The sequence below is a fragment of the Musa acuminata genome, chromosome BXJ2-4 (assembly GCF_036884655.1).
Source record: "Musa acuminata AAA Group cultivar baxijiao chromosome BXJ2-4, Cavendish_Baxijiao_AAA, whole genome shotgun sequence".
NCBI lineage: Eukaryota > Viridiplantae > Streptophyta > Magnoliopsida > Zingiberales > Musaceae > Musa > Musa acuminata.
In genome coordinates this window covers 10,070,009-10,120,662 of record NC_088341.1, presented here as the reverse complement: position 1 = coordinate 10,120,662, position 50,654 = coordinate 10,070,009, and the positions used below count along the sequence as shown (strand labels likewise).

General features: G+C 38.1%; 4 protein-coding genes across 6 annotated transcripts; 1 reads left to right on the top strand and 3 right to left on the bottom strand.

Moving 5' to 3' along the window:
- Positions 1-8,131: 8,131 nt before the first annotated feature.
- Positions 8,132-9,999, top strand: LOC103981339 (high-affinity nitrate transporter 2.3-like). The gene is made up of 2 exons (XM_009398041.3): positions 8,132-9,360; positions 9,444-9,999. Exons 1-2 carry the CDS (start codon positions 8,198-8,200, stop codon positions 9,811-9,813), a joined length of 1,533 nt encoding a protein of 510 aa, XP_009396316.2. The 5' UTR covers positions 8,132-8,197; the 3' UTR covers positions 9,814-9,999.
- A 1,230-nt stretch (positions 10,000-11,229) lies between these two features.
- Positions 11,230-33,603, bottom strand: LOC135609943 (protein MICRORCHIDIA 6-like). 2 transcript variants are annotated; one of them, XM_065103780.1, is made up of 20 exons: positions 33,306-33,603; positions 30,478-30,825; positions 29,446-29,520; positions 29,308-29,342; positions 29,069-29,147; positions 28,877-28,966; positions 28,723-28,798; positions 27,353-27,431; positions 27,077-27,211; positions 25,392-25,490; positions 23,073-23,162; positions 22,844-22,990; positions 20,603-20,695; positions 19,416-19,467; positions 19,183-19,294; positions 14,341-14,600; positions 14,152-14,249; positions 12,200-12,276; positions 12,045-12,087; positions 11,230-11,798 (listed from the first exon to the last, which is right to left on the bottom strand). In XM_065103780.1, the coding sequence occupies exons 2-20, from the start codon at positions 30,815-30,817 to the stop codon at positions 11,697-11,699; spliced, it is 2,082 nt and encodes a 693-aa protein (XP_064959852.1). In that variant the 5' UTR covers positions 30,818-30,825; positions 33,306-33,603; the 3' UTR covers positions 11,230-11,696. The 2 variants fall into 2 exon arrangements, with proteins under 2 accessions (XP_064959852.1, XP_064959851.1); XM_065103779.1 differs by having other exon boundaries at positions 33,430-33,602.
- A 665-nt stretch (positions 33,604-34,268) lies between these two features.
- Positions 34,269-39,581, bottom strand: LOC135583515 (protein EMSY-LIKE 3-like). Of its 2 annotated transcripts, none has more exons than XM_065103777.1 (10): positions 39,234-39,581; positions 37,571-37,773; positions 37,370-37,479; positions 37,014-37,260; positions 36,697-36,924; positions 36,547-36,615; positions 35,420-35,665; positions 35,280-35,348; positions 35,127-35,190; positions 34,269-34,727 (listed from the first exon to the last, which is right to left on the bottom strand). In XM_065103777.1, the coding sequence occupies exons 1-10, from the start codon at positions 39,259-39,261 to the stop codon at positions 34,522-34,524; spliced, it is 1,470 nt and encodes a 489-aa protein (XP_064959849.1). In that variant the 5' UTR covers positions 39,262-39,581; the 3' UTR covers positions 34,269-34,521. The 2 variants fall into 2 exon arrangements, with proteins under 2 accessions (XP_064959849.1, XP_064959850.1); XM_065103778.1 differs by having other exon boundaries at positions 36,697-36,891.
- A 4,807-nt stretch (positions 39,582-44,388) lies between these two features.
- Positions 44,389-47,061, bottom strand: LOC135608695 (uncharacterized). Its single transcript, XM_065101721.1, has 4 exons — positions 46,653-47,061; positions 45,454-45,737; positions 45,152-45,385; positions 44,389-45,080 (listed from the first exon to the last, which is right to left on the bottom strand). Exons 1-4 carry the CDS (start codon positions 47,059-47,061, stop codon positions 44,577-44,579), a joined length of 1,431 nt encoding a protein of 476 aa, XP_064957793.1. The 3' UTR covers positions 44,389-44,576.
- Between the last annotated feature and the right edge of the window lie 3,593 nt (positions 47,062-50,654).

Sequence of the window (50,654 nt, the reverse complement as noted above, 5' to 3'; positions counted from 1 at the left end):
CAGCTTGCCATACTATCAAGTAAAGCAGCAGTGTTCGGCTTTGTAGCATTTCGATAAATACAGTTTTTTCTTTTCTATTTTAATATTTACGCCATAAATCAGAACACAGGATATCATCTCGGGTAAAAAAAACAAAAAAGATAAAAGGTAATGGATCAGATTCATCATCACGTTATCATCAAAATAGAAAATTGTTTTAGATTTGTAAAATCAAAAAGTGATTAGAGATCATGTGTGGTCGTGCTCTCTTCTTGCAACTCAAAAGTATTGGGGTTAATAAATTTAGACATCGAATATGATAGAAGATAATGGTAGAATGATATAAATCCTTAACCAATAATATACGAGGATGTATTATTTGAGTACACGATTGAGAAAATAATTTTTTTTTAAATCTATATAAATACATATTACCTCAATGAATGATATCATCTCTTTCACAATAAATTTTTTAATTATTAATAATGTTAGAGTCTTTTTACTTCAAACAAAGCTCCTTCATCCTCGCTACCGTATTGATTTATTGACGATTACTATTTCTCTTCCTCATCCTCCCTATTAATGCTTTATGGCTCTCGATTTTTGTTTCCTATTTTCGGTTTTAGAATTACACCAAAAACGAAGACACACGACTCCTCCCTATCGATCTCCTAGCATGATCTGCTCTGTAGTAGATCTACGCCACTTTGCTAATCTAATCAGTCTTCTCTAGTGATCGACCTGATTTGTCAATGATGCTCCATTATTATTCAATTCTACCTGGGGGCGTTCCCTCTACTCTTACACTAGCACCTACTACCGAGCATCTTCACCAACGTCGTTGTTCTCTTCTTGTCAACTGTCGAACTCACTAGCACCTCGGATCCATGAGCGATCTCTAGATGATAGTCTACTACCTTCTGCCATCCTCTTAACTTCACCATCAGCACTCACAATCGAGAGGACAAGAGAGGAAGGAAGAGATTGTCCTCTTATGCATATCTTAGATCAAATCCTCCATCGTGCACTTTTCAAATATAATCTCCATCATCAGATCATATCTTCCATTGTGCACTTCTCAAATATGATCTCCTCTAATAGATCAGATCAGATCTCCACTATATTTGCATCTAAACTAAATCAATAGTTGGTTTTAGATTTTTTTTATAAGATCAGAGCATCTCAACCTATAAGACTTATATTTATGTATGCAACAACGCTAATCTCATACAAGCTCTCCAAAGGTGACAACTATGTTTCTTAAGAGGCATAATTCATCAATCTCTTTTTTTTTTATATGATCTATCAGGTTATATTGATGGCTCTCTTAGTTGTCTACCAGTCATCCTAATGGTAAATCTTGATCACCAGTTATAAGTATGATAATATTATATTATTCTATAAGCTATTCAAGCCTTAGTTATTTGCTCTATAGCACCATAAATCTCTTCATGCAGTACTATAGTAGAAGAATGAACCAAATTATAAACTACCTTTATCAATCATTTTCACACCCACATACAAAGTATTTTATTTTGATAAAAACAACAAATGATTTGGCTGTAATATATTATCCCTTAAATGATGAAAAAGTCATTGTTCATCTCTCAATGGCCTAAGAAATGAATATAAGGAACTAACGATAATAATTTATATATTTAACTCATTAATATCATTTGAAGAATTGTATGACAAACTGATTGATCATAAAACATATCTAAAACGAGAAGAGAGAAACACGTGATCAAGCTCAATTCAATCAAAAATCTAAAGAAAAGGCCAAGCAAAGCAATAAGAACTTCAATAAAGAACTAAACAATATATTTCCAAGACACATGGTTAATTCACATAGTCATCATCATTTATTACACTAACAACTATCTAACCATTATAATAACTTCAACCCAAACAAAGCAAAAAATAACTCCAACTATAACTATAAGTAGTTTTAGCATCTCAATAATAATAATTAGTAAAAAGTCATTTGCCAACTCTGTGATAAAATTAGACACACAACAAAAGTTTATCGATCTCAACCCAAGCCTATGACACCCAATTGACCTCAAACGAATATCATAACTATACCGATTACTCATTTAAGTAATTAGATTATTAACTCTAAATACTTCTCATCATATCACTTCAGATTTATATAATGTATCTATCCACATTCAAGTTTATCTATCTACACCGACTATGGAGGTAATGAAGACATCATCATTGGTGATGGTAATAGAATTCCTATCACTCATACTACTTCTACAATACTTAATTCACATATAAACACTTATACACTCGATGATATTTCATATGTACCTCACGTCAAAAGGAATTTTACTTGTGTTTCTAATTCTGTAAATAATATAATACCACTATTGAGTTCTTTGACTCATTTCTTATAAAGGATCTAAGTATATGAGCATCATTTGTCCGAAGCCAGAATAAATGTATCTACGAGTAGTTGTCGGTCTCACAAATCCCCTAGCCAATCGCTTTTATTTCAATTATTGCTCCAATTGAAGTGTGACATCACCACCTTGGTCATCTGTCATCTTTCGTTCAACAATAGTCAGTTTCTTATTACTTCGTTTTGACTTCTAAATCAAGTGAAATTGTAACTCATTGTGATGTTTGCTTTAATAATAAAAGTCACATACTATCTTATGAAGCTACCTAAAATCATGTTTTAAACCACTTGAAATTATTTACATTAATGCATTAGACCCTAACCTAATCAATTCCTTTGATAATTTTAGATTTTATATTAGTTTCGTAGATTAATATGCTAAATATACATGACTATATCCTCTCAAACATAAATCTAAAGTCACCATAGTGTTTATATATTTTAGAAATGTAGTCAAAAACTTCTTTCAATCTACCATTAAAAGAGTTTACTCTAATGAAAGATGTGAATACCAAGCTCTAACAATTTACATCTCATCACGTGGAATATAATATCTCAAGTCACCACTATAAACACCTCAACTAGTTAGTTCTATCAAATGAATGCACTGACATATAGTTAAAACTAGTCTCACCATTCTACACCAATCCTCCAAGCCACTAATATTTTGGTTAGTAACATTTCAAACTGCAGTCTACCTCATTAACTTCATGCTTATTCTAATCCTATAACATCAGTCACCAATTGAGAAACTATTTTATAAAATATAAATCTTGAAAAACTTAAAGTATTTGGTTGTTTATATTATCTTTGGCTATGCCTCTAAGCTTCACACAAGTTAATATCAAGATCCAAGCCTTTGTATTTGGTTGTTTATATTATCTTTGGGTGTTTATTGGGTACTTTCTTGAACAGAGTATTTTTCGATGTTATGATCTTTAAACTCCAAAGGTCATTGTATTTATTATATCATGTTATTTTTATTGAGTTCACATTTTCCTTTTAAAATCTTGCTCTTTTAGTAATATGAGCCATCGCAACAACTATTCATCATAAGGTTTATATGAGTACACCTCAAACACCCTCAAACACACCTCTCACCACATTAACAATAGTTCTCGTCTACACCTATACTCTGTTATTACTTTAGTTCAGTAGCACTTTACTCCTTTTACAATATCTCTATCTACCTCTCCACCAACTCATTCTACAATATCCGATGAAGCAATGTCCTCGGTGTCACAAATGATGTCTTTGTTCTCTTCTCGACCAAGTGACACCAAAATGCATCAACCTAATCAAGTATGTATCACTAATTCTTTATCAATTCTCAAACCTCTAACACAACCCGATAATACCACCGAGCCCAGACATTATATGACAACACACTCCAAAAATGACATCTTCAAACCATATTAAATCTTTGATCTCCATGCTACCATAAGCTCTCCATCTTAGTCTACTAAATCCACAACCATCACTCATGCCCAAAATTCTTCACACTAGCTCAAAGTTGTGTGAGAAATAAGATGTCTTAGTTTATAATGTCACATGGACCTTTAGATCATATCACCTCACACAAAATGTCATCGGATATAAATAAATCTTTTAAATTAAACATAGTCCAAAGGGATCCATCACTAGATACAAAGTACATTTAGCAGCCAAAGGATTTCACAAACAATCAGGTGTTGATTTCGCAAAGACATTCAATCCAATTGTTAAACCGACAATAATTTAACTCACCTAAGTTTGGGTATCGCATAAGGTTGACAAATATGTCAACTCATTACTTCATCTTCGTGCCTTTGTCGATGCTGATTGGGCAGACAACGCTGATGATAGAATATCTACGTCAACCTACATTGTCTTCCTTGGAGCAAATTTGATCAACTAGGGTTTCAAGAAATAAAACACAATGTAAGATCCATTACTGAGGCTAAATACCGAATCATTGCCACTATCACTGTAAAACTCAACTAGGTCACTAATCTGCTATACAAACATGACATCACCTTCCAATCCATTACTACAATATACTGTGAGAATATCGATGCTAACTGCCTATGTGCTAATCCAGTGTTCCACTTATGCATGAAACACATTGTCATCGATTTTCACTTTGTTAGAGATTAAGTTGTCAGACGTCAACTGCGTATTTTTCATATTCATATTTTTGATCAACTAATAGACTCCCTCACAAAACCCCTTGCTCTATCATAGAATATATCGATTGCATCGATCCAAGATTAGTATCCTTAACAAAAGCTCAATCTTATAGGGATAGGGATATGATAGAAGATCATGATAGAAATAAATATGAAATGATATTTTTATATTCCTTATATGCTTTAATCCTTACTCCTATCAATCATATATTTAAATTTATAATTTGAGTACATAATTAAAAAAAATCTCTCCATCAAAACTAACTTGTTTAAATATACATTACTGGTAATAAAAGTTTCAATTCTTCGAGATGGATCAAAAAGCACATTTGACAAGTATATTTTATTATAGGATGAGACATTTAAATTTAACAAAAATCTTCATCATTAATCTCTCTATTCCTAACTTGGAGACCAAATCGAGTTGTCCTCCCAATTAGGAGTAATAACCTTCTGTTTTTTTTTTTTTTTTTATCGTAGGACGACGCATTTAAATTTAACAGATGTTTATCATTAATCTGTTGTGCCTAACTAGTCATCAATATTCATGCTGGAATCGATTATCACGTTGTTCCAATATCTAAATTCGGGACCAAATTGAGTTATCCTCCCAATTAAGAATAATATTTATAATTACACCCCTTTTTTTTTTCTCAAATTGTAATGATGAAGGTAGATTTTGATCCTATGATATTATTATATTGATTTGATCCTCTTAAGACACTAACTCTCGAGTAAAAAAATATTTTTTAGCATTTTATCAATTTTTATGATTCCTGAAAAGAAAATAATTTTACCTTAAGCTCCTTCCAATCTGTGTTCCGAATGGCGTCGATCCTTGACTTCATCCCCTTGCGTTGACTTCAGACCGCACTTACCGCCAAGCAGCGGTGGCGCTCGAGCTGCTTCTCCACCGCAAGCAGCGAAGAAAAAGAAGGCCAAGTGCGACTGCTGCGCCAAACCAGAGTTATCATCCCATCTGCCATTTCCAAATCGGCTGCCCTGCTCGACTCCTTCCCCCCAGCTTTTGGTCAACCGTACGAGTCTTCCAGTCAACCACCAGACTGCTGACCAAACCACCAAATCGTCCATTTCCAGATCAATCGCCAACCTTTGGCACATGCCACCTCTGCTTATATATATCCATCTTGGTGATCCTCCTCGTCCAATGCCATGGTTGCATCAAAGAGCATGCTGCTCTTTCTCCTCGTCCTCCTTGTGGTCTCCCACGCCCATGCTTGTGGTACTCTCTCTTTCTCTATCTTCCTTCTTCTCATCTACCCCTCTCTGCTAATCTTTTGAGCTTTGGAATGCAGCAGGAAGTGATCCGAGCAAAAGGATATCAATCATCAACACCATCACCAACTTAGGCCGAAGACTGCCGCTGGCGCCACCGTCCCCAATGATGGCTCGACGTAGACAACCAGATTGTCCACCGCTCCTCCCTCCTCCTCTGGCTTCACCCCCTTCTTCTTCCTCAGCTCCTCCTCCTCCTCCCCCCCCCCTATTAATGCTATCTCGAATTCAGCTACTAAGATTGCAGAATATAAATCAACAGATCCTGTCCCATCTATGATCCAATGAGCTACTTGCTCGCACCGTTGAATAGTTTGGCGTGCGACTGACTGCATGCATATTTGTTCCAGTGTGGAAATCTCTCACACACTCTCTCTATCTCTATCTCTCTCTCTCTCTCTAACTTGTGGTGTTCATTAACCCATAAAGCGGGGTATGGGCCGATATTGCATAAAGCGGATCCTTATGGGCTTAAATGGATCCCCAAGCGACCCGGATCCGACCCAATAGAATAGAAAAAAAAATACAAATTTATTACTGTAAATAATATTCTTCGATTGATTATTACTGGAAAGATAATAATATTTTATAAATATGGAAAAGTAATTTTTAAAAATATTATAATAATTGTTATTATTATTATTATTATTATTATTTATTCTGGAGATTAATTAATCCTTCACCCAAGTGATGTGATGTATTACGGATCCGTACACGCAAACGTACTCCGTACGTACATCCAATACACGGACGTCAACCATGATGATTTCCATGGGTTGTATTATATATACAATACAACCATAAACTCCAAGCACTATTCTTCTTCTTCTTCTTCATCGTATCAGTCTCCCCTTTGCTTTGCTTGAAGTCCAAACCCTTCGAATCAATGCACACTGCAATCACCGGCCATGAGCTGTACCTTGAAAGAAAAAATAGCCATTGACTTGCATCCTCCGAAAACCATGTCTGTAAACAGGAGAGGGAAACCAGTGGACTCATCGAAGGGCTTTGTCATCACAACGAGTCCCCGCTTCCCTTTCGAGGTCAAGAAGGTGTCCCACTGCATGGGTTTGAAGGCCAACCGGCTGCCTTTTGATGACTGAGATCAGCCATGGCAGAGAAGACTTTTTAGGAGAAGCGTTCTGGTGACAGTGTCCTGATGGCAATTTGTCCACATGCAAACGAATGGGCTCGCTCTGATCCCTTGTTGTTGACTTTACATCGTTGACCTGTTCTTCCCCTTCAATCACAGCTACGGAGAAACCTTGTGATTCCAGAATTCAGACACACTCCTCATTATGAAGCCAAACTCTCAGATTAGACAATCCATCGCTGCATTTAGCTGAGTCAGTCACAAATATAAACAACCGAATATTTCTTCATTTTTGGTTCATCCATAAACAATTTCTTCATAGTGTCAGCTTTATATTGGTATCAGACTACAATACGTGATATGGAGAAACCTTGTAATCCAAGAACCAATTTGGAACTCCTCATTGTGAAAGCCATTAACTCGTACAGTAATTTCTGGCACAGCATAAACTCTCAGATTAAACAATCCATCGCTACATGTATTCTGAGTCAGTCACAGATATAAACAATCTTCATTCGCCCAATTGAATATTATTTCTTCATTTTTAGCTCATCCATGCTGTCAAAATGATGCTAAACAATTCCTTCGAGTGAGTGTCGATTACTTGCTCATGGACAAAGTCAACCTGCAACATAGCTTCCATGACAAACATTTTGGATTCTATTGGATTCTGGAGTTCACTTGGATCCTCCAATAGAGAACATGTCAGATAATATAATATATGCACTTGATTCCTCATCTCCATTATCAAAAGCAGAGGTGAATCAATCTTTTAAACACCACACACTTGTTCAACCCTTGTTTAAGGTGAATCAATCTTTTTTTCCTGGAAGGAAAAGGTCTCAAGAAACCTTTTTCCCACGTCCGTTGGAGCTGGAGAGGCTTCCAAGGTCAGCCATCAAACAAACACCGCATCTGTCTCTGTCATGGAACTGGCATTTTGTGAGATGACATCCCTCCGCTTACCCCTTCACAAGAGTGGAAAGAGATCACACATCAATAGATTTCCACAGCCTCCTTACTTTATTCCCCACTTTGCTGCTGTCTCTCTCTCTCTCTCTCTCTCTCTCTCTCTCATGTCATTGCTACAAGGCTTCTCTGAGGCATGACACTGTGATAGTCTCATCAAGCTAGCTGTATCTCTAAAGCCCACCAGCTTCTATATATGTAGAGGGCTGCCTTCTCTTGAAGGCTCAAACACTTTGCGTTGCACCTTGGAAGAAGCAGGTGGAGGTTGAAGAGAGGAGGGAAGACATGGGGGATTCAGGCAAGTCTTCGCTGCAGGTCGAGCCCTCGGACGAGCAGGCGACTCGGTTCAAGATGCCGGTGGACTCGGAGCAGAAGGCCACCGAGTTCTGGCTCTTCTCCTTCGCGGCGCCTCACATGCAGGCCTTCCACCTCTCCTGGTTCTCCTTCTTCTGCTGCTTCGTGTCCACCTTCGCGGCCCCACCCCTTCTGCCGCTGATCCGCGACAACCTCAACCTCACCACCACTGACGTCGGGAACGCCGGCATCGCGTCCGTGTCGGGGGCTGTCTTCGCCCGTCTCGCAATGGGCACCGCCTGTGACCTCGTTGGCCCCCGCCTCGCCTCTGCCTCCCTCATTCTGCTCACCACCCCCGCCGTCTACTGCACGTCCGTCATCAACTCCGCCTCCTCGTACCTCCTCGTTCGCTTCTTCACCGGCTTCTCCCTCGCCTCCTTCGTCTCCACCCAGTTCTGGATGAGCTCCATGTTCTCCCCTCCCAAGGTGGGCGTCGCCAACGGGATCGCCGGTGGCTGGGGCAACCTCGGCGGGGGCGCCACCCAGCTCATCATGCCCCTCGTCTACGAGCTCATCCACCACATTGGCAGCACCAGGTTCACCGCTTGGCGCATCGCCTTCTTCATCCCGGGCCTAATGCAGACGCTCTCGGCGATCGCCGTCTTGGCCCTGGGCCAGGACCTGCCCAACGGCAACTACCGGAAGCTGGAGAAGGCCGGCGACAAGCACAAGGACAGCTTCGGCAAGGTGTTCTACCACGCCGTCACCAACTACAGGGCGTGGATCCTGGCGTTGACCTACGGGTACTGCTTCGGGGTGGAGCTGACCATCGACAACATCGTCGCCGAGTACTTCTACGACAAGTTCAACGTCAACCTCCGGACCGCTGGGATGATCGCCGCCAGCTTCGGGCTGGCCAACATCGTCTCGCGGCCAGGCGGCGGCTTCCTCTCGGACTGGATCTCGACGCGATACGGAATGCGAGGGAGGCTGTGGAGCCTGTGGGTGGTGCAGAGCATCGGCGGAGTCCTGTGCATCGTACTGGGCCTCATGCACAACCTCAGCGCCGCCATTGCCGTCATGCTCCTATTCTCCTTCTTCGTTCAAGCCGCATGCGGGTTTACCTTCGGTGTCGTTCCCTTCGTCTCCAGAAGGTATACACACACGCACACCCCTATCCACCTCTTCATCATCCACTATCTCCACATCTGCTCACCAATCGCTCGATGTTATGCAGGTCGCTGGGACTGATATCAGGGATGACGGGCGGGGGCGGAAACGTGGGGGCCGTCATCACGCAGCTAATCTTCTTCACGGGCAGTCGATACTCCAAGGAAACAGGGATCACTCTCATGGGCGTCATGATCCTCTGCTGCACGCTTCCCATATCGCTCATCTACTTCCCGCAGTGGGGCGGGATGTTCTGCGGCCCGAGAGCAGACGCCACGGCCGAGGACTACTACGCAGCCGAATGGAGCGACGAAGAGAGGGAGAAAGGGTACCACTCGCCGAGCGTGAAGTTTGCAGAGAACAGCGTCAGGGAAGGAGGCAGAAGACGGCGCCCGTCGCCCACCGTTCCTGTGGAAGCAACCCCTACCCATGTTTGAGTTAATGTGTGGTGTTAAAGGACTCGTGGTTGAAGAGTTTGTACTCCGTTTGTATGTGCATGAAAGCCTGCAGCCACTTCTGTAATAAGCTTGTATATGTTAGGCATTTATAAGTGCCCACTTTGTAATGCATATTTAATGTTTTGGTTTGGTCTAAATAATCTAATCAATACAAAGTTCCATCAACTGTTTCTAATCTGATTAGATTCTAAGACTTTGTTATTGCCGGTTAGACTGACTGATATCTTTTATACTTATTAGATGAGATTTTGAATCTTTAATCTTAATTTTTTTTTTATAAAATCAAAGTTCTAAGTCGATGTCTTCCGGTTCATTACATATTACCCCTCTATTGTTAGCTATCGTTGGTATTTCGATCATTACACTTTAAAACATTATGTTAACATCCCTATAATTATAAAAATAAAATATTTAATTTTATTTCTCCTCACACCAAGATACTACCCATGTCGTAAAAATAATACTTAAAAAAAATAAAAAGATAATTTTGTTATCCTTACCGTCTAAAAGATATTAATTTCACGTAAGGATGACTATCCTCCCTCTAGCTTTGTCCTCCCCTTCGACTTCGCTATCCTCCCAAACGACTTACCCAATGGTAGTGTTAGTGATGATCCTCATCTCCTACATCGTCTCATTTTTCTTGTTTCGCTATTCTCCTAAACAACCTACCCAATAACAACATCGATGACGATCCTCATCTCCTGCACCGTCCCATTTCTCCAACTTCACTAGCCTAACCAACGTCTCAAGCTTTGTGCAAGGTCGATGACTCTTTATTGATCATTGTGTTCTAAAGGAGATCCGAGTGTCGCCTCCGACCTCTATGAAGCCTAAGGACAAGAGCAACGAGTACAAAGACAAGGAAAAGAATGACCCAATCAAATAGCAAAGTTAAAGGGGTTGATAGTGTAAATCAAGAAAAATGAGACGATGTACGAGATAAAGATCACCACTGACGACACTATTATGTAAGCCATCCAAGAGGATGATGAAGCTTTCACACAAGTTATCATTCTATAAAATTAATATCTCTTGGACGATGGGATAACAAAATTATATTTTTTATCTCTTTTTAACACTATTTTTATATGTGACAACACATGTGATATTTTTCGTCAAAAAAATCAACGACATAAGAAGAAATGAAGATAAATATTTCACTTTCGTAACTATATGAATCTCAATATAACTTTTTAAAGTACAAAGATCAAGATACTAAGGATAACTAACTACAGAGAATATAATATGTAATTAACCCATATATCTGATGTTATTATACACAAGAATAACATCATCCACCAAATATAAAAATCCTGATAACCACATGCTAGAATATTAGAGTCACTCTACAAAGGGATGAACAAAGCAAATTCAGTAGAATTTGAAATCAGATTGGAAAATTTATAATACCTTGGATTGATTAGCAGTTCAGTTACGATCAACAACTGTACAGTCATACTACACACAGTGAATGGTGAAAACATGACCTGATATGATTACACTGAATCTGACTTGCTGATAACTAGGATTGTGAACATGACCTAAAATCCGATATTGCGTTCCATTCGACTGTACTACAAATACTTCTACAACAGCACTCACATTGTGAACCATTGAATGCCTATGTTAACATGTGAAGATTACCTTACAAGAACCATCCAACATATCACCTGATGGGATTGCCTTTTCCATGCCCGACATAACTTTTCTTTTACCGGAAAATGGATATCCAGAAATGCTAAGCTATGACACAGTGGAGCTTCTGGCCTCGCTATGGACAATAATGACTCCATGAATAGTCTTGATAGGCTCATTGTTTGGCATTAAGGTGATCAATCATAAATGTTTGAGTCAATGATCTATAATTTTTCTATCTTGACGTCTTCCATCAACTTGAGATCACTCACTAATTTTTCGTACACTTCTTGAACCTCTAGAAGCTCATTTTTTAGTTTCTTTGCCTGCCAAATAAGTTATAAAAAAATTAAGATAAGATAAACAGAAACGACCATTGCATTAATCTATAAAAATCATGATCCTAGGCTATGTAATGCAACGTATCTTTTTAGGACATGTAGCTTGCAAATATTAAATTGAAGTACATAAAAGTTAGAACCAATCAGTAGCTTGCAAATATCGATCGATAGTTCTTAAAATGCAAAGATGCTATGAGCTCGAGCAAATATTATGAAGCATTAAAGCAAGACCTTTTGCATAAGCTCTTTCTCCATCTCCTCGTATTCCAAGCACCTGAAAAGAAGAAGCAAATGAGTAAAGTACTAGGACTTTACAGAAGTTTTAGCAGAATGCAAGTCACAATTATAGAAGGTTGACAACACCAAGTAATTAACATATAACTTACTGTTCACGTAGCATTTTATTTTCTAGCATCAATTTTTGTATCTCAACCATTGGCTTTTGTCCAGAACCAGAGTCTTGCTGTACAAGAGAATTAATAATTTTTCAGGAAACTGGTGAAATGTTCATGCACATGCAAAACAGAGATGATGGTGGTTAATGTTACAAATTGGATATAGAGCCAAATTAAAATTTACATGAAAATCGGTTCTAATCTTCATTGCAATGTGTTTTAAATTTTCAAATTTACATTCTGTTAATTTGGATGGTCATGGATAGTTTAGCTTTTTAATATTTTACATCAGGAATAGTGCAAGAAACAGCAACTTCATGATTAAATAATCTAAAATCACTGGTCAGATCAACTTGCAGGCATGGACATGGTACAAGAAACAGTCAAGGAGAATGGGAAATTTGAAATTTTATTTTCCATACAATTGCAGTAGCATAAAATAAACCATGTACCAGGGTTGCATTCACGTCCAGTTTGTGTGGAATTTAGGCTAGATAGAATCTGGAAATTGGGTCAAGTCCATACCTAGTCAATTTTATGTTTTGGGTTAAGTTCACCAGGTAAATATGTTTTTCTGTTATTTAGAATTGTCATCTAAAGTTTGCTTCTATATCATCTAAATCAATAGTCAATACAATAAGAAAAAAAAGTAATTTAAATAGTTATACATGGTTAAGTTTCCAAAAATTAGGAGTCTTAGATAGGTCTGGATTCTTGCATCCATGAAAATGCAGTCTCTGAGGAAGGGGATAACTGCAGGCAATGCTTCAACTTCATGTTTGCTAAAGAGATCATTCAGCCAATTCATAGTTTGAAGAGCAAAAGCCCTACGCCATAATCAAAATTAATCTTGAAAAGAATTATGATAGACCATCCTGGAAGACTATCACTGACGTTGTGGAACTTGTGAACCTTCCTACATAATTTTGCAGTGGATTGTTGCTTGTGTCTCTTCCCAGACATTTGCTTTTTGTGTCGATGATATATTTTTTTATTATTTCTATGCTCACAATAGGGATTCGGCAAGAGAGCCCTATCTCTCCTTATCCATATATTTTGGTGGCTCAACCATTACTAATTTCCTTTACCATGCTGTTGATGAGGGACAGCTTAGATCTTTATGTATTAAGAATAATATTAAGCTCACTCGAGCTAATAGAAAATTTTGTCATGCAATGTCTTCAAATCAAAGGTTTAACATTCAACAGTAGAAATCTTTTTCCCTAGGTATGTCAATAAGCAAACTAATAGTGCTATCATTGATCTCGTCAATATCTAGGAAAGAGTCTTCCAGTTTAAGTATCTGGGGGCCATGGTCACCTGTTGTAAGATCCCTATGAATGTCCATGATGGAATCCTAGACAAATTCAGGATGGACTATCTATGAGGCAAGGGTCTTATATATCTCAAATAGGCTAGGATCTAAGTAGTCCTTAATAATTATATTCTTTACTCAGTTTCATTGCAATCTCTCAGTATTAATTAGACGCCTGATACTACTATTAACAAACTTCATTAGAAAATTTCTGTGGTGGAAGAACCAAGGTTATTCTAGTCAGCATTCGGTTTCTTGTGATATGGCAGTTGTTCCTACGACTGGAGGGGCCGAGGGGGTCTTTGCGATCACGATTTGCATGTTACTAAGTGCTTGTATGCAAAAAGAATGAATCTTTAAATGGTTGGAACAGGTACAAATCCAAGTAGTTCCTTTTGAGGTTAACAAAATGGACATTTCGTAGTAACCTAGTGATAACACTTGAATTTGAAAACTGGACTGTTAAGATGCTGCTACCTCCAGATCCGCCTACATGGACATTCTGGCGATGCAAACAGAAGATTATATAATATTCACCATCCTATTTAATGCATAGTGTATATTCCATGAAAAAAATGCTGTACTGCTGCATCACTATCCGGACATTTTACAGCAAAAGGAATAATACCTTTTTCTCATTAATGCTTCCAAATCCAACTGATTTATATAAAGCCTGCACTTCTGATGTTCCTGTTTCAGCAACTCGACTTTCATGTTTTCCTTTTACTGGCAATCATGGTTTTGCCATCATGAAAAGGAAAAGGTTAATACAATAAAAATAATTTACATGATTTGGAAGATGAGCAGAATAACTTACTGCTCTGTAAGCCGGAATCATTTTTCATGGAGCACCTTGCTCTGAAGTTTGTTACGGCCACGGCAGGTATAACTTGGTTGTTTGACGAAATATCAGGAGTTGGTGTTGCTTTCATAATAGCTGACATAGAACAGTTGTTTTTGACCTTCTGTAGCAAGTTGGATGTCCTCAACTCAGGCATCTGGCAAAGAGCAGTAGCTGAACTGACTGCCGTAGGCTGCTTCTTGTTATTATAACCAACCAAATGACAATGAAGGTCCCTACAAACACAAATTATTGATCCATTCAATTCCCTTTTAATAGAGATTCAAGGTAATACATGTGCATGTTTTGCAGACAAAAATTTAGAAAGCTGTAATAGTTATTCAAGAGAATCACAATGAAATGGACTACAAAAAAACTAGAAAGCATTGATGACCTGAAGCTCTCCGAAACTTTTCAATTCCTTTTTAAAAATAAACACTTAACAGGAAACTTGCATCTTTTGTCCAACAAGAACATGCTCCTTTTGGATGAATTAAAATCAAATTTTACTCTATGATTTTTCTAGATCCAAAATTTCCCCATCAGTTCTTTAACAATTAAGTGTCAAACTTTGCTCCTGATCAATTTATGACAAGGAAGTTGCAAGGAAGAAAAAGGAGAATTGCCCCTCCAAGATGATCAAAGCCAACAAATGCTGACTGTAACTGTCTCTAATACCTTCAAATTTGCAGCAAAACAAAGCATGTTCATTACAGCAAGCAAACAGAAAGCATTCTTGAATAAGCACAAAGGTATAAAAATATCTGATTTTTGTCAGGAAAAAGGACTCAGAAGCAAAAGAATAACATATTAATCAAATCATTTCCAGAATTCTAAATCATCATTTAGAAAGCTTTTGGTATGCTCGGTACATCAAGATAAAAGAAATGTAAAACAGAAAGTAACAGTCAAGTTGGGAAGAGATTGTGGATTGGTAGTGATGAATTGTCTTCCAAAAGGAAGACTGAAATTAAATCTGTTCTCATGTTTGCAAAATCTTCTCCAGATAAATCAACAGCTACAGCATAACTTGGCCAAGACAAAATACTATCAGAACCTTTATATCGACCTCTCCTCCCTGTGTTGAATAACATGCATCAAGAGAAAAATAAAGCAACGAAGTGTTCATTGTATCCACCTGGTTGGTATTCCTCGCGATTATCCATTCTTGAAAGTTGAAACACCAAAATACAACACCCTAACATCCCAAATTGTGCAAGAAAGAATGATTCGCATTCATGATCTGTACAGAAATGCATCAGGTCCAATCCTGAACCCTCTATTTCAGAGATAATCACATGGACTTGGCTGAATTTGGCCATAACAGATCCATTAGAATCTAAAAATGTTCAACTAGATAGCAAACAATCAAGCCGATTGTAGTTAGTTTAATAAGTCTTTTAAAGGAACTGCTATCTAGCCACTCGGTAACGTTCAATCTCTGATACAAGGTTCGTAATTTCATATCGTACCGACGTATTGAGCTTTGCTCGGTATAGCACGGTACGAGCATACTGAACGGTATATATATATATATATATATATAAAGGCGTACGTTGCCTTGGCGACGTCACCTCCTTTTTTTCTCGTCGTGTCAAACGAGGAGAAGAACGCAGTCTTCTCCTCATCTGCGGCATTCGACGAAGATGTCTTTGGCCACAAATGTCTCTGGCCTTCGACAAAGAACGCAACGAAGGCCGCAGGCATCTCCGGCCTTCGACAAAAAAGTCAAGCCACCACCTCTCCATTACCTCCTGGATCGGGATTATCGAGGAAGGGTGCCGTCGGATCGGGAAGCGTCGAGGCTCTCCCAATTCTCTCTCTTCTCCCTTGACGCTTTTTCTTCCATCGCCACAGCCAGGCTGATACCATCCAGTAGCGGGCTGCGATGGTTGAAATCGACCATTATCAACCTACTTCAGGCGGTAACGATCGAATATCGACTGTTACGCCCGATACAACCCTGTATCGGACAATACAGGACTAGATCAATGGTACCGCCCAGTAGTGGGCGGTCCGTGTACCGATCTACTAGTGGACCGGTATGTACCGCCCGATACGAGCGGTATCATTCGAAATTAAAATCCTTGCTCTGATATTAATATTTTTGGCTAAATGTTGTATATTGCTCTTTTTCGCAGCGATTATTTTGTAAACCTCATCTTTTCACTAGCTCTCGAGATAAACAAATAGCCAACAGAAAAATCTACAAATCTATTTATAACTAATCCAATATTATAGGTTGCCATAGTCAACACGGTATTAGTATCATCTTGTTCATCATTCTATTTTTCTTCAATCGCTCCTCTACTCTCAGAAATAATCTTCACATATATCATGATTGGCATGGTATTATTGTTGTCATCTTTCTTTATTGGTCCCTCTAGAAATGCAGCTTATCTCCTTCAAGCAATTCTAAATGTCTGTTTTAATCCTTCTAATCTCCTTCTTAGAATGCAATAGAACAAATACAAATACCCAATATTATAATTATACTAGAAAATCTTTAAACAATTATGGATCAAATCATCAAAAGACAAATAAAGAAAATCACTAGGCATGTTCGAATGGCCACTTAAGTATATGATGCAAAAGTTTAGAGGGGACAGGATCCTAGTAAACAAATGAAATAATTCAGAAAGAAGTGAAGGAACATGTATAAACTAAAGGGAAAAGCTAGTAGATCCAGATATTATATAAAATCACATATGGTCAGAATGTTAATCAAAACAAACATACTGAAATTCAAATGAGTGTCAAGTCAATGAGTTGAGCTGGGAAGAAACGGGTACAATGAGATTATTAACATTTACACTAATCAAGAATAAATAATTACTCTCTAATGAAGACTATACAGTGATTTAAAAAGCGCTAGGCGTCAAAAGGCGCCAAGGTGCAAAAACACCCAAGGCTCTAAGCGCTCGCCCAAGCGAAACGAGACGCTAAAATATAAAAATATATATAATTAATTAATTAATATAATTATTTAAATAAAAATATGATATTAAATTAAAAAATCTTACAGAATCACAATATCACATTAACAAAAAATCTCAAAATTCAAAACAATAACAATAATTTCAAATAAATAAAAATTAGTAGTATTAAAATCAAAATAATATATTATTAATCTAATAAATAAAAAAATATTGTTACTAGTATACAATTAACAGTATACTGTTGATATACTGTTAACAGTGCCACAGTAAGAGGAAGAAATATTTAAAACCGCTCGATAACAGTGATACAGTGCTTCAACGGTCAAATTGACTGTTGAAGCCCTTTCTCATAGTATTTAAACCCCTTTTTCTCTCCTATTTCACTCCATTATATTTTCATACTCTCTTAAATTATCTCAAACTCTTTTTTTCTCATATTTATGCTTTCCTAAACTCTACAAAACAACGATTTGTGAATTGAATCAAGGCTAATTTGGGAAGATTAAGAGGAAGAACTTTCTAATCAAGAGGTATGTTTACATAAGAACAATTCGTAATGGACTGAAATACGAACCTTGCACAAGATATTCTTCAAAGCCCGAAAAAGATATGTGATACTATTCTTACCTAATTTACATTGATTTTGTTAAACTTATGCTATTACTATATTTATTTCTAACTTAAAAACCCTATCCTAACTTTTTTTTTCAGGTATTTTCGAAGGGTTTTACACCTAAATTAGGTGTACCGCTCGATACGCCCTGACGTACCGCTCGGTACGCCTTAGCGTACCGCTCGATACACAGTACCGTACCGTACCATACGGAGCCAACCTCAAAACACCGGTATGGTACGGTATTGCATACCTTGTCTCAAAATTCAAAACAATAACAATAATTTCAAATAAATAAAAATTAGTAGTATTAAAATCAACATAATATATTATTAATCTAATAAATAAAAAAATATTGTTACTAGTATACAGTTAACAGTATACTGTTAATATATTGTTAACACTATACAATCAAGTCGATGTGAGTAGAGAGAGTAAGAATAACAGTAGCGACAATGGCAGCGAGAGCGGGACTGACGATAGTGGCAAGCAGCGACAGCAGCGGTAGTGGCAGCGGCAACGATAGCGGTGGCAGCGAGCAGCAATGTAAGAGTAAGACTGAGGCTGCTGATTGAGAGAAGCAGCAGCAGGAGCGAGAGCGAGAACAGCGATAGTGACAATGGCAGCAGCGACGACGAGCAGCGACAGCAATGGCAAGTAGCGACAGAGGCAATTGCAGCGGAGAGCAACGACAACGAAGACAGGCAATGATAGCGGAGAGAGGCCGCGGCAATAGAGAGGAAATGACAGCGGTAGAATCGCGAGCAGGGTTAGGGTTGGGGAAGTCGCGAGAGGGATGTTGAGAGGCTAATATCGATGCTTTAGTTGGTTCAATCGAACCAACTGAAACACCGAAGACCGAACCAAACGTAAAACACTAGTTCGGTTGCCTGGTTTAAACCCAGACGCTCGTCCGAAGCGCCCGACGCCTGGGCTCGGGTGAGCGCCTAAGCGGCACCTCTTTGAAGCGAGGCGCCTGGACATGAAGCGAGGCGCTCGAGCCTCGTCTCGTCCGAGCGCCTAGGCGAGCGCCCAAGCGCTTATTGAAATCACTAAGACTATATATGCTCAGATTTGCCAACATGTGGAAATCAGTCAATTTTAACAAGACAATGATGAAAATATGTATTTCGGCATTTACCTTTAATATATAAAGCACATGCAAAAAATCATTTTAATATATGATGATATGCAATAATACATGAAAAAACATAGTGGCGACAAAATACAGCCCACCTAACTTTGTCCTTGCAGAATAAGACTTACCAATACTCATATGTCATCTCTTTCAAACGGTTCTCAAGTTTCTGGTAAAGAACAGATTTCTCAAAATCCTGCTTATCATGAGTAGGTTTTATGAAATTCGCCTCAAGTACACCTGACAATATCGTCAAACACTGAAATAAAAGTTGAGATTACAGTGATTTCTAGCAGGAAATCTCCAGCCTGACAAAACAATTTAGAAAAATGACACAGAAGAACAGTGCATTAGTGCTTACCAACAACCCCTTTACCTTTACCATATGAATTGTTAGCAACTTTCCAGAAGGGCTGCAAAATATATTGAATGAATATTAATTACATATAACATTTGGATGACCTAAAAGTTTCACAAAGCGAAGGATTTATTTTAAAACACAATATGAAACAATGAACGAAAATGCAACAAAACAAGAAAAGAATAAGGGCTTCATCAGAAATGTGGCTGTGCCTCTGCTTCAAAACAACACAGAACTTACACCTTGCCTAACGCAGCTACTCTCTTCATTTAAGGGCATATCAAACCAACCAGCTTATAACAGGAAGATCAATCGATTGTTTAAAAAAAGTTCAAACCTATTTACAATGACAAAAAAAGAAAAGAAGCAAAACAACTAAATAGAGATATAAATTATTCTCAATCACCACATTCTTCATAAGATCTTGTATATCATCTCCTCTGCATCATTTATGCTTCCTGTTGGTTCATGATTTGATCTTGAACTACTTCTAATCCTTCAAATTCCTTTATCTCTACGTCTTTAGCTTTTGGAATGACTCATTATTTCACCGAAAATGCTCCCTCCTACCATATCTCCTTTGACAGTATTTGATGTAGCAACATGTTTTGAAATAGTTCGTTCTGGATAATCATTATTGTCCTTGCATCATAAATGGACTTCACAATCTAAAGATTGATTTCAGCTTTATCATTCTGTTGATTAACATCCATCAAACTTTCCAAGTTAATCATGGGAATAGCCTCAATCAACTCAAGAAGCTCATTTTTCTGAACTCTGTGTGAGCACCAGTGATTGGAAACCCATGGCAATTTCCACATGTCATGAATCAGTGTCAAAAAATTTTGAACAGCCCTTGATCAGGATAGATATGAAGACTTCATGATGAATTTGCTAGAGATATGGCTCATCAGTGATGTTTGAGCCATTTAATGATATTATATGCAAGGTTCAAAAACTGGAAAAACCATCTGATATACGTTGGTCCGTATGCTGATTCTGTGTCGAACCAGGACCAATATTTACTGCTCAGTTTGAGCCACTCTAGATGGTCTTTGAAACCATGATTGGTATAGGTATATCTATGACAAGGGGTTATTATATAGAATATGACAAGGTAAATTATGAGAAATTAAAAGAAACAAAGCCTGTAGTTACTTGTACAATGGAGACAACAAGAATCTTACCAATATAAGACGATTCTTGTGGTAGACATTGAACCCATGAATATTAACATTCGGAGCACCTTCTAAAAATCCAATGGTGGTTACTATAGCAGCCTGAAACAAGAAAAAGTTCATTTAAGATTGGCATTTATGCAAAATCAAGTATGCTAACAGTTCCTATTGAGGATAAATAGCCAACTCTAAGTTCTGTTATGGCTAACAATTATATAGAGAAAGTATGTGATTATAATATCCATGTTGAAAAAAAAATGTCGCTATGTCATCAAAGCTTTAGAACTTTTTTGTCGGAGTATTGAAAAACACACATTCAAGAATAATATAGGGAAAACATCATTGTGAATAGTTATTTTTAGCAACAAGGTTGTTGAAACAGACAGGAAAATCACTTCTAGAACTCTATTTGATAAACATATTAGCTCCAAGCTTGTGTAGAGACACTATTGGATATGGAAGTTCCTTACTCAATAATTGAATCAGTGATCCCACCAGTACTATTCACCAAATGAAAATTTCACTAGTTCTCCTTTCTAGGACTAAGAAATCAATCTATGCTTAAAGTGATCTACTTGCTCAGATGGGTCTGCTAATACAACTGAGAGGAGCACTTCAGTAAAATTATAAAGAAAAAAAGGCAACAAAGTCATTAAAACAACGAGAGTCGCATAAGAAGAGAAAAAAAACCTCCAACAGCAAAACAAACGTATAATTGCCCACAGGCTTCATCTTGTTGCCTTATCTTATTTGTCCATATGATCTACGGATTTTGACTCAGATATATCGAAATTTCTGTTATGAAATCTAATCATTTTAAGTTTCAGACAGTCATCACATTGTAAGCAGCATTTGAACACATGCACGTACAGTATAAAAGATTAGTATATGTTTAGAGTTCATATATAACAATAGGAATTAAGTTCAAACGAAAGATACGATTAAGGAAACTCCAGCAGAAGACCATATAATGCCAACTGTTTGGGGTCAACTACATGGATCAAAACCTGCACGGAACTCTATTGAGGGCAATATCACTAGTAAAGTTTTTAATTTCACACGGTCAAGTACAGGTCAAGGGTAAATATCTGACCACCGACCAGGACGCCAAACCATATATAGATGTGCATACATATACATGTATACATCTATACATGTATACATATATAAATATATATATACATACATATATACATATACATACACACATACATATATACATATATACACACACACACACACACAACCATGAGCTAGGACTCCTTGTGAGAGGAGTCGCAAGTCTATCTCACACAATCAAGTACAGGTCAAGGGTAAATGTCTGACCACCAACCAAGATGCCAACCTCTTAGAACCAAGTCATCTGATACATACATACATACATACATGCATACATATATATGTATGTATGTATGTATGTATATATATGTTTACGTGTATAAATATAAATATAAATATACATATATATATAATCTAAAACCCCACGCTAGGACTCCTTGTGAGGAGACGCAAGTCTTCATTGCCTATAGCTGCTTGCATGCCAACTGCCCAAAAAACATCAATTTCCACTAAAGCAAAAGCACCAAGAGGGGAAAGAAACCATTGTTACTTATCGCTAGGATATCAATCGAATTTACTCAAAAAACAAAAGCCACTTTCATAACCTAAAATAAATCATAAGGTAACTCCCTTCCTATCAGCATCATACATGAGGCCAAATGAATGGCAAAGTTAGCAGTCTGACAAGTTCAAAGACAATATACTCGCTTTTGGACATATAATAGTTCAAACAATCACCACAATCAATCCCTCTCTCTCTACATTTCTCATGCAAAAGATGCATAATAGTGATGGCACTGCCCCTCTCAACCTCTCAAAAGACAGTCAAACTAACCATTATGCCAAGACCCAATCGGCACAGCACAAAAATAATTACTAAACTATGGCAAATGAATGAGGAAACAAAGAACAAAATCTCCTTTATAATTATTCAGCTAAGATGGTCATTAAAGAAAGAGAAAATGGTGGAAGTACAAAATACTTGAGGACAAAAGGAACTGTAGCATAAATAGCTATCAGGTGTTTAGATATCTAATTTAAATGAATTACCACTTCAAAGAAGAAATTAAATATATATTAACATTCAAAAAGATATTAAGTTGCTTACTTGATGTCTAAAATCCATATTATAAACCAAGCATCAGAAAAGATCAATGTGTACTATATAGATCCAACAAATCCAGGACAAACCTCTGTTATTCCACCAACTTGCGGCCTGTACAAGATGCATTCGCGATACATTAGGTCATTAGCCACGTGGTGGGGCTCAACAACTTCTCCACGTAATATTATTCGAAAATTTTCTGGCATGTGAAGATATAATATGGATATGTATGCCTGTATCATTTTGGAAAAGAAGCAACAGTAAAATATCAAAATTGCTACTGAAAATCATAAACTGCTAGTCACCGAAACATACTCTAAGAGAATAGTGTAGCTTATTTGCAACATGTTTGTTTTCAATGCTATTCTTCTGCATTTGTCTTCGTCCTCCATTGATCATAATATCCTGCAGAGTGCAGACGGTCCCATAGAACAGATTAAATGAGAGTGACATACAGGAAGAGCTCATTAACAAAATCACCAATTATTGCACAACTAGCAACTGAAATTTGATTACTGTTGCAAAAATCTTGCTCCATTCCCACTGTACCCTCCAGCAAGGTTTTTAATCTTGCTGACACCAACTGCTATGGCCAGTTGTTTGGAATGACACATGTTGTCATGCATGTAATGTACCAGCAAACTGGAAACAGTAGCGCAAAAAAGAAAAAATATATGCATGGTCAATGTGGGAAGAGGGGCACATCTAAAGCATCTACAATACGCCATGCCATAATCCTCGCTTCTGCCATCTCCTTTTTTATGGTATCTTTCTCTGGCAGTCAGATGCACCAGAAAGAAGTTACAAAATGTTCCTGCAGCTCGCACGACCTTGATCAAGGTTTACCACTAAACATAGCATAGTTTGATAAGGAAGTGGAATTAGAAGAGTGATAAATGGTCCAGATCTCAGCAACATCCAATCTGATTAATCATATATGAATAAAGTTTAAGATCCTAAAAATTCCAATTCTATATCCAAACTGATTGACAGTGGTTCATTGAATTGAACATGGATCAGAACTGCTCCAAACTGAATATTAACTCAATTTTCTGTCTATATGCTTTGTGATGCATGTGACTGTTGTTCTTGTTGTTGTTGATATTATGTTCTGCAGCTCCACCATTACATCTTAATCTAGTAATATAGACCTCAACATAACTCGGTGGCAGGAAAATATCCATGTGGCTAACAACCCAAATAGTTGGGACCTTACAGCTTTGTTGCAGGTTTTCATGTTTTGTACTTTCAAACCAAATTTCTCATGTCATTTTTGCATCCTCCTCCATGAGGATGACCAGTAACACATCATGAGGCAGCAGTGACACTAACATTAGCAACTCAAGATACAACAGCCCCACCTATACATGGCAATGGCCATAGGCAATATGGCAGCATATTCATATCTGTATGGACAGACTTTTTTCATCGAAACAACAATTATTATTTTGGTGTCCCTTAAGTTGAAACAATTCTTAGTATCATTCTCTAAATTTCTTGTATCCATATGACCTAACACCAGTTATAGCAAGCCATTAAATTTTCTTGTGATGCTTCTTTCTTCTTCTTGCTTCTCCCTCCTATTTTCCCAATGGTTCCCAACTTCGCGTAGAGACCAGAGTAGATTCTCACATAAAGGAAGTCAAATCTGACACCTAACTGATCCAGAAACTGGTCAAGATTTTAGAGATCCATTGATAATCAGATCGGGTTGGACCACTATAAGCAGAAGATAGGTCAGATAAGAGTCAACCCTGATCCAATCCATATCCAAATTCTTTACAAGCCTAAGTAGACTGATTTTGCCCATTTACAACCAAACTAAACCCAGTTCATTTCTGCTAATGATTTCACTTGTTTCAATTGACATCCATCTTTGTCCATATTGGTTTATTGTCAGTACAGTTAAAAACACAACAAAAAGACTTGCCTCAGTGTACGTTCTGCAAGCAACATAGGTTGTAGAATGGAGAATAACAACGAAAGAAAGTCCATACCACTTTTTATTCTTTTATAATTCAACCAGTAAATGAGCCAATAGATAAATTATATTGACTTTAAATGCCAAAAGTCACAGGTACCAACATAAAAAGGTTCTCGCCTTCCTCAAGTCAATGACGGGTTCAACAAAGAGATTCAGGCATCAGGAAGGGTGAATAAGAGGAAGCTTTGATAGTTGACAACAACAGTTGGAAGGACGCTTTAAGTTAGATTTTTGTTTAAGCTTCATTTTCTTCCTATCTTTCACATTTCATTTTCTTTTGTCCCTCAACAGCACACGAATGTCAACATGTCAGCATCTCATACCATGCCAACCACTAACAGCAAAATTCTTGACTGTAAGATTTTACAAATTAAAAAACTCCATCAAACAAAAATGAAATGTTTGTAAAAAAAAGAAAAGAAAGCATTTTAGAAACATTATGATGTCAGAAAAGAAATTGCAAGCAAACAAGCATTAGAATAGAATCTTTAATCATCTAGAGTAGTGCTATACTATGAAGCAATAAATCTTTGGTAAGATGCAATAGAAATAGATAAACTAATTAAAATTTACATTTTAGAAATAATAGTGATATTCAGTTCTAGAAAATAATAACAATGCAACCAAAAAATGAAAAATGTCATGCAAACCTTTGCATCTGATTGGAAATCGATCTCCGTATCCCCATCATCATTCAACCATAAGTTGAATACAATAACTTTTGTTCCATGGTGCCCTAGGTCATTAAACTGTTCACTAGTTAGAAGTCAACTAAACCAAAAGAAAAAAATAAAATAACAAATTTCTACAAACACTTATATGAAGTTCTATATTAAATTTCCCAACAAATGCCACAACAAAAACAATTAAATTCACATTCCTTCATGGAGACACAAATTCCAAGGCAATCAAAGCCATACAAAAGGGTAATAGGACAATAATGTTAAAGGTTTATGTATATTCTAAATTAAGAAAATATTATGAAGTAGGAGTTAGAAAAACATGGAATAACTATCATATAATTTGCTGACACACCAAGACAACAAGTAAATATATTAAATAATTAAAATTTAACAAGAAATGGACAGTATCAACAGGGAAACTGACAGAATGATGATTAGTGACAATTAAAAAAGAACACAAAAAGATAAAATAGTTCAGCAGATATCATTAATAATTTATTTTAAACATCTTAGTTTCATGCTTTGACACATTGACACTGCATCTTTTATCATATATATGTCACTAGCGCCAGTATTATGTCATAATGACGATAATTCAAATCAGGGTTTTGAATACCGGTCCGTACTAGCATACCGAGCTCTACTCAGTATGGTACGTATCGGTATATACCATCGGTACACCAAAACGTGCCAACGATACATCCTAAAACCTTAAAAATACCTCCACCTACCACGCCAGAGCATACCAACCGATACGCCTCGGTAACGATCAAAATCCGGGACGGTACCGATTGGTATGCCTCGATACCGATAAAAACACTGGTACCGCCCGGTAGAGGACATTCCACGTACCAGTATCCTCTCGAATCGGTACATACCGCCCATATCGGGCGATACACATCGAAATTGAGAACCCTGATTCAAATGCAAAATATCAACAACTGTTGTCAATTTACTCCATCAAATTTTATTATCTAAATTCACCAAGGATGCTAATGCCTGTAATAGTGTGCATAGTGCCTTTCAAAACCGTGTAGGACAGCAACAACATTGTATGTGACAAATATACCACAATTTTATTAGTGCCTGAAAGGGATAGAATGATAGCTCACTAAGGCTGTAATTCCATTATAATCACATTTCGAAAATGAATTAACATGTACGAATGTGATTCCAAATTACACACCACAATAATCATGGGAAGGAGAAGTAATCCCTTTTTTAAGAAAGCAGTCTAATATATGGATAGGAAATCATAAAGTTTATAACAAAAACAAGAATAATACTTTTAAGTTTAAGCCAGTTTCTATGCAGGGTTTATAGAATGGAAACATCTAAAAATACTAATTTATAAATACCAACAAAACAACAAAGCAAATAGCTGGACTTTTATCATTACATGTCCTGGTGATTCAATCATTTTCTTTTGAGTAATTTAACTACCTGTTGATGCCTCCTGATAAAATCCATTGCATGTCTCTTTAGCCACAATCAAATGCTTAATATTCTTTTAACAAAATTCATGAAATATCAAAGAACATATAATGAGTTGTAAGAGTAGCACTACTGTGCTTCTCCATGCTGATTGTTGTGAACTTTTTCACATGAGAAATCAAACACTAATATATTGGCAACATTTTTTTGCAGCTTACTTGATTTAACAATTCAGCTTCTGTAGTGAAAGGAGACCACTGCAGGATTGTTGACAAATTAGAAGAAAACTGTTTCTGATTGTGGCGATATAATCTCTTGAATGAATTGGTAGGTGGATCAAATTCATAATCAACCTATGCAAAACAAAAAAAATCACATACACATCAAACAAACTAGTTAATGGAAATAACTGAAACTTAAAGCAAAGGCATGTTTATGTAAAAAAATTAAGTCCATAAAGCCAAAAAATATATTTAAAAAAGAATTGAACTTACTGTTGGCACAACTATATCATCACAACCTGTTTCCTTGAGAAAAGTATAAGAAAGAAACCCAACACTTTGGGTAAATATCCTGGAAGAACAGAAAATCATTGGTCTCTTGAGGTAAAAGATAAATAAATAAATTGCATTGTAACCATGAATTTGTAGTTTCCTAAACGTGTTGGTCAAGTGTACATGGTCTGCACCATGGTTTACATTTCACTCAGATGTGCCAGTGTGCCTGTGCCTGTGCTTGTATGCCGGCATGTACCAGACCCATACCGATCCAACCGGGGACAGCCATGGGTCGGGTACCCGACACGTCAAACCATGGCTTGCACATCTGCAGCACATCAAGACAAAACCTAGTTTATTTGTAAGACATCAATTATTAGGTTGAAGTTATATATTAACCAAGATTTGAGGTTAAAGAGTAAGTTAATATAACATAAAGCATAAGCTTAAGAAAGATCAGCATCATAATTATACGACAAGATTTTTCAGCTGAAAGGCGAATATATAGTTAAAGTTCTTTCTTTCAAATATATCAATAAGAAAAACAAGTTTCTGCTACAAATATACATTGATCCAATTGATGTAATCCCTAACAAGTCCAAAAGCAACTGTTTCTAGTCTAAATTTTTTTTTTTTTTTCATTTGCACACCCTCACTTCACTACTACATCTTTCTGGTATGATGTTTCCAAACTGCAGATTGCAAACAAGATATTAGATGCATATCTCTACATAAATCAACTTGCATATCTCTTCAATCTCTGTTTCTTGTCGAGATAATTAAACAAGTTGTCAATTCTACAGGTCTTTTTCCTTGATCATATATTTTAGTTCTGAGTTTTACTTATAACTAAATGTTCTTTTTACATGCAAAATACAGTTGTATTCTTCATGCATAATCTTATTAATCCTAAGCCCATAGATTCAAAATTCATTCTTGTGTTCCATGCATGTGTGCTTGTGTGTCAGATTTAATCTATAAATTAAAATAAGAAAAATAATACATAGGTGAAAAACATGTAATGTTTGAGTATTTATTTCTAACTTGATGGGTAAAGTAAAAAAGATACAGTCCAACTAGAAGGAGAAAAAGAACTTTTACCAGAAACAGATATTCAGGGATTTCACAAGACCTATCCTTAAAGGCAGACAGATAAAGAAGTTATGCACTATAAAACAACTCTAACATATAGCTAGTAGCGAGAAGAACCAATAAAATCTTATGGCACTAATTTGTTCAAATATTAGCACAGCAAAATCACAGCAATCATTTCCAATATGCAGACTCTGATTTTAAAAGTCAGCAACACAAGTATAATGCTGAAAGAAAATAGATTATCAGTAAGAAATAAAGCCGGAAATATTGACCTTTCCTTCTTGAAACGGCTAAACACAATCACGTCTGCCCCAAGACGCATGGTACTTGTCTTGAAACCATTTCCATCTAGGATAGAACTCAGGAATCAATATAAAGCATACAACAAATAAGCAATCCAGAAACTGAATTATGAAGGGTCCATACACTGTCCGATTGATGATCCTGACTGTTTTTCCGAAAATCCAAAGCTCATGCACCGACGAAGAGATTCTGGACCCATTCCTCCTCCATCATCTAATTCATATACATGCATTTTAATGTTCATTATGAACTTGAAAGAACTGTCAATATATAAATGCACATATTTGAATGAGTGGCAGAAACAATTTAAATTACCCTGAATCAGCAAAGCAAGACTTCTATCACGTGGATTTGTAAATTTTTCTACAGTGACAAATGTTGCTCCATTTTTGACCTATTACATATGAGAAGTCAACTGTTAGTAGGAACTAATAGTTTGTTCAAAGAGATCAACTGTTGATAACAATATAACACAGCACCAAAATTTATACTTCTAACTGTCGATAAAAAAATTAATTTGATAGTGTATTATACTATTATGTAGTACTACCTACCTCATCAACTGCATTATCAAGCAATTCTGCTATGGCTGCAGTAAAATAAATTTCAAAAGGATATCACTACAAATCAGTCAACAACTTTTGTAAGAAACAAAACAATGAGGAAAGCCGGTAATATGTGAAATTGCATACCACCAAAAGCCCACTTATGCGAAGTTGCATTTGAATGGAGGAACTTAGGATGGATACGTAAACGGTTCCTTCCAGCTGTGCGAGAACAGATGAAAATTGATTGATTATCAATTATGACCCATGCTAAATGACTAAATATAACCACATTGCATAAGAAGCTTGTTTGAAAAAGGAAACTATATAAGCCTTTACTAAATGCCTCGGAGAACCCAAGTTTAACATAATCATACGATCCATCACCAAGATGCCACAAAGTTCAAATAGCTTTATTAATTAGGGCACTACTGATCCTTTAGATCATTATTAAAAAGGGAAGTATACTTTCCTCAAATAAAAATTAAATAATTACATTTTTTTATATTAGTTGATACAATTTTATCATGTAACTATTATATTATCATGTTGTTACCAGAAAACAAGTTGAATCAATTAATTTTCAGGGTTTCCAAATGAAGCCCATTAGGCATCCAATTCTTATGCACTTTAAGCGTCCGAAAGAAGAAAATAAGATACTTTTACTAAAAGAAATAATTTTCATGTTTTGTAACCAATGTCATAACAATAGTTTTCATTGACCAAAAGACAAGCATACTTGCTCAGTTCTATTTTTTCACAAGCTAAAGAACATATCTCTTCCAAAGAAAGACAAGAAATAAGAGGGTAATTCAACTTGAACAACAGTGAGCACAAATCAAACTGAGGACATTTCTTCTTAGACATGTCAAATTAGCTCTCATATGACACTTTTGTGGCACACCAATATGTCAAATAACTATTCATGATGATTCCTTCCTGATCATGTTAAGACATGGCTCTCAAAAACAGAACACATGTTAGCTTTTCAACATAAAGTTGATTCTCGAAAAGGTATCCTCCTCCATGCATACGATCTGTGAACAATTTGTGTCTCTACATGTTCAGCATGCTTTTATATTTTCTTAAAACAAAATGATCTATCAGCTTATATAATTAATACCAATCCTTGATACAGAAATAGAATCATAAACATCAAAATAATAGGTAAAATAATACTTTCGGATATTGGTGAAATAGCTTGTCCAACTTCATAGTCGCCAGATTTCCAGAACTGCCAACAAAGACGAACAGGAGGAGAGGGTGAGGCAAATTTAGGGACAATCCCATTAGTAGATGAACTCCCTTGATCTGTTATGCTGGAACCACTGTTCGGACTTCTGCTTTCCTCAAGTTCTTGCTTGATGGTACAATCTTTGTAATATGCTTGATCATTTGCAGCAGAATAGCCTTCTTTATCTTGATGAACACATAAAGACAGTATAGGTTTAACATCTTTCACATCTGCCTCTTCAGATTCTTCATCGCTGCATAAGTCGATGAAGTTTGAACAATTCATCCCAATGACTGTGATTGCAAGACACATCAAATGAACCTCTAAAGTCAAGAACAGCTAACAGAACAATTTATTTCCATCCAATCAAAGGTACATGAAAAAACTAATGAAAGGACATGTTTGGAATCCAAAAAGAAATGAGAGTGCAACAACATATGTAAGAAAAACCAGATTTTTCATGGATACATGCTTAGTATGGAATGGAACAATCTAATGACATCAAAAACTAAACAAAGTGATCAAGATACAAGATCAAGTATTGGCTTCAATTTCTGCACTTGCTCAGTCATAAATTACATCACCCATTTTGTTTATAGGTAAACAACAAGAACAAAGCATCTTGGAGTAAGCACTAACTGTTATATAGTAACTATGTAAGGATTAATCAACATAAAGATGAACTAATCATCATGCACAAATTTCAGGAAGCACATCATAAAAATTTTGACATAATGTTAATATCAAGGGTTGTCATGCAGACCTTACAAGGCATACCAGTTTGTAGTTTGCAAAGATGATGCACCCACACACAATCAGTTCTTATACTACGTCAAGAGTCTGCTAAATACACCTATATCAATGTGATTCGCTTGTATTAGCACAAGGCATGTTGTGTAATACCAACCTGCACATATTGGTCCATCAAGAACCAGTGCAATACCATTATTGCACTACCAATTGAGAGCTGTAACATAAGTATGACGAATATGGCATTAAGTGACCCAAGTGACACAAAGGATATGATGAGATGAGGAAAAAAATCAACAGCATAGGAATCATTTGGATTTTCTTAAAACTACAAACAGCGATGAGACTGCTTATTACAGTTTTATCAAAATATTGTTGTTACTTGTTATGGCAAAAAGAAAGGAGAGTAGGAGAGAGGTATGAAGAGGAGGCAAAAAGAGAGAAAAGATAAGAACCAAAGAAGAGACAAGTGATAGGACCAGGCAACCATTAAAAAATATTGTCAACCACCATGAACTAGATAAAAATTGAGAGAACTATATTGTGACCCTTCTTTTAATAGATAGACTTCCCAAATCCATCACCTAACAAATCAAGAACCCTACACAATCTAAAACTATCAAAATCAGTACACCGGTACGAACCAGTAAGACAAACCATAAATAAAACTAAGACAAAAGCTTCTTCCTCTTTTCTTGCTCCACTGCCTCCTCTTCTTCCTTCCTTTCCTCCTTCCTCTTCCTCCCTCTTCTTCCTCCTCTTCCTCCACCACCACCTCTTCATTCATCTTCTCCTTCTTCTTCTTCCACTTTAAGCCTTCAATAAATACCAGTGTACCATATGCCAGTACACCAGTACTAATCGGTACATACCAGTCCAGCAAAGGACCAGTATAGTACCATAGGACAAGATTGGAATCCTTGGGCTCGACAAGCTTCTAAGCAGACTACTACTTATAAACCCTTTAGGAATCTCAAAACTAGTTTGGGTAATAACCAAGTACTACTCGTTGAACTCTTTCCCAAACTCAATATTATCTCTATTCTCTAATAATCCAAACTAATTCCAATATGGCCAACAAGAATATAATTACAAAGTTCATACAAAAAAAAAGTGCAGTGCAAGTGAATTATGTTCCATAGCTGTCAAGGCCATCATCACCATAAGAGAATTTGGACTCAATAAGGCTCTATAGATTTGAGAAAAAATCAATGACTAGCTATCCACATGAAGATTAAACCTCCAGAGTATGGGCATTTCATAAGTAGCATAAAGTATTGCTGCATAAATAATCTAAACCTAGTGAAAAGTTCAGAAGAAAAAGAAGAAACTAAATGGTTATAGTTACAAAATTCCCTACATTTAGGAGAATTAATCCAAAAAAAACAACAATTTTTTATGTAGGGAGCAAATAGTCATCTCAAAGACACAAAGATCCAATGATCCAATAATAAAACATCAAAATATTTTCAGGAATTGTGCTATAAAGTGAAATGTATAAAGCAGAAAAAAGGGCTGACTAGTATAAACGTCAAATGGAAAGGAGAACAAATAAAATGAACAGAAGAAAGTTGCTCCATGGAAGGGAGAAGGGAAAGGGGACAATTGGCTTTCTACAAGACAAAAAAGGAAGAACAGGCTAACTCCTTTCCAGACTCCACAGATTGAACTACCTTTCAGTGATCAAATAGCTGCAGAGCCCTAATTTATTTACCACACGCACTAATAACAGCCCGTTAAGAGAAGAAAGGGGAAGTTCAAAGACTTCTACAAGAGCAGTCTTTCTGCATCAGCTGAAATACATTTTGCCAACTTCATTACCGAAGAGCGAGAAAATTACCTTCTTGCCGGATTCGGCTTGAATTGGAGATTCCAGTAACAAGTCAGAAAATAGAACAAAATCAAGATAATCCAAATAAAGGGGGGACATAGAACAATGGAGAACTGATTCGCTTCGAAGGAGAAAAAGAATTCTCTCCTTTTGCAACTCCACAAATAGAGGCCAAAAAGACAGAACCCTAACCCAAATTTCTCCCATACGTCGCGACAATGCCCGTTCGAGATGAAAAAGAGGGCGGAGAAGCCAAGATCACGGCCTTGGCAAGGACTGCAGGTGAGCATTATTCGACTGAGAGCGAGAGGAATACCTGCCGGTTGGAGTTGGCTTGAATCGGGAATTGCCCTTTCCGTGAGAAGCGGGCAGAGGAGAGAGGCGAGAGCGAAAAAGACCCTTTACTTGGCGGTCGAAAGCTTTAACATTCGCGTCTAGCAAAACCACCGTTGGATCTCTTAGGCAGCCATCTCATCCACCATCCACTTCACATAATGCGTCTCACCCGAATCCCTCCCTCCAAGGTGTAGCTTGCAACAACAACAAACAGAAAAAAAACTGCTGGTAGGAAAAAAAAAAGATTCGTTTATGGAGAAGAAAAAGAAAAAGAATTGCACAAGTTTTTTTTATTCAAAGCATTTTGTATTTCCCGAATTTGGTTTTTCACAGAAAGGCATTCACACATTTTTGTTTCTTGTAATGTTCATGAGGATCTTATGAAAATTTAATCGAAATAATTGTTATTCAAACGTGGCTTTTATCATGATTTAGAAACCAAATGATTACATAATCTTTAATTTCTTTATTTCTTACGATTCATAACACCTGACAAGCACCACTTCAAAATAATAATAATTATTATTGCCCGACACGAACCGTATATCGATCCTATACCGACTATTTTATTTATTTTGATATCGAACCCATACAACAAAATTGAGAATATCAACAAGTATGATATAATCTACTGTTAGTATTGTCTTAATATGCAACAAGAACTCACATTTCATTGGTAACAGTAGGAAGCTGAGTGGTAAAAAACTTCAAGCTTACAGGAACAGCAATGATTTGTGACCTAGTGGTAGTAAAAGTTAATCTTTTGGGCTGCAGAGTCTCAATTGCATTCAATGATCAGAACAACCAGGAACCGAACCCTTAACAAGAAAAAAAGGACTTTAGAAAAGGACGTCGACCATTCATGAAATAATTTACAGAGGCACAGATTTCCCCAGCATGCACTAACCTTACAGTGACTAACCCCTCCAAGAGTTGTTCTCGACAAACGACGAAGGCACCATTAATTTCCCATGCATAGGGAGTAAATCTTAGCAAAAACATTTCACATAACCAGGGGGGTCACTATGGACATCCCAGGCGATGGAAGCTATTGATACAACTTGGGCATAAGTTACAGGTCATCATCGTTGCCACCACGGTGGTAACCCATAGAAACGCCACCAGCGACCATTCGATCACCCTCAGAGCCTTCTCCGCCTTCGACAGCCATGTCATCGTCATGATCAGCTCCATGTGGGTTCCCACCATACTGACGATCCCTCCATCCTCGATCTCGGTCCATAGATTGGCCATATGAGAACTGGCGTTCAGCATCTTCTGCAAAAGCAAAACCGTACATGAGCGTTCAGTCCTTTTTGCAAGCAGAGTATAGTTCTAGCAAATTGTGTTATCTTCTCGATCTCTGAGTGGAACAGTATACACTTATACTGAAAAAAAATTCTCATGCTGACAATTTTGAGTATTTAACATTCTGATGTTATGCAACTCAAAACATAAAAATGAAGTTTTAGGTCAAATATTTAAGACTGATAAATTAAAAGATAAGAGAATCTACTATTAACATGTTCTATATGCATCAGCAAATCATGACTGCAATAGCATAACCAGCATCTTGACATGGTTTGGAGTTGTGAAGTCAGACAGATTCTGCTTTGTACTTCACAAAGCTCAGAATCATACACAAAATTAAACAGAATGATGAGGCCAAGTATTTACCACTTTCTCCATCAGAGGCATCAGCTAATCTTGCAATCGCATCAATCAATGATAGTTCATGCTCCTGCATGCAAAAAAAAATGCCTTGATACATCTTTTTATAATGAGACCAGACAACTGATCCATTCATAATGTTTCTTTTTAATTACATACTTTCAGCATTTTCTTGGCTTTCTCAAACTCAAGAGGATCAGGATGACTTGCACCAAGAAGCTTCTCCACCTGGGATGCACAAGAATGTTAAAAATGAAATGAAGATAAGGGTCAACATTGTCAATTTGTCAAGCACATACTTCCTTTATTAATGTGTTGGTGTCGAGTATTTCTATGTCACCGGTGGTCTTCTTGCTGATGCCATTTTGGGACGGAGGAAAATCTCGCTTCTTCTGATTCTTCAGAGATCCTCTTCCCTTTCCTGCACTTGGAATGGAACCACCACGACCAGTGGTCCTCTTAACTCCACGGCCTTGTGGACCTTGACCAGACCGATGAGTAATACCTGGGTCACCTCCCTCCCATCTTATGTCTTCAGGAGAAATCTGAAGCAAAGCAAATTCTCAAATTGAATGCAAAATGCCCCACTTACTAGGAAACAATCATACTGACTTCGGTTGAACTAGAGAGGGTCATAATGTGTATGAAGAATAGTAGTTGTCACATCAATTGTAGAAATACTCTAGTCCTGCTCATTTCAGTAGCATCTGAGGTTACAAATCAAGTCCAATCTTGCTGATCTCTATTAATGTGACTTTATGATAACCTCCAAATGGTTCCCATGAAAACTTTCTTAGGCTTTAGCACTTCCAAATGCACAATGAGCACTATTATATAAAAATCATGTCTTCTATTTACATGCATGTTGTTGATGACACATGTAAAAAAAGATGACCAAATACATAATTAGAATTTAGAAATACAATTTACAAACAAGAAGTCATAAAATTGTAATGGTCTCGCTCATTGTTTGCATTATCAGACGATTCTGATACAATACACTCAATCTGTAATGGTACAAATCAAGAACGCTTTGATTTTCTAGGCATTCTCAGCCTTAAAGCTAAAAGTTAGTTAAAATCAACTAAAACTGATCGAATTGAACTGGAACTGACCGATATCAATCGATTTTGACCAACTTATAACCAATTTGATAGCCTCAAAGGAAGAAAAAGAAGGGTTATAGCCAATTCATATTGCTCACACACAGTATGATTCGGTTGACTTGTCTTTCATCCATCTCAGCTTCCTTCCTCTTATATTGCTCATTGTATAACCAATTCATATTGCTCAGACAATATAAACAAGTCAACCGCTTTATAAGTTCTACACATCCATAGTACCACATCGATATAGTTGCAAAAATTCCATGCAATATGTAAATGATGAAATTCTCGCATAGGAAAAATAGGAAAAATAAACTCACCTCTTTGAGATTGACCCATTCCCATGTCTCATTCTTTGTGTGTATATCATAAACTAGAGCATGCAGACCCTGGCAACAATCCGAATAAAAAGATGACGATTATTATTAATTATATCATAGAGATAAATTATATACAAATAATAAACACACCTCGACTGGATTATAATCAGTTATAACAGCTTCATAGAAGTTATTATCTTCAGGCCATCTAGTCATGACTTTCTGCCCAATTAGTGGATCAAATGATGCTGGTTCAGCAGGTTCACCTGCCACAAGAACACCAGAAGAATTCCTATTGGCAACTTGGCTCCTTCCACTAGGACCTGCAGATGGGTATTTCATGGACTTCACCAAAGATGCACCAGGCAATGTCCGACCCTATAAGTTAGGGATAAGTTATTGAAAAAGGATATTGAATGTGAAAAAGAGAAGGTTTAAGATATAATTTATTATTACAATTAACTTACCGATTTAGGCTTCTTGGATTTGGTTCCTGCAGAAGCTGCCCTTTTTGCAGCTGATGATGATGGTTGCATGGGAGCACCAAGTTGCGATTGTAGTGCAGGAGATGGTGCACCTATTGAGAGAGAAGGTATAGGCTGTGACGTCTTCTGCCGCTTTCGAGATGCTGATACAGTAGGACTGGGTGCGGCAACATCTGGTTGAGCATTTGTAAGCATTCCAGTTTGAAGTCCACCGGTCTGCCTCCATTCCCTTGTTAAAGTCGACAAACGCTAAGAACAAACAATTGAGTGGCAAGAGAAGCAATATCCTGTCCTAGATAGTATGAATTTAGACTAAGAAGACCTATTTATGTACAGACCGTATCCTCCTAATAATGTCATCAGCATTAACCCTGCTCAATAGTTCTCTGTGTTCCTTGTCCGACACCCTCAGCTCCTTTCTAAGCTCAGTTATAAGACTTTCCTTCTCCTGAAGACAGTATTTCACCAAAAATTGGTATATTAAAAGAGACAAACAGCAGAATAGTTACTTATATATGGAAAACTATGTGGATTACTACCCAAGTGATGGCATCGGATTGAGCCTTAAATGCTCGAAGAACTGAAGTGTATGCTTCTTGCTCGAGCCGATGGATTTGTACCTCCATATCATTCTGTAACCTAGGATATACAATAGCACCAACTATGGCTCTGCCATTGCCACTCACATGGCCTCCTCTTGCACCCCTATTATGATGAGTCGGTGGAAGATCATCATCAGTGCCTGCAGCCAATGCAGCATCAATAGGATCAATAGACCGTATTGAGTGTTCAAAACAGAATTATTCAAAAGAAACATGTACAGTAATGTTGGTGGATAAAAAGCACTAAGCTGAAGCTCTGTTATCAACATCTTTCCTACAGTTAAAAGCACCAGTTTTCTCTGATACCAATATTTAGTGTTAATAGCCTCATTGTCCTCAAACTCTGAATTTATTCATTTGTGTTTAAACACAAGCCACATAACCTCCTGAAACATCATAAGCTTCCTCTTGAGTTACTGAAACAGCCTAGACCCCAGTGATCAAAGTTAAATGAAAATTGATGCAAATATGAGTTTGTTAGACTGAATTTCAAGATTAATTTGAAACTAGGATTAGATTAATACTTTTCTCATCATATATATGTACATGATCATATTTATGACAAGGCCAAACTTCCACATTGACCTATTGACTGATCGACCCTAGAGGGTCGCCTGCCATAAGTTTGTTCATTTAAGCATAAACCCACTGTAACTGCAAAGTTGGACCGTGTCTCAGAAGTTCTTGAATTAGAGCGTTCAGCTATTAGATTAGCTCAAATCAACCCAAGAACCAGTTCATGCATAAATACATATGTACATTATTTACAATATATCCAAAAATAGATACCCATGCACATGCATGACTGTTAGAAGAAAAAATGGGAAAGATGCCAGTTGTTCCAGCTCGCATCTCATCTCCTTCAATGTGGCCCCACCATACTCATTGGGATCACATCTTTTCACTCCATGTGAATTTAGGACAACTTTCATAATAAGACTTAAATTGTCTTACGAGAGCTTCATGGGCAACTACGCATAAGCATTTTAGGCTCATCAAATCAATGTGCTTATTCCATCATGCTAGATCGTGATAAATGGCATGGCTAGAGGCACATCACAACATGTAGCCAACACTGGGATGAGCGTCACATGTACCATAATAGTAGTTGGGCTTGATTTTGGATTATATTAGTCACGAGGCCACGAGTTTAGACCCACATCAGAAGTGGGTAAACAATCGAATTATTGTATAAGGGCTTTAAGGGTTTGATGGGTATACTACTGTTATCTTACTCTTAACCATTTTGGAAACTATTAGACGCCAGAAAAGAAGCTGAAGCTAAGTGAAGAACCTAATCACATTCTAAGATGAAGCGTACTCCACTTTGGCTTCACAGTTCTGCAATTAAGTAGCAGAGATAACCGGATGTAAAATTTGAAGAGTTTCGAGGAACTACGACATACAGCAACATATCAAGCTCAAAACCCTAATTCCCAATCTTGCATTATTACTCGATAACCCCAGCTAATCCAGCAAGCCTCCCACTGACTTAATTCTCCCGAGCAACAGGCGTTTCCATAAAAAGAAGAACGGAGCAAATTTATATTAAGAATGCGAATTCACACATGAAATTGCCAGAAACGTCAAAACCACTTACCGCTACTATCTGAAGGTCCATATTCCATCGATCGATACGGTCGGTCAAGCAAGAGTTATCTCCAAGTCAGCTGCTCGGACGCGCCGTAACCAAATCAACGTGTGAAGAGTGAGCGCCCTATCGGCATCCAGAACAAATTTGGCCGGAGAGCCGAGTGATTCGCCCCTTCCGCGTCCAATTTGCTCCACTCATCGAAGTAAATTAACCGAATTGGAAGCTGGCAGCAGATTTGAACGAGAAATGAATCGCGCCGGAACAAATCGCGGAGGGTTTGGAGAACGGTGGAGCGAGGAAGCGGATCGAATCGAGGGAGAGAGGGAAGAGAAGGGTTCGAGACAAAGGAAAATGGCGAAATATCGGACCCCAAATGCATTTTATGGAGCAATTTTTGACGGCTAAATTAATTTTTGAGTTCCGGACACGTTTCGAGTGCGCCGCACGTGTTGCAATGTAAGAGCCCTGCTTACGGATCCCAACTGACCGCTCCGAAACTGATAAATCCGAACCCGAGTAGGACTAATAAATCCCTTCTCAGATTCGCATTTTTCGTTTGCTATTTAAGATGTAAAGGTATAAAATTGTGTGATTATTTTTGTTCCCTTTAGCAGACATTCTTCTTTAATTTATTTTGTTTTATTATTTATACTTTAAATATGGTAATATCTATGTGATGTTAGATTCTAAATATTGTATTTGTCACGTATCATCACGGGATCATATTATCAATCGTGGGTTGGACCGGTTTGATTTAGGCATGAAGGCACAGAGTATATAAGAAACCTACATAATAGTCCTTTGAGATGATTGATCAGATCCCAAGACGAATGAGGCGATATTGTGACAATCTTTTAAGTGGAGTCCAAGCATTCGAGCCAAGCTCGAGAGTGGGTCGAGATGGATTCCAACTCATCAATAAATCCCTACACAAAGGTCAATATCAGGAATGTTATCCAACACGACTTCTCCAACGCTCAAGTTAGCTTTAGGATAATCTTGTAACGTAAAGAGAGTTAGTTTAGAAAGATCTAACCCTTATGATTGACGTCGGTGAATCACTTGTAACAATCGTAATGCTTTTCCACTGATGTTCCATCAATGGGGGCGATAGACCTAGATCATAATGTCTTCCACTAACATTTTGTTAATAAGGGTATAAGGCATATAACAATTGTAGCACTTTTGCTTTGGCATTCCGTCCAGGGTGATAAGACTGTAATGCTACTCATTTGATGTTTGGCCTATTGAGACTAACCAAGGGAGGGCAGACGTGATCGGACACTCATAAGTTGCGATCTATGGGGGCCGATTAGGTCGACCCGAATGGCTCATCTGTGGGCTATCACTTGCTAGTCGTAGGTGCCTTCCAAACTAATCACGTGAGTGATGACACGTGTGGTATGATATATTTTTTTATTATTATATTTTAATATTTTATCATGTTATATTTCTTGTTGCATATATACATATATATTGTGATGTTCATGAATTTATGCAATAGGAATCAGATCGTGATGAGATCACAATAATGAGACCGATTCAACTTTAAACATAGATCATAAATAATACTGGTCATATGTTACTCGAAAGGGACATCAAGATAACCGGGCAGACTGATGTGCTATATAACCATCCATGTGATGGAGGCAGCTGGTCTTATAATTGCTCATGTGGGAACACTAGGGCTACAGTGTAGATGCTCATTTGAGAAAGAGTTCACTAATTGATCCGCTTATAAAATGTTAGATGGTTGATGATACCTTATTGTTGAACAGCGATTCTGTAGTCTTAGTAGTGTATTTGGTATTTAGACTTGAGATATCAAGAATATCTTGTATGAGTACTCCACTCTTTGATATCGAACTTTTAGGTTTGGAAGTTTCAAATCTAACATAGTCAGTCAATGAGAGTGATAGTCAACCTTACGAGGACTATTGAATATCGATATAGGATCATTTGCTCTCGGTATTATGAGAGGAATATCTCATATATTCTTGCTCAGACAAATCCCTAGTTAAGGTCGTTTGAATTGAAAGAGAAAGAGTTCTCTTGGAAAATCTGATTAGAGCGAGACTCGAGTAGAAATCGTATTGATCTAACAATACCATGCTCGGTATATGGTCTTTGGGATATTAGATGGATGAGGGACTATAGATATACGATAACCGAAGATATATTGGTCCAAATAATTGGATTCCCCTATATTGTGTGGGGACTATGGCGTAATAGCCTAGTATGTCCGCAATCGATGAGTCGAGCAAATATTATGGAGATAATAATTCACTAAACTAGAATGAGTTCTAACAAGTATGACTCATGGCCAACTCGATATTGGGCCTAGAGGGTCACACACATATGATAGATATTACGACGAGTAAATGTTCGAATATGAGATATCCGTCGGAGCCCCTATTTTATTAGATATCTAATAAGCCCCTGAATTATTGGATCCTATGGATGAGATCCAATAAGAGTCGATGAGAGATTAATTGATAGAAATCCATTAATATAATTAGCTTGGTTGCCGCCTCCTATTCTCCTCTCATATTCTTCTCCTTAGATAGTTGGTGTGGATATTTAGGTAGTGATTTGAGGAACGTCGTCGCAGCCCTGCTACGTGGATCACCACCAGATATGAGAATAGAGATTCAGGGATATACGATCTCCCTGGGTAACACAACATTCTCACGTGTGGTTTAAGTTTCATGGGTTTTACACACCAATTTACATACCAATCTTTATACGATGATAAACACCTTTTTAAAAATTTTAGAATTATTTATTTTCTGTTATTTCACTACGCATGTGATGTCGCCCCTAGATTTCTTTACATTACCTATGGGACCGACAGGTTATATCTTCCTTCGTATCAACATCCCTCGATGATGATTGAGCCATTATTTTTCTACGTTAGTGTCTCGCCAACGGGAGGAATGAGATTTGGTGTCAAAATATTTCTTATATATATATATATATAGTGTGTGTGTGTGCGCGCGCGCGCGCGCGCGCGCGCGCGAGAAGCCAAATATGTCATGTTAGCTTGCTTCTACTTTGATGCTGGGAAAGTAGGAATAGAACACAGAGTAAATAGCAGTACTAAAGAACAAAGGAAAAGGGAACACATTGCGTGATTTTGTCTTTGTTTCCCTCCCAATTTCTTTGGCACAACTTCCAGGTTATGAGTACGACCATAAAAGCATTTGTCGACTTCTCTCTCTTTGTTAAATGTTGGGAGTAAGTATGATCTTCAAAACACAATGAGAAAGTTGTGATTGAGCTGATGATGGAGCTGCATCTTCTTGTGTTTTTCCCTCTAATTTCTTTCCTCTTACACAAACAGCTGGAGAAGAGATTTGCTCATGTTTTTTAGTGTACTTCAGTGTAAAGATGCATGAAATCATAACGAGGAAGAATTTAAGTGCAATTACAGTATCTTTTACTGAAAAGCTCATTGTCAGTAGAACAAGAATTGGGTGATGAACAACACATGAGAACTTGGTGACTCCAATCTAACTCTGTTGTCCAACCAGTGATATGGTTTGTCTTAAGCTTATCCACCACTAAAGGCTTGTTGGAGTTACGTTCAGATAATTTGATCTCAGAAGCAATATGAAGAATTCATGGCAAAATCCCACAAGCAACCATTGAAAGAAAGAACATGGGCAGGAAGGAACATCTAATCAATGCATGGACATCCAAATTGGTATCTCTTTAGCCTACAAAAGCTCTCCGTGGTCCAACATTTTCTTGTATCTCTGACAGAATCAGAATCCCAACTATTCTCAGATCCATGTTTTGGCACTCTTACATGCTTCTTGCAAGCATTTCTTGGTACCTCCTATAAGACTCCTGCTTCTCCAGCCTAAACTTCTCATAGCAGCTCGCTATGAACTTCTCTGCAAGTCGGTCGATCTCATTTCCACCACCACCTTCATCTTCATTTTCCTCGTCATCATAGCAGCTCGCAGTGTCACAATTCATGACCTCCGCAGAGATCATTGAATTCCACGTAGAGTCATAGTACAGACATCGATCTACCTCGAACTCCTCAGGGTTTAATGGCTCTGAAATGGGAGTGACATGCGGCTTAATGGAGCTGAAGAGTTCCTCCTCCTGCCTTCTCCTTGGCTTGGTGCTGCTGGTGGCATTCCTTCTGCTAAGAAGCTCCCAAACCATGGACTTGGCATTGGTGAGGGCTTGAACAACATGATGGATGTGCCGAATGACATGGGAGCTGAGGAAGGTCTTGCATTTGATGGAGGTTGAGATGGACGTTCTCCTCACTGTGAGATCACAGGGAGAATGCAGGTAGCGGAGATGGTGGTGGTGGTAGTGGTGAGCCATGAAGTGCAGCACCACAGCTTGATGAATCCGGGAGTTTATAAGCATGCAAGGCCATAGCACAGCTGCCACCGTTGTAGACCCAAAGGACACAAAGCCACCCTTTCCTTTAGGAGAGATGACAGGTTTTCTTCTTCCAAGTAAGCCAATAAACTTGCCTTCTTATGTACATGATGATTTCTATCTCCCTAAACAATCTTTATGTGAGGAACCGACAGTGGGGTGGGGAGAAGAATAAGTCATCTGACATTAGCACGCTTGGGGAGATTCTCTGAGCAAAGGAACCTTGAACACACTTTGGTCTCAACTGGAAGTACAAGCAGTCACATGGAAGATTGAGACACAATAATCTTCTTCTGCAATGCAGTCCAAATCACTCCACGCTGTGTGTTAGAGACCATCTCCGAAGCATCAAGGCCTCTCTCTCCCTCTCTCTAACAATCATTTCTTGCCTTGTGCAAAACAGTGATCAAACAGTAGTGCCAGAACAAGGCAGTACATGATTGCGGCATCGAGGCCTGCTTTGTAAGCAGGTGGTATTGCAAGAACTGTGGGCCTTGAGGAGACCCTGGGGATGAGTGCAACACAAAGAAAAGTGATTGAGATTGATCAATGGTGGAACCTCACGGGACTTGTACCACCACCAGCTTTCTCTGTCTGCTTCCTCTGGAATTAGCACGGCATACCATAAAGCAACTGGTACAGTAGCCCTTGCTCTCGCCATGTCTCCATGAGTATCCAATGACCATGTTCTTGTCACCTGTTGTTCTTCCTCCAGGGAAGAAGAGGCATTCCAAAGATAACTGACACTGCAGAGCTTAGATAAGATTCAAGAACTTAACCTAAAAAGTCAATTGGTAGTAGATATATTTTGGCAAGCATTCATAATACATTTAATACTGCATAGAAGAAATCTTATAGAAACCATTCGTCAAGCTTGTTTGTAGTGCTAAGATGAAGCAGAGTGTGGAACACTGCACACTGAGGAATTGGAGTAGATCGGATCTAATCGCTGCTTGCATCGGAGAGGGGGAATCGCAGGGACACATCTCCAATCGCGTCCTTCCGGAGCCTGGCGCCGGAGGAGATGTCGTAGACCAGGTCATCCAGCACTTCGTCTACAGGAGATGGTGGTGCAAACGACTGAGGCGTCGGGGCAGGCGCCTTCTCTTCGGCAGGAGCCCTCGGCGGCGCTAGAGCAGGAACCTCCACCACTCGGGGGATGGCGGCGAGTGCGGGGGACGGCTCCCACGTGAAGAGATGGAGGAGGATGGGCTTCAGCGCGTGGCGGTGCAGCGAGAGTTTCTGGCTGAGGGAGACCGTGTCGAAGCAGCGGATGGAGCCGGAGGCGGAGACCATCCATGGCAGGACCTTCTCGTTCCCCACACGCGACACGACGAGGAGCTTCGATGCTCTCGTGGCTCTCCTGTGCAGCTCCCCCAGCCTCGTGCGAGCTGCCGCGACTCCGGCGCTGTCGTCGTTCGCCACCGATGATATGTAGATGAACCCCTGCGGACGAGACGATGGCATCAATGTCGACCGCAGGAGAGTAATAAGCTGCAAGGAGCTGTGGCAAAAACCTCGTCGGTTCGGCTAATGGCGAAGCCCAGCTTGGTGTCGCGTTCCTGCAGCTTGATCTCCAGCGCCATCTCCCCTGCAGCTGGACTGTACCACATCCTGACTGCTCTGATCACGCCAATGTCGATGCCATGGTAGTCCTCGAACTCGCACAGGCTAATGTTCGTTAGGTTCGAGAGGTCGGTCGCCGCCGCTGATCCCGAGCTCACGGTGCGGGAAGAGGTCTCTCCCTGGATACAAGAGCATCCCATCGTTCACAAAAGCACATCACAGGTTACGGAGCAGGTGAGGTTGAGTTGTTTGCCTTGGTGAGCAGTGCCTCGGTCTGGATGTTCATGAAGGAGATGGGGACGCCGGCGGCCTGGGAGGAGACGAGCCAGGCGTTGGCCTGCGCCAAGGTGTCTTCAAGCGAGCTGTAGCGAGCGCCCGAGGAGTTCGACGCCCGGGGGAGGATGATGAGCGAGAGGAAGGCGCTCGAGTAGGGCACCGGCAGCAGGTCTCTCGCTTTCTTCTCCCATGGGAAGGTGATGTATCCGTCCTTCAGCTGGGCGTTGCTCAGCGCGCAGACCACCCGCGAGCTTCTCGATCCTTTGCATACACGATTACAAAGATAAGGAATGGTTGAACTCATTCCGAACTCTGTATAATCTACGTAGAGGGGAGAGTTGACTTAGCCATCGCCAGCCCTCTCTCACCCGGACATGGAAGGGATCACCAACATGGAACGTTGACATCTGCTCCTAGAAATCTAACACAAATTTTTTGTGGTCATATTTAGTTGCTAACATCAGGTTAATTCCATCTCCTCTTCCAAGACGCATATTTGTTTAGATCACGTCTAATTTCCCGATAGATGCGAGCACTTCGATTCCAACGTAATCCACCTTAAAACACGGATCGACGTCGAGGATTCCTCGTGATTAGGACCTAATAGAAGTCAAGGTTGACTTTACGATAACTCATGTAGATACATAGATCGAAGATGGAGTACGCTGTTACTGCCGTACCTTAAATGAATGAGATTATCTTGAAGCACACGATGGTACATCTTAAGGTCAACGGTACCGTAGATTCCTGGAATCTAATATACTAAACTTATCTCATCTTAATATGATGTCAATAGTCAAAAATTAACTAAGAAATAGAGAAAATGTGCACAACAACATTCATAGAGAAATCCATTTTCTGTCATCTCAATCTTTTGCCTGAAATCTTAATGAGTTGACTTACTTTTTTTTTGCATATCTACTAGCATTATAATACATCAAGCAAATGAAATCTAAAAATGGTCAACAGAAATATACAAATCTGAGCCACTACTTAAATGGAAAATAAATTTCGACGGATTTAATTAATCATTATGCACTTGCATTAAATGCACATATATTAACCATTAATATTTATAGAGTTGCATTGATCAATATGAGGTTTTTGCATGGGAAATATATACTAAAAAGAGTGCAATTGAAGGGGGGAAAAAAGACAAAATATATTTATATTTACCTTGCAAGGCGATGCACTCGGACTCGGATCGGTCGACGAGGCCGAGGGCGTAGTTGGGGTCGCGGATGGAGCGGAGGACGTACTGCCGGCGCCCGGCGGGAGGGTGGGGGACGATGCAGGCGTGTAACTCGAGCTGGGCTGCGCGGTCCCGTCGGCGGGCGCGGACGAGGACCGACGTGTCGCCGCGCTTGAAAGCGGCGTGGAGGAGCTTCATCACGGCGGCTCGCCCGCCCTTGAAAGGCGCCCGGACGGGCGGCGACCCCCCAAAAGTGATCTCCTCCAGGACGTCCCCCGTGTGGAGCAGAGCCGCCTCCCCTTCCCCTCCTCCCCACCACTCGTCCGCCCTGCTGCTCCCTGCCACGCACTCGATCGCCACCACCGCCGACCTCCCGCTATCCGACCGCTCCATTTCTCGACCCCCTACTGGTTTTCTTCTTCTTCCTATATCACGGTGTTAACTCCCTCTCTTCTGCTGAGGAGGGAGAGACGAAGCTGTCGACTGAGATAGAGGTAGTACTTTAACTCGAAGAGAATTCGAGCTTTGCTGAAGCGGCACATGAAGCCATGTCTAACGATGGCAGGCACTCATAGGTATGTACTCTCCGCTGGATCCAACCAATAGGGGTTGGGTCTCCGCCGCTTCTCGGAACACGTGAAGTTGAGCAAGTCAACCTCGAAGAATGATCACCGAAACGGGATGAATCCTGCGCTAACACAGCGGAGGAGGAAGAGGAGCACGAACTTCAAGACGTGAAGGTGGTGGTCCTCTCCTTCCTCGTTGTAATAATTGGTTGGTGATTGTTGAAACCAAGCCAACGTCCTACGTCTCATGATGTTTTGAGCTCGGGGAAGAAGAGAAGGGACCCACACCACGTTTGACGTCGACATCCCTCGAGTTTTCATGTCTCCTTCTCTTATATGAGACATGTTAGAATTTTAAGAGTCACACACACATGTATAATTAAATATGTTAAGTCATTATTTTGATTAGTCAAAATTAAAGTGATCTAATTAAAGTAAAATTATTTGGCTAAAGGACATAATTGTTATGAAAATTAATTGTGTGGATACCATCATGTTCCTAACTTAATGACGAGATAAGTTAAGAATATGAAACTCTGAAAGCATAATTGCAGATTCATCAATTATGAATATAATCATAATTATAGATTCATCAGTTATGACTATAAATAAGGTTATGGTCCCCGGTTGTAGTATCGAATAAAGTTTCTCTTCACCAGTCAAGGAGAAATCTAAAGTTCAAAAGGTACTCTACAATTGGAAGACCAAATCACCAATCAATTCAGAAAATACTCTAATGGATTCATCAGGTATGCTTCCGTATTAATCTGTTTCTTAATTGTTGTAAGATTTCATGCATATTATAGTGGATTAGATAAGTTTTATGGAAACATTCTTAATCCCTTATTTTGGATCTATTCGGTTTTGATTCTATAAAACAATTATTTGATCCATATTTGATATGTTAAAAGAACCCAACAAGTGGTATCAGAGCCATCCTACAATGATTGATGAACATTTAAGCTTGTTTTCTCATGAATTTTAATGATGTTTTCATCAATATTTTAAAGTAATTTGGTTCTATCATTGGGAAAGATGATAGTTTTATGTAATCATGCTATTTTGAAGTGATTTGGTTCTATTATCATTGGAAAAGATTATGGTTTTATGTAATCATACTACAGCATACTTCACATTCAATTTAGTACCTTTTTCTGATGTGATATCAGTTTAATTTTGGATTATCTTTTCCACCTAGTGTCTTTTCCTATTCATCAATATGCAAAATTCATTTTTGCACTACAAGGCATAAATTTCCCAAATTCTTTTTGGATTTTATCTAATTAATATGAATTTAATTAATTAGATATTGTTGCAATATTATGTTGGTTTAATAATATTGTTGCAATATTATGTTGGATTAAACATAATATTGGTTCTATAAAGTTGTTTGTTGACATAAATTGAATGATTTACATGCTTTAAATATTTTAGTCAATAAATTAAGATGAAACGAATTTGACTAATATGGTCTAAATTCAATTAGTGATTGTTTAATATTAGATTGAGTAATTTAATATATGAAGTCGTCAAAGTGGCCTCTCATATATAACATTTCTCATGAAAATATTAAATGTAGTATGTATTTACATCCATGCAGTAATTATCCGGCCCAAAGGAAGGTTAATGACTGACAGGATTTTATGCATACCTGTAATGGTAAATACGTGATAATTATAAAGTTATACATGTAAATGATAAATCAATCCAAAGATGGGTTTCTCATTTGACATGCCTTATTATCAGTATTTGATCATTACAACAAGACTACCACTAGAAATTAATATTGAAGTCCAAAGACAAGATATTAATATTGCACTTGGTATGGGTTAAATCATTATTTGAATTTACTTAAGTTTATGGCAATAAATATGAGCATAATTTCTGGTTATCTATTATTCTCTTATTTAGGTTCTCTTGCAACAATATCTGCTGACCTCAGTTCTGTACCAGTTCTAAACGGAACCAACTTTAAAGATTGGAAAGAAAACATTCTGATCGTTTTGGGTTGCATGGATCTAGACCTTGCACTAAGAGAAGACCAACCTGCTTCACTTACAGAAAATAGTACTCATGATGATAGGAGACTATATGAGAAGTGGGACAGGTCTAATCGCATGAGTCTCATGATCATTAAGCGCTGCATTCCAAAAGCCTTTAGGGGTGCGGTGTCCGAAGGGATTACCAAGGCCAAAGATTTTCTTACCGAAATAAAAAAGCGTTTTCTTAAAAATGATAAGGCAGAAACAAGCACTCTACTTCAAAGATTGTTTACCATGAGATACAACGACAAAAGAAATATAAGGGAATACATCATGGAAATGTCTAATCTTGCTTCTAAGCTTAAAGCATTAAATCTTAACCTATCGAGGACTTACTTGTCCATTTGGTTATGATATCTCTCCCTACACAATTCAATCAGTTTAAGGTCAGTTATAACTGCCAAAGGAACAAATGGTCTCTTAATGAGCTCATTTCATATTGTGTGCAAGAAGAATAAAGATTAAAGCAAGAGAAGATTGAAAGTGCAAACTTGGTCAACACCTCTAAGGATAAGGGTAAGAAAAGAAAATATAAACCTGGAAAGAATGAGGTTGATAAGGGTCCAGTACAGAAGAAACAAAATAAGGATGATACATGTTTCTTCTGCAAAAAACTGGGTATTTAAAGGACTGTGCTAAATATCATGCTTGGCATGCTAAAAAGGGAACATTCCTTACTTTGGTTTGTTCTGAAGCCAATTTAACTTCAGTAGTTAGAAACACTTGGTGGTTAGACTCCGGCACAACTACTAACATTAGTGTTTCAAAGCAGGGTTACCTGAGCTACCGAAGGCCCAAAAATGCTGAGAGATGCATTTATGTGGGGAATGAAAAATCGGTAGATGTGGAAGCTATAGGCACATTTAGATTGTTATTGTGTACTGGACATTATTTGAATTTGAAAGATACTTTTGTTATACCGTCATTTAGACGAAACCTAATTTTTGTTTCTTATTTGAACAAATTTGGTTATTCTTGTTCATTTGGAAACAATCAGTTTACTTTGTCTTTAAATTCAAATGTGATTAGAACTAGTTCACTTATGACTTATGACAATCTATATTTGCTTGATACTATAGCTTCCTATCATGAATCCATGAATGTGGAATTGCGAGGTACCAAACATGATTATAAAAGAAAGAGTACAAAGTAAATAAATTTCTATAGAACACTTAGGAACAAACTTTATGTTGACAGATCCTCTCACAAAAGATGTACCACTCAAAGTTTTTTTTTCGTGAGCATACTGCTCATATGTGTATATCCGAATTTGAGGAAACTTCAGTTTAGTGGGAGTCTGTCATATGTTTGTTGTATGTTCTATGCCAGATTCTATATTTGTACAGACATTTTCTGATCAGAAATAAAGCTTCAATTT

Excerpts from the sequence above, each read along its gene's own strand:
- LOC135609943 (XM_065103780.1), bottom strand. The coding sequence starts at position 30,817 with ATGAATTGTTCAAACTTCATCGACTTATGCAGCGATGAAGAATCTGAA. Across the intron at positions 29,343-29,445 it reads GCATAAGTGGGCTTTTGGTG|CCATAGCAGAATTGCTTGAT; the intron begins GTATGCAATTTC and ends ATTTTACTGCAG. Across the intron at positions 28,799-28,876 it reads AGGATCATCAATCGGACAGT|ATGGAAATGGTTTCAAGACA; the intron begins GTATGGACCCTT and ends GTTCTATCCTAG.
- LOC135583515 (XM_065103777.1), bottom strand. The coding sequence starts at position 39,261 with ATGGAATATGGACCTTCAGATAGTAGCG. Across the intron at positions 36,925-37,013 it reads AATCCAAGAAGCCTAAATCG|GGTCGGACATTGCCTGGTGC; the intron begins GTAAGTTAATTG and ends CCTAACTTATAG. Across the intron at positions 34,728-35,126 it reads TGCCTCTGATGGAGAAAGTG|AAGATGCTGAACGCCAGTTC; the intron begins GTAAATACTTGG and ends TTGCTTTTGCAG.
- LOC135608695 (XM_065101721.1), bottom strand. The coding sequence starts at position 47,061 with ATGGAGCGGTCGGATAGCGGGAGGTCGGCGGTGGTGGCGATCGAGTGC. Across the intron at positions 45,386-45,453 it reads CCGAGGCACTGCTCACCAAG|ATCCAGGGAGAGACCTCTTC; the intron begins GCAAACAACTCA and ends GGATGCTCTTGT. Across the intron at positions 45,081-45,151 it reads CCATTAGCCGAACCGACGAG|GGGTTCATCTACATATCATC; the intron begins GTTTTTGCCACA and ends TCTCGTCCGCAG.
- LOC103981339 (XM_009398041.3), top strand. The coding sequence starts at position 8,198 with ATGGGGGATTCAGGCAAGTCTTCGCTGCAGGTCGAGCCCTCGGACGAG. Across the intron at positions 9,361-9,443 it reads GTTCCCTTCGTCTCCAGAAG|GTCGCTGGGACTGATATCAG; the intron begins GTATACACACAC and ends GATGTTATGCAG.